The 72089-nt window shown below is 43.3% G+C and overlaps 2 protein-coding genes across 2 annotated transcripts; one reads left to right on the top strand and one right to left on the bottom strand.

Annotated features, from left to right (window-relative positions):
• The first annotated feature begins 4272 nt into the window (after window positions 1-4272).
• LOC134393605 (elongin-B-like) lies at window positions 4273-4849 on the top strand. The gene is given in 1 exon segment (XM_063118662.1): window positions 4273-4849. A coding segment is annotated over 1 exon segment (360 nt). The 5' UTR covers window positions 4273-4284; the 3' UTR covers window positions 4645-4849.
• Window positions 4850-18898: 14049 nt separating this feature from the next.
• GYPC (glycophorin C (Gerbich blood group)) lies at window positions 18899-59378 on the bottom strand. Its single transcript, XM_063116700.1, has 3 exons — window positions 59167-59378; window positions 24728-24778; window positions 18899-21899 (listed from the first exon to the last, which is right to left on the bottom strand). The coding sequence occupies exons 1-3, from the start codon at window positions 59198-59200 to the stop codon at window positions 21703-21705; spliced, it is 282 nt and encodes a 93-aa protein (XP_062972770.1). The 5' UTR covers window positions 59201-59378; the 3' UTR covers window positions 18899-21702.
• Between the last annotated feature and the right edge of the window lie 12711 nt (window positions 59379-72089).

Raw genomic sequence — 72089 nt, 5'->3', positions numbered from 1 at the left:
GGTAGGGTAAGCAGGCACAGGGTAGGGTAAAACTAACAGTATAAAGTCTGCACAACATCAAGTTTTAAAAGCTTTAGGAAAAAGAAAAGTTTTTAGTTGAGCTTTAAAAGCTGCGATTGAACTTGCAGTTCTCAAATGTTCTGGAAGAGCGTTCCAGGCGTAAGGGGCAGCAGAAGAAAATGGACGGAGCCGAGCAAGGGAAGTAGAGGCCCTTGGGCAGGCGAGAAACATGGCATCAGAGGAGCGAAGAGCACGAGCGGGGCAATAGTGTGAGATGAGAGAGGAGAGATAGGAAGGAGCTAGACCGTGAAAAGCTTTGAAGGTTAACAGGAGAAGTTTATATTGGATTCTGAAGTGAATTGGAAGCCAATGAAGAGATTTCAGAAGCGGAGTAACATGGTCAGAGCGGCGAGCCAAGAAGATGATCTTTGCGGCAGAGTGGTGAACAGAAACCAACGGACTGATGTGAGAAGAAGGAAGGCCAGAGAGAAGAAGGTTGCAGTAGTCCAACCGTGAAATAACCAGTGCATGAACAAGCGTCTTGGCAGAAGAGACAGACAAAAATGATCGAATCCTGGCAATATTATACAGGAAAAATCGACAAGATTTAGCTACTGCCTCAATATGAGGAATAAAGGAGAGCGAGGAGTCAAATATAAAGCCAAGGCTACGAGCTTCCTTGACCGGAGTAAGCGTAACATCATTGACAGTAAGAGAGAATGATAGATGAGGAGAAGGTTTAGGAGGAAAGAAGGTTTAGGAGCTCCGGAGCTCCGCAGCAGAGTGGAATGGACCATAGGCGGATCGACACGAGGCGGTGGGGACCTGATCCAGAAGTTGTGGATTGGGATCTGGAGCGGATCGGGGGGTCAGTGCACAGCCCTAGTTCCCAGCATGCCCAGCAAGAGACATGCTGGGAGTTGTAGGCCCCTTCTTGGTCTAAACATGCATAGGATTGCACCCTTAGTCTAGGTAGTGAAGTGCCCCTGTAAGGTATTCAAAGTGGTAATGGAGACAAGATCAGAACTTTTCAAGAAATGGAGTTTTATTGAGAAAGTATAACAAAACAGCATTCAAAGGATTAACCATTGAAGCTTCTCAGGACAGAAGAGAAAAAGGAGAAGAGGGGAGGATGAGTTTGTGGTACTGATGTGCAATGTGGCTTTTGGCTTCAGGGGAGGTACAGAGAGAGGGAAATGATTTGAGGGTGCAAGATCACTAACTTCAGACAGGGGAGGAGAAGATCCAGGGAAATTAAGCAATGCTATGAAGGGGAGGAGTACAAATCCAGAATGCCAGAGAACTCTGCTGTTCCATAGTAGTTATAGGTTTGGTTGACAAAAGCTTTACAAAATAATGGGGTGGTCCTGGAAGGGGAATTTTCAGGTGTACAGAAAAGGAAAGAATTAACTTGTACCCACCTAACAAAAGGGGTAGTAGGCTATAGGTGGATTTTTAAGTGAGGTTGGGAGTAATTCTTGCATAGCATCCTTTAATCCTCAAGGCCCTCATATAGTCACTTCAGTGGTGCTTGATCGATTAGCACAATGATTAAATCAGATTAGAATCAGAGAGAAGGGTTGAATATAAGATCTCAGGAAGTGTCATGCTAGTGGGATAGCAGAGTGGGGGCCACTCCCGTGTCCCTATCCATAGAGAATTTTGTTGGGAGACGCAAGTGTATCTTGTCGTAGTTTGCTGGAGCTTTACTAGCAGTCCTTTTTCCAGGCAAAATGGAATCTTCCATTTCTAGGGAATACACAAAATGGGAGTGGAATCTTGCTCTCCATCAACACCACGGTCGGTCTGTATAATGCAGTTTCATATGTATAATACAGTAAGAGTCATAACCAGAAAGTAAATCATCTGTTCAAGTTATTCATGTGTGACAAGGACTTTACCTCACTCCCCTATCCACTCATGCATTTCAAATGTTCTTGCATAAATGTATTTTTTCCTTGTGGGAAACAATTTGTAATAATAATAAAAAATATGATTATTTGATTTGTAGAAGACAATAAAAATAGAAGCTCCTGAGATCACAGCATCATACTTCATAATTATTGTGACTGAAGCATCACTACGGCAACCTGCCCTTAGCGGAACATCTCTACCTCTATGGCGCTTGTTTTTCATATAGGGTTGTTGTTGTTCTTATTGTTGTTATTGTTATTATCATTTGTGGGTGGTTGGGTAAATCACTGCTTTATGAAGAAGACAAGACCTGTATTCTTTTGTTCTTTTAGGCAGTAATATGACAATTTACCCACATAGCAAAGACTTCTCTTCAAAGGTAGCCATCTTCTCCCCCACCCTCAGTTTTATTTGAACAGCTGTGATATTATAGCAACTTCAGAAGTTGGACTGAGTCTTCAGAAGTATGATTTTCTTTGTGCAGTGGTATGAAAAAAATGTGTTTCAATTAATTAACCACCAAGGACAGAGGAAATTAAAATTCATGTTCCAACATTGCTCAGTGAAAGGGGAATCTGTCTTTGTGTTTGGAAGAGGTTTTGCTCTACTGGGAAAAAAGCTTACAGGTGCCACTGCCAGCATGCATCTCTGTATGTTTAACCTTCTGTTCTGTATGCATTCTGCATTCCCCCCCACCCCCTACCTTCCCTGCCAGTCATCAGATGTATAGAGAACACAAGGCTTACTTTTTACAGCTCCTTGACTAAGAAACATGAGTTGTTGTCTTCATGCTGTGTAGATTTATCCTATTAGCTCCAGAGGATTTCACTCACCAGTGATGGGCAAAATTATGCCTTTCACGAACACAAAGCAGGTATTCTCATTATTCGGCTTTCATGCCAAATGTATGTGCAGTAAGTGTGTGTGTGTGTGTGTGTGTCCAAAGCCAGGCTAGACAATTAGATATCAATATCATCTCCTCCCTCCTCCTCTAGCGACTCTGATTATTATTTCTCTATATATGTGAATTAAATTCTGACCAAGCCTAATGAACTGGCACTGCATAACAATAAAATCAACACGGTCTTGCCACAAGCTCAGAATTTAATGCACGCTACATATGGAAGAGATAAGTAAGAATATAAAAAGAGAGTGTTACAATGTAATGTTCAACACAAGAAGAAAACCAAAATAATAAGGTTTCCAGAAAGCCAGGCAGTTGCACAGAGTTGGCCTTTCACGCATGGCTCTCCAGTGTCCAAACTCATATCTCTAGGGCTGAGAAGGCCCACAGAGCTATGGAATATTCACTTTGAGGAGAAGAGGTTTGAAATTATGTGCAGGCACGTTGAAGGAAAATTTGGAGGATGCTTCAGAGACCAAAGTGGATTCTTCAAGTGGATTCTGATGCATGGAAGCTTATGCCAGCTTTCCCCTAACCTGGTGTCCTCCCATTATCCCCAGGGAGCTGTAGTCCAACATAGCTGGAGGGCCCCAACTTGGCAAACACATTTGTAAATCCTTAAGTCCATAACACATTTGTAAGGCCTTAAGATGCTACGAGATCCCTTGGAGGTTTTGCTGAAAAAAATAGCTAAAATAGCTACCCCTTTGGAGGCTTAACACTAGTTCTGCTCTGCCTCTCTCTGTATTTCAATCCCACTTCAACACAGAACATTTATCTACATTTGTAACTAACAGGAACGTAAGAATTTAGCTCAGCATTGTGTATTCAGGCCAGTGGAGATTATCCTGGGTTTCAGACAGGAGTATTTCTCAGTTGTACCTGGATCTGCTGAGGATCTGCTGGGACCATTGGCATGCAAAGCAGGTGCTCTACCACTGAGGTACATCCCTTCCCCTACAGTGAGCTTAAAACTTTTCAACACTATCACTCTAGTTCACAAATTACAATCTCTTTAGGGAATAGTATCTCAGAATGAATATATGGTGACTTAGATTTTTCTAAATAGCTTTTCTAAGTACATTTTTTGTTTTGGGAAAATACTGAATGACCCCAGAAGGTGGACATTGATTGCATTTAAATATTTTTCTTCTACACTCTGGTTGGCAACTTTTTTTTTTTTTTTTACATTTTCAACAACCACTGACTCACTCCTGCATAAATAAAGAGCTTTTTAGTTTAACCATGTCTGTTCCCTAAGCGTAAGACAGGTTCTGGCACAGCCGGTCCAGCTCACAGCACAGCTCACTACCTTTTTCTGCATTTTGACTTCTAGACTTTGAGGTGCATAATAATGGGCAGGTCCCAATGCCTTTCTTGATGTTTTCACTGCAGGAGAGGGATGAAGGGTCCTTGCCCTTGCCTTAGCTTAGGAAGAAGTAGCCATGGAGGCTGCAGCTGCAGAGATGGACGTCTTTCTAATGATCCGACGTCACAAGACGACCATCTTCACAGACGCCTAGGAGTCCAGTACGGTGTATGAGCTGAAAAGAATTGTGGAGGGGATTCTTAAGAGACCCCCAGAGGAACAGAGGCTATACAAGGACGACCAGCTGCTGGACGACAGCAAAACCCTCGGAGACTGTGGCTTCACCAGTCAGACAGCGCGACCCCAGGCCCCAGCGACGGTGGGCTTGGCTTTCAGAGCCAGCGAAGATGCCTTTGAGCCCCTCCGCATCGATCCCTTCTCCAGCCCCCCGGAGCTCCCAGACGTGATGAAGCCCCAGGACTCCAGCAGCAGCGCTAATGAGCAAGCAGTGCAGTGAGAGCCAGAGGGCAGCGGGGTGAGCTGCACAACCCATGGCGCCCCGCCCTGCCCCCCCTTCCTCGATCCCCCAATGTGGAGAGAGACATGGCACTGCCCCTCCCCTCAGGTCGCCCTTTTACTCTGCCCCTCTCTAAGCAAGACCACACACCCTCCCAGCCTCCTCCCCACTCATCACAGAGCTATGTTTTCCCTTTGTTTTTGAAAACAATAAACGTTCAGCTGGTTTCCCCCCCCCCCCCAAAAAAAAAGAAAAAAAAAAGGAAGAAGTAGCCATAGGGTCAGGCTTACCATTAGGCAGAGGGGCAAACCTGGCTCAGTTAGAGGATGCCAGCTAGTGCACCATTGCCCCCGACTTTCCTCTTGATTTGAATATAAGAGGAGCCATGCTGGATCAGACCAAGGGCTCATTTAGTCCTGTATTCTGTTCACACCATGGCCAACCAGCTGCCCATGGGAATCCACAAGCAGGGCATAAGTGCAACAACACCCTCCCAGTGATTTGCACTCCAGCCATTCCCATCCTCTTCAGATTGCTTGTTGCTGGCCTAATTGCTTTCATCCAGTGCATCACAGACAGCGCCATTGGGAAAGGCTAATAACCAAGCAAGCTAGTAGAGAGGCAGCCAGGCCAGGCTACACACTCCAGCAGGTAGTGCCAGTGCTGCATTTATTTGAATGGGCATTGAGCCCGCATCAGGTGAAGTTGGGAGTGGTAGGGAGGTGTGGGGGACAGAGCTGTGTGTATTGTGTAGGACTGCTAAGCTAGCCTGCTGTCCTCAAGTGTGGTAGAGGACGTTGTCCATCTCCAGTGTTAAAAGTAGGTTCTGTGTACTGCCTCAGGCCAAAGCCGAGGCAAGGCAGGCCAATTTGGCCTGCCTTGGCCTGAATAGGAAGTGGTAGTGGTTTGGCATGAGGCAAAGTGAAGGTGTTCTGAAGTGCCTTGGGGTGTCTTTGGCTGATTCAGAATAGTGGCCCACTGGCCTCACCCCCAGCCACATGGGAAAGCCAGCATGTGGCCAATCATAAGTCCCTTAGATTCACCTCCCTCCCTCCTCTCCTTTTCCTCCCTGGTCACCCCCGAACCTGCCATTGCTGTGACTTACCTTTGCCATGCGTCCTCCTTCATTCGAGAGAGCATTTAAAGATGGTGGGAACTCTCTTTTTTCATAGAAATTATGGCAGCCATAAAGGGCCATTTCCCTAGTTTGTGACCATAGATCTATGACTATAGATCATCTTTCCTTTAAATTGCTGCTCTAATAGAGGACACATGGCAAAGATAAGTGGCTCTGAGTTTGGGGGCAAGGGAAGGGGTGAGTGGGGAGTCCATTGTACTCCTGGTTGCCTTGTGCCTGACTTTCCTGGGTGCCTGTTGCATGGCTACAGGATGGGCGTCCAGGAACTCAGAAAGTTTGACATGCTTTGGGGCAGGGGGAGGGCGAACCTCACTTCGGCTTCAGTTCCAAAACAATGCAGCCAAGCCCCAAGTTGAATCAGGGCCATTTCGGAGGCTCCAAAATGGCCTCTGAGGTAAGTTGGGGGTGGGGGCTGTGCACAGTGCTAGTAAAAAGTAAGATTTAGATCCCAGCTGAATTGGATTGGTTCCTGTATGTGGAAGGGACAGGGGAGGCCATCTTGTTCTTCACTCCAGATGGCAAAATGTCTTGGGCCATTGTGATGTTACCCCATAATTGAGTATCCTGCATGCGTCTGCTTTAGTATGTCTGGTGAGTATGGAATGTTAGAGCTGAGTGGGTGTGGTTTGTGACATAATAGGTAGGGTGGGGGGAAGGAGTATATAAAGAGAGACTGAGGGGAGGAGTGTGTTAGGTTGGTTAGGTTGTTTTTGGGAGTGGAGATTGGAATTGTTTGTGGAGTGGGAGGAGATTAATTGCTAGGGATTTAGGATTGGTGTGAGGAGAGAGAAAGGTGGTTGGTGATTGGGGAGTTTAGATTGGGCAGGATTGGAAGCATTATATTTTCATTTAAATCTTTTAACATGACAATAAACATATTATTATTTTGTTAGCTACCAATTACCACATGTTAGCTTGGCATTATTTACCTTCCTCACAGTTAGCAAACACCCTCACCACAGTACATTTTAAAACAGATCCTATATTAAACCTGTTTCCCTCATAGATAGGGGAAAGATTTTATTTAAATCTCCCTCAGGTTTTCAGGTGGTAGTGCTTGGCCTGAGAAGGGTTTATGTGGTGGGCCTAGTATAGGTGTAATGTCACAGCCATCCCTGAATAACTCCCATAAACCTCTTGTGCTATTTACTCTGGAAGAAAGGAGATTAATTTCTTTGCATGCGTCTCAGCTGAAGGAAAAGTAGCTGAAGTGCATAATAGTGCCTTTTTCTGTGTGTGGGTTGGGGTGAGTGTCCTTGGGATCATGGTTTTTTTGTGATGATGGATGATTTGGACCCTTGGAGGGAATCTACACGTCGTACTGAAGGCGCTCACGCGCGCCCTCAAAACAATGGTGTAGACAGAGAAAGAAGAGACGGAGGAAGAGGCGGAGGAGGAGGAGGCTGGGGAACCAGCCGCGTCCTTGCCGCCGCCGCTGCCGCCTCCCCGCCGGCCTCCTCCCCGTCGGCCTTCCGCTGAGCTCTCCGACCTGGGTGGCTCTTACCCCGAGCACCTTCAGTACGACGTGTAGATTCCCTCTTGGCCTCTATTTACTTGTCTCATTCTACATTATTAATTGTTCTTCCTCTAGTGCTTATAAAATTACAATTATCCAAGCCAGCCAAACCAGAAACACTCTGTACTGCTATGTACAATGCTGTGCTTTTGTAACATATGCTATTTATTTTGAGCTTTTACAGATTCAGAATACTTTTATATCTGCACTTGAATAGCAGATGGTGCCCTTTAATACATGCATGGATGAGGGCAGTCATGATGATTTATCAACACAAAGAACATTTGAATTTCAGATATATTTACAAATAACATTTTAAACTGCTTTCCAGAATTGGCAAGTAGTTGTGCAAAGGTTGATTTTTTTTATTTATTAAAAAAAACCTTTATAATATGTTGAGGGTTCCCTTCTTTATTGGCTTCTCTACTAGGTTTCTTCAGTATAATGGGCTTCTCATCCTGCAATCAAGATTGGTTATTCATGGAAGTTTTCAGGTCCTTCACATGACATCATCAAGCTCCAGAGCCTCCTCCATGCTTTCTGACCTTTATCCCATTTTTAAAAAAGATTTCAGATATTTAAATATCTTGAGTTAAATTTCTCCATGAAAATATTGTATATGTACTGATCCAGCTCCCCACTCGAGAGTTCTTAATGTATGTTAATGTATTATTTATATTTATATTCCATTTGTGTTCATTATTTTTATTTTACTTTAAATTATCCATTTTTAACTTATTTATTTTAGCTTATCTTTTTACTTGTTTTAATTATGTCGAATTGTGATGGCTTATCGCTTTTCGCAATAAAGATTTCATTCATTCACAGATAAATTCAACTAACGATTTTTTCAACTTCTAAATTTTCAGAGACATTCAACTGTTATAGTGCCATCTAGTGGCTGTATGATGAAACATATAGAGCTTGAAGATAAAGGAACTCCTGGAGAAAAAAAGCAGAAATGTGTGAAAAAGGCTGGGCTTAATCCTGCAAAGAATAAAGAAGCCGAAGCTCCAGTAAAGTTGTGGGATAAAAAGCCTCTGTGTGGAGATGCTCAATGTCTCCGAGTACTCTGGAACTTGTGCTATAGCACACACAACTGAGAATACATGAAGAGTCATGGTGAAAAGGTGGGGATACCCAAGCTAGAAACTAGCTGAGAAACTGACTGCTTTTCCTTGCACTGATTCTGACTTTTTAATGCACTTAGTTTTTATTAGGTTTTAGTTATCGTTTCAAATGTTGTCTTTCTATTAAACTATGGAATTCATTACCACAGTGTTTGGGTCCCCACCACCACCACCAACGTGCATCACCTTACACTTGCTTACATTGAATACGGTAACCATATGAAAAGGAGGACAGGGCTCCAGTATCTTTAACAGTTGTAGAGAAAAGGGATTTTCAGCAGGTGTCATTTGTATATATGGAGAACCTGATGAAATTTCCTCTTCATCACAACAGTGAAAGGTGCAGGTACCCTCCTCTCTTTTGTATCTGGTCAAGAGGGCAGGACTCCTGCAGCTTTAACTGTTATGATGAAGACAAAATTTCACCAGGTGCTACATGCATTCAAATGACACTTGCTGAAATTCCCTTTTCTTTACAACTTTAAAGATATAGGAGCCTTGTCCTCCTTTTCATATGGTCACCCTAACATTGAACCACATCTACCATTTGGATGCCCACTCCCAGCTTGGAGAGATCCCTTTGGAGCTCTTCACAATCCTTTTGTGTTTTAACAACCTTAAATAATTTGGTGTCATTGGCAAACTTGGCCACTTCACTGCTCACTCCTAATTCCAGATCATTTATTAACAAGTTGAAAAGAATTGGTCCCAATACTGATCCCACTATTTACTTCTCTCCATCGGGAGAATTGACCATCTATTCCTACTCTCTGCTTTCTGTTCTTTAAGTAGTTTCTGATCCATAAGAGGATTTATCCTCTTATTCCATGACAGCTAAGTTTGTTCAGGAGTCTTTGGTGAGGGACTATCAAAAAGCCTTTTGGAAGTCCAAGTAAACTATGTCCACTGGATTTGTTGACACTGTCAAAGAATTCTCGAAAATTAGTGAGACTGGACTTGCCTTTGCAGAAGCTGTGTTGATTCTTCTTCAGCAGGACGTGGCCCTCTATATGCTTAATAATTTTGTCTTTCAACCAATTTACCTGGAATGGATGTCAAGCTAACTGGCCTGTAATTTCTAGGATCCAAGCCCTCTCCCTGGATTCCTTTTTAAAAATTGGCCATCTTCCAGTCTTCTGGTACAAAGGCTGAGCTTAGGGACATATTGCATAGTTTGTTAGAAGGTCTCTGAGGAAGACACGATTGTGTCTTATGTTAGCCACCTTGAGACCCAAACTGTACATTACTTCAATATAGACTATAGACAGTAGAGACTATAATACTTTGTTGGGAGTCAATATGAATAAAAACACACTGAAGAAGGGACAGGGAACAATGGGGCGAGAGAGGGGGGGCTCAAGGAACTCATCTCATCAATACTGAAAGTACTTTGCTGACTTCTGTTTCTAGGCACATTTACCTGGGAGTATCATTGAACTAAAATTCACTTACATCTGTGTAGACATCCATAAGATTGCACTGTTAATTTAGTTTTGTTCATATTGCATTATAATGGTTTGGTTTTATCATGTTGTAAGTCACTTTGAAAGCTAACTGGTGAAAAGTGGGCTATAAAAGCTGAATAGAAATTATAGATAAACCCCCAGTCTGGTTTTGTTTTTGTTTTCTCCCTATCTCCCCATGCAGTAAATGCTGCTGTTGTTCTTTATAAGTTCTCCTGTAAGTTCTTTATAAGCCCAGCTGTGTCCTAAAAGGTCCAAGGGGGGAATGTGATGGGATGCTGTTTATCTCAAATTTTAAGGGATGTCAATTAAGACACTCCAAAGTTGGTAGAACACCAGCCTCCTTGTCCTCAGTTCCTTCTCTGTGATGGATGAGAACTGGGCTTTCCGATTACCTGGGGGCAGAAGGGTTACATTCACACATACAAGGAAATGCTGTCAGAAACAGTCTGGCATTGTTGAAGTGCCCTCATGCACATGCCAATAGCTATGGGGGTTGCCAAAGGCACATAGTATCATGCCGGTACCAGGGGATAATTTATTAGCTGGTTTTGGTGTAGCAACCCAACTCCGTCTCATGTCTTACTATGGATAATCAGCCATCGATGGAGCTGTAGCATTCTATTTTCCAAACCCTGTGTGATGGAGCTCTACCAGGCTGCAAAAGGACATACATTGTGTGAAATGCATCAGAGCAGCCTTAACACCCCTAATACCAACACTCCCCACCAGCAAGACAGGAGGAGAGAGAAATATTGGGTCATCTGGTGCCCTCCAGAAGTTTTGGATTACAGCTCCCAGCATTACTAAGCATTGGTCATGCTAGGTGGGGCTGATAGAACTTGACATCTAAAACATCTGGAGGGCACAAGGTTGTAGAAGGCTGTGATAGGTGTTTAAATTAGGGGTGTGCACGGACCCCCCGCTCCGCTTCACTTGCAGATCCGCCATTTTCCGGATCGGGCCGCTCCGCCCCGCCCCCACTCCGCCCACTTCCGCTCCGCTCCGCCCGGAGCTCCGGATCCAGATCCGGAGCTCCGTTCCCCCCCCCATAGGCTTGCATTGAAAGCTAAAAAATTATACAACTTTTTTTCTGTTCAAGTTAGAAACCTCATGTTTGGCACCATGACACCTCATGGGGATATACACACGCACGCCAAGTTTCAAAGCAATCCCATCATCCCCTGATTTTTGGGGAATTTTTGAAAATCGGGCACCCCACACACAACATCCCTGCGAGGTGGGCAGGGGAGGAGGGAGGGAAGGCAAGCAGGCATGCAGCTGGCATTTCTGGGGGCATAAGGAAGTGAGCCAAGGATAAGCCAGTAATGCATATAAAATGGAATAAATCAATAAATAAACAAAGGAGGGGTGGAATTAAAAGCAGCAGTGTTGCTCAATAAACAGCAAGAAGAATTTTTTTAAAAAGGCTATATCTGTCTTTTACCAGCAATAGGGGGACGTGCCCCGGGGAGGGGGAAGTAGCTGCCAGTTCAAGACAGCCACCAACAGCTCTGAGAAGAAGTAAAACGCTCACTTCAACTCATAACAGGCATTGCTCCACCACTGAAAAGTGAGCATTCACTTCAACTCATGATAGGCATTGCTCCACCGTTTTACTCTCTTTGGAAGGCTCTAATGGCCTTCCAGTGCAGGAGAGAGTGGGGGCACGTCCATGATGAGATGCCCTAGGGGAGCTCATCCCCTTGCACCACATCTTTTCAGTTGTTCCCCAAGGTTAGGGTGGGGAGCAGTGCTGTGTTTCTATCTCTTATTCTTGGCTTAGTATATGATTTCAGGTTGTGTTTGTGCATTTGGTGGGGCTACTGTGTTAAAAAACACGGGGAAAAGCCCGTTCAGATGAAGAAAGAGAAGTTTCCCAGAATCCCAAGTTACCCGTTTTGCCTATGCCCTCCTCCAACTTTGGGATCATCATGACCGGGAGCTGACTCTGCCCCTCAGCCCTTTGAAAAAGGTATTTTTCCCGCCGATTTTTTAAAAACTTCTAGCGCGCGACCCGTACGATGCAGAAAGTTGAGAGTAGTCTCAAAATGACCCCCATCCACGACTCTCTGTGCACAAGAATTTTCAGAATGATAGCTTAAACCCCCCCCAGTTATCCCCGATTCTTTCCCTCAATGCAATCCTATGGGCGAAAAGCCGAAAACGCCGTTTGAGCCGCGCGGTTGACCCGATTTTCACAAAAATATAGCACGCGACCCAGACAACGCAGAGAGGTGAGAGTGGTCTCAAAATGACCCCCATCCACGACTCTCTGAGCACAAGAATTTCTAGAACGATAGCTTCAAAAACAACGTAGTTATGCGCGATTATTTGCCACAATGCAATCCTATGGCGAAATGTTTTCAAGATGGCGACCGGAGCGCTCCGCCTGAACTAGGAGCTCCGAAAAATGGCCGCTTCTCTTCGCCTTGCTTCTAGGGGGTCCGCGGTCCGCTCCTACTCCGCCTCTGGGTAAGGCGGAGCAGGCCAATCCGCTACTGCTTCTACGCTCCTAATCGGAGCGGATCACACCCCTAGTTTAAATAGTGAGTTAAATAAAACTCTACTAGACATGGCTTCAGGTAAACAGCATAACACAGTTAGATTCACCTTTCTTTAATTGTTTGCCATCAGTTGAAGTGCTTCCCCCCCTCTTCAAATGCCAATTGTCTCGGAAAAGGGATGCTATCCCCTCTCAGCCAATGTTATAACAGGCTTTGTGACAAAAGGCTATCTGGCTAGTAGAGATGACTAAATGTTAAGCATGCAAATGTGGTACTTTCCTAATTGTTTCCCCCCCTCTTGAACAAAATACCATTTGCCTTAGTCACTGTGGTTAAAGCCATGGTTTAAGGTGTCTTCTGAACAAGGCCTGGATTTCTAGCTTATCCGCCGTGGTTTAGGGTGTCTTCTGAATGGGGCCATTAATAATTTAAAGCTAAGAAGGGTGGGGAGGGGAAAATGTGTAATTCCTTACCTTGAGTTGTAAGTCTATATGCTTAATAGTTCTCATTGCTGTAACTAGAGGAAGAGACTTATGCTCAAAATCTGACTGCACTTTACTTGATGACTCTTGCACTTATGGAGGTTATGAAAGAGGATGGGTTTAATAGGGTAACCATATGGAAAGGAGGACAGGGCTCCTGTATCTTGAAGAGTTTTATAGAAAAGGGAATTTCAGCAGGTATCATTTGTATGCGTGCAGCACCTAGTGAAATTCCCTCTTCACCACAATGGTTAAAGCTGCAGGAGCCCAGCCCTCTTTTGTATCTGGTCAAGAGGGCAGGGCTCCTGCAGTTTTAACTGTTGTGATGAAGAGGGAATTACACCAGGTGCTGTATGCATACAAATGACGCCTGCTGAAATTCCCTTTTCTATGCAACTGTTAAAGATACTGGAGCCCATCCTCCTTTCCATATGGTCCCCCTAGGTTTAATGTACCCCTTCTGGGGCACCCTTGTACACATACCCATAAGGGGAAAAAAACAAATTAAAATTTGTAACCCAATCTCTTGATGGGTGGTTGAGGATATAATCCAGCCTGAGGTTTCTGCAGGTCTGTATAGAGATGAGTACACTAATCTCAAATGACAGGTTGTTGGAATGGTCTGAGTGATGCTTGAAGATATATTGTTAAAACAGAGCAAAAGTGCCTGCAATAATATAAATCAAATCCAGGTTCAGCAATCAAAGGTGACAGAATGCAAGTAACAGCAGCATTTTTTGCAGTGATGTGAGCGACAGGATGGCATTTAAGGTATGCCTGTCTTCTGCTTCTGGCAGCCTTACAGCACTTATAATGCCATGATGAAACTACTAATATACATAATGTGATAAATACCATTAAGCAGCTCTGGAAAGTGATTCCTGGTTATCTCCTGTGGAGAACCATAAACAGGATCATTTCAGCAGCAATGCTGGGGATGCAGTGGTGGAAGCTTGCCAAGATTTCTATGTCAGGGAACAAATCGTGCCTCAGATAATGCCTGTTTAGTGCCAAGGCTGTTGTGTTCCAACTGGAGCAGGGAGGGAATTATTTATTTATTTAATTAATTAAGTTTAGTATCTCTGGATTGCCTTTCTGCCAATTAGCTGCCTAAGGCAATTTATACTGTCCTCATTCCCTCAACAATTAGACATTAAAAAAAACACAATCTAAAATGATTACTTGTATTTGTTTTAGGATGTGGTTTTCATTCTGCTCTCATGGCCATGCTGAATATAACCAGTCATGTTACTGGAAGTACTTACAGTTATGAGGGAAAGGGTGGGGACGCTTTCATAACAACAACAGGATTAGGAAAGGAGGTGTGTCAGGGCTCCCTTTCCAATATTCTTGTCAAGGCTTTGCTCTGGGCCCCAGAAAAAAGCCAAAAGCTGAGGAATCACACATAAACAGTTCCCTTATATTGAGCCAACAAGCATCCTGTTAAGTTTTGCCTGAGGCCTCAGGAAATGTCTTGGCCATAACCAAACCAGACCATTTGTTAGGCAGAGTTTCCTTGTCTGTTCTGTGGAGAACCCCAATGCATTGACTATAGGCTTGTCTATGCGCTGTACCTTCACCATTCTGGCTGCGCAGTTGTGCTGCATTGTTTATACGATGGAGCTGCCAATTCACAGCCACATCATATTATTCGCTGCAAAGCTGAGCATTTTCGATGTCCTGTTTTACCATGGGTTTTTGGTTTGCTCTGATACTGCTACAGTTGTTTTGTGCATGTGTCAGTGGTGGCTTCAGTTCAGGTTAAGAGATTGGGTGTAGTTAGGGGAAGGATGTACTGTAGCCCACATCCAACCCATTGGTTACCATTAAGTATATGCCACTCCATGAACCCCTTTCAACAGCCTGCTGCAGTTCACATTTTTCACTGCTCCCCAACAGAAATGCTTCTCTGGTAGTAACACAAAAACAAACAAAACAAAACAAAACCCTAGCACATTGGGGTGGAAAAGTTCTAGCCCAATCTGGTACTTTTTGCATTTATATTGGGCCTGTTCAGACAACACACGAAACCATGGTTAGACTGCTAAGTGATTTGTAGCAAATGGTTAGTGAGTGTGTTTAAATCATGGTTTAATACCCTGAATACATAAAGAAGTCTGGCTGTTTTGTTTTTTAAAATGAATTGGTTCTGCAATGTGCATTTTCAGTTCACTAAGAAATCTGATGTCAGGAGTCTCTGACATCAGGTTTCTTAGTTTACTGAAAATGAATAATAAAAAAACCAAGTCAGTTAAGCAAAAATCCAGCCAGATTGCTTTATGTATATAAATTACTCCACTTTGGTACCTAGGTATTCAATTATAACACTCCCCAAGGTTGGAAACATCTGGACTGGATATGCCCTTAGCACTGGTTTGCATAATTTCATTCTGTTTTGAGTTCAGCAGCTGTAGAATAAGGGAAGAGGTTAACCCACTGGAGACTTCTCACCTTCTTAAAAACCAATTAGGTGATTTCTGGTGAGGTTCTCAGCCACCAAATGAATTGATTCAGTGTGTTGTGAAAGGAGGAAATGAAGACAAACTTTGGAGATATACAGTACATTGACTCAAATGACTTAAAGCCAAGGGCTTCACCGTAGCATTCACTCAAACCAGTTGCACTTCATATTCTCTTTACAAACCAGGGCCTTGTATTCTGTAAAGATAAATAAAGTAGGGGTGTGCACAGACCCCCCGATCTGCTTCTCTTCCAGATCTGCAACTTCCGGATCGGGTCTGCTCTGCTCCACTCTGCCTATAGTCCGCTCCGATTCGCTGTGAAGCTCCGGATCCAGATCGGAGCTCCGCTTTCCCCCCCATAGGCTTGCATTAAAATTCAAAAAACCCTACAACTTTTTTTCTGTTAAAGTTAGAATCCTCAAGTTTGGCACCATGACACCTCATGGACGTATACACATGCATGCCAAGACTCAAGCAAATCCAAACATCCCCTGATTTTCGGGGAAATTTTGAAAGTCGGACACCCCATTTTCAGAAATGGGATTTACTCTGACATTTTGATAGATAAAAACTTGGAAGCAGGCACCCCCACAGCTGCCATCTAGATCCACATTTATGGCAAGTTTCAAGCAAATCCCATCATCCCCTGATTTTTGGTGGGGCTCTAACGCATCACCCGTAACCCCAATTCACACCCCTTTCGATATCTATGTCAATTTTCACATTAGAAACCTCAAACTTGGAACCATTATAGCTTATCCATGTATATAAATGCATGCCAAACCTCAAGCAAATCCAAGCCTCCCCTGATTTTTGGGGAATTTTTGAAAATCGGACACCCCATTTTCAGACATGGGATTTGCTCTGACATTTTGACAAATAATTTTTTTTGAAGTGGGCACCCACACAGATGCCATTTAGATTCACATTCATGGCAAGTTTCAAGCAAATCCCATCATCTCCTGATTTTTGGCGGGGCTTTAACTTTTTAACTCACCCCAAATCAAGTCCCATGCTAGAACTACGTCAATTTTTACGTTAGAAACCTCAAGTTCGGCACCATGACACCTCATGGACGTATACGCACACATGCCAAGACTCAACCAAGCCTCCCCTGATTTTTGGGGAATTTTTGAAAATCGGACACCCCAGTATCTCAGGGATTTAAAGCTGCAGACAGCTCAATGGGGCCATTTCAAAGGAAATCCCAACATGCCATGAATTGGGGAGTAGATAAACCTAAATATGAATCTTCTTCCACACTTGAAAAATTGATTTGGAACTTCAAAAAGTCTAAGTGAGCGGAGGAAGGACTTATCCCCTGAGTCAAAGCAAGACACACACAAACCATCCCTGCGAGGCGGTCACAGAGGAGGAGGACAGGCGGGCAGATCTAGTATGGGGGAGTCAGTCCCGGCAGATGCCCCACCACAGCAGTACCCCAGGGGGAAGGCATGCAGGCAGGCAGGCAGCTGACATTTCTGGGGGCACAAGGAAGTGATGCAAGGATGGCTTGTTTCTTTCTAAGCCAGCAGTAACACATTGCAAAGTGCAAACCATCCCTGTGAGGTGGTCACAGAGGAGGAGGAGGAGCACAGGCGGGCAGAGAGCCAGGCAGAGATACGCCATAGATCTAGTATGGGGGAGTCAGTTCCAGCAGATGCCCCACCACGGACTTGCCCGTTTGATTTTCACAGCAGGATAGGCGGCCTGCTTACTGGTGCCAGCCTGAGCCTTCCCTTGACCACCACTGCTTTCAGCACACCCAGCCACAGACGTGCACCTGCTCCCTCTTCTCATGATGATAATATATATACTACTACTACTAATACTACTAATAATATGTATTTAGGGAAATGGGACAAGTGTGTATGCTTTGCCCAAACTGGATTTGAAATGCTCAAACTGTATTGGCTGTTTTGCACTTCACAAGCAGTGCACACAGCACACTCACACAATAACACAGTCACACACACAGTCCAAGTAACACACACACACACACACACAGAGAGAGAGAGAGAGAGAGAGAGAGAGAGAGAGAGAGAGAGAGAGAAGAAATAGAGATTTTTTTTGGTATTTTTTTGTATTTTGTTTATATAGAAGAAAGAAGGAAGATGAATCACAGTCAGGCTTTAAGAGGGAGAAGGGGGGGGGGAACCAACCAACCAACCAACCAAACACTCCAAAATTAAAAAATAAAGTTTATATTAAATCAAAGTAAGGGAAAAACACAAACTAAGCAAACAGTCAGAAACAAGCAAACAAACACACACACAACCCAAGCTAAATCCTAATCTAATCTCCAACTCCAAACACAGCAGCAGCACCTATAACTAACTCCTCTCTCCACGAATGCCAACCCACAAAGAGACTGAAAGGAGAAAGGTCTCAGGGTGGCTCTGCCTTAGTCCCCCCTCCAACGCTGGGATTGGAGGATGCTTCATGAGGTGATCAATTCTCATCAGGATTGGGAGCTGAATGTGCCTGTCATCGCTAAAAAAACAAAACAAAAAAACGCTGCTTTTACCCTTTCCCGTTTTTTTTTACATATTTTTTAAAAAAATTATAGCAAGCGAACCGCACCACGCAGAGAGCTGAGAGTAGGCTCAAAATGACCCCCAGCCACGACTCTCTAAGCACAAGAAGTTTCAGAAAGATAGCTTAAAAAACAACACAATTATCCCCTATTCTTTTCCGCAATGCAATCCTATGGGAGAAATGATCCAAAATGGCGGGCGGAGCGCTCCGTGAAAAGAGAAGCGCTTCTCCTATGGCTGCTTCTCTTCGCCATGCTTCTAAGGGTCCGCGGTCTGCTTCTACTCCGCCTCTAGGCAAGGCGGAGCAGGCCAATTGGCTTCTGATTCTCCGATTCTAATCGGAGCGGAGCACACCTCTAAAATAAAGCCATTTGCCCCCAAACACAACATTAATGGATATGGAACCCACTGAGCCAGCCATGTGTCCTAATTTACAGAGGACTCCCTTTGAAGACTGTCCAGTCGAAGTCCAGTTTAAAGATAAAGAGTCATAAGCATTGAAGGCTGGGTGGCTCCAATTTAGGTGGGGCTGTGAATCTTTTCTGGATTTCAGTCAGTACCAGCCAGAATACTAAAGGAGCTATCCAAAGTGCTGAACCCCAATGACCAAATTGAGTTCAGCACCATGGATAATGCCAGTCCCACTGGCTATGAGAAAGGGGAGACCTTGAAGTTGCTCATCAGTGGTTGGAACCTGGACAGTAGAGTAAGCAAGTAAACAAGTCACCTTGTTCACAACCTTCCTCACTATGGTAAGAGTGCATTCCTCTGTGTGTGTGTGTGTGTGTGTGTGTGTGTGTGTGTGTGTGTGTGTGTTTGTGTGTATCTATCTATCTATCTATCTATCTATCTATCCTCCCCCATCCCCCTGGAATGTGGCCCTAGCCATGTTGTGTTTGTGTGGTATGTATGACAGAGCATTCATTTTTATAGATGACTGGCTGATACACCCGGCATTGCCTGGATCTCGGAAGAGTGCCCCAGCCAGATTGTATTTGTATGAGAGAGAGAGACAATGACAGAGTATCCATTTTTATAGAAGATGAGTCAAAATTTGGTGGCTGCATACAAGCACAAGGAGCAAAAGCAAACATTCCTGTGTTAATATACTCAGGAATTAACATGTTTTATTTTTGTTTTAAAATAGCACCCATGGGTGTGTGCGAGCAGGACCTATGGTAGGTGGGGAGAGAGGTTCACCTTTCCCCTCCATGCTGCAGATCTCTCCTGACAAAAAACGCCTTCCTTCAATCCATTATTCCACATCGGACACACACACACCCTGCAAACTTAGGAGGGAAGCTGCCATTGGTACCAATATTTTTTTTTTGAAACAAAGAAGAACAAAAGAAACTAAGTTATTGTGTGTGTGTTTTAATAGCCAAAAATGCTAATGATGAGCAATATGGGGAGGGCAGTGAGGAAGAGGTGTTGCACCTCTTCTTTGGTTAGAGGACTAATGTCAATAATATAGAAAATAAAATAAATGGCTAACCTGGGGTCAACAGTTAATTTCTGTTTTGAATTCATAATACTAACCTGGGGGCAATAAAGTATGTGGCTGCCTAACAAAGTCCATTTTTGCAGCTTGAAAATCCTACTTCTTATTCCATTAGCCATAATGTTTGCAAATCTAAAGAGGCAAGAGAGGATGTACACAAAATAAAGTCTGGATGAAAGGGGTGTATGGCTTTTTTCACCCAATACGCAGTATGGAGTACTTGAACCTACCCTGGTCAAATGTATGGTTAGCTTGATAACACAGTTCAGGAAGAATTAAGGCATAGGGTGCTTTGTTTTCAGTGGGGTGAGTGGCATTTGCAGACTTTGTCTTTCCACAGCCTCAACAAGACCGTAATCCACTATGGGTTGGATCCATGGTAATCCTTCCATGAATGGAGGGGCCCTTTCCACCCACAGAAGGTCTCTGGAGTATTTTCACTTTGGAAAATGGGTGGAGGGAGGTGATCTTTGTTGATTCCCTCCTCCTTCAGCAGTCCCCATCCCCCCTCCAGTTATGCTCTAGGGGGTTGGGTGATGCTCTGGAACAGTGGGGGAGGTGATGCTGGAGGCTGCAAAGGGAGTGGGGAAATTGGGAAAGATTGCCTAACCCCCTTTCCACCAGTGGGAGTATTCTGGGTGGAACTCTGCTCAGGCAATGCTCCTGTGAGTGGAAAACAATTTAGATCCAAGCCGAGGTTTCCACATGCACCCTCACCTCACCCCACATTTCAAAGGTATTTCAAGTCTGCTACAATGCTATCATTTGAATACAAATGGACCCAGAGCATTCAAATATAGGCAATTTCTTCTTGGGCATAGAAAATTGGCAGGCAAAAGTGGCCTCAAATGGGTGCGTGGTGGTGGTAGGGTAAAGTCCACAAGTTGAGGCCCATTGTGGATGGTGATGAACAAATGACTGCTCAAATGATGGGGAGAAAGGTATGGGTGACCTTAATGGGTGACCACAAGCTCTAATTCTTGACTCCTTCCAATGTTAGTTTAATCATGATCCCCTGTACTCTTCTAAAAGTATTAGCTAAGGAGGGGGACCATTAAAGGTAAGAAAGCCATTCCCCCTTTGGCTCCTCTATAATGTGAGCTGTGGAATAAACTACTATTACTACTATTTCAGCAAAAATGGTGGGAGGTAGCTGTCAAACACATAGCAGGGGACCACGCATGGTGGGCGGACTGTGTTCGACTTGTTACATTAGGAGTTGTTCAGACCTGAGGCCCAGGTACATGGAGTGCTATCTCAGCCTAAGAGCCAGTCTACAAAAATGTACAGGCTGTAGATTGGTTCTGTGTACTCTGTCTCTAAGGCCGCATCTGTACTGTGCCTATAACTTATCCCCTTTTCAGTTGGTGCTGGAGGAAAGGACTCCTCTGTCAAGATGAAAGATGGGCTTTGTGTCTGTTTGTACACAAGTTCCTTCTTCTGCTGGTCACCCTGGACTGTGGCAGAAACATATGCTGCCATTTTGCGTCTGAAATCACACTGAGAATTAAGCAAGTGGAGCCATATACAGCTAGTCTGTTCTAAAGTTTGAGATGGGAGTGAAGGAGGTATAGGCTCACGGGCAGTTGTTATGGAATTAAACAGCCATGACAATGAATCAGTACAGGCCCTAAGCAAACCAAGCTAGTTTCCCATCATAGGAGCAGCCTTACAACCCCACAAGAATTACCCAGAAATAAAATCTTTCATTTTTGAACCTTTCTTCAGTATTTTCCTATAGTGCTTTCCTGTGAGATTCTGGTTGCTCTTTCTTTCTTTCCTTTTTTTAAAAAAACTTAGGAACATCCTTCAAAAACAAACTTATATATGCACAGTCACAAACTTGTGCACGTTAAGAAAAACAAGATATCTGAACTACAACAAAGTAGTTTTTGTGCCAGTTTCTGTTTCACGCATCTCGACACTTGTTTTGTTGCCACTTAAAATCCACTTTTTGGTATCACATCAGTGCAGGACGGATTGGCATGTCTATGAGGAAGCTTTCCATGGGTACCTGCTATTTTTGCCAAATGTCAAGGTTTGACATTTGATGTTATTATCTGCTATCAGTTAATCACTCATCCTGAGATTTTTTTTTGTTTCTCCTGATCTGATATTGAACCGAGCTGTGCTGCTAATCAAATAAACAGCCACAGATCTGGCATTCAGTTCTTCTTGGGGGCAAACAGCAATATTTCAATTAGTCCCCTTGTTCTCGCCTGTGCAATCTCCATATCCTGGTGGTTTTTGATGTAGTGTCTGATTGATTCCCTTGGGAAGGAGAGAATGACTAAGTGTGTCTCAGTGGGGCTGCTCTTGCTCTCAGATGAAATATTCTTTCCGGCTCTCATCCATGGCGTCTTGAAGGGTAGGGTCATTTTTCAAAGCGGCATCTGCGCTTTCGGCAAATTCAGTTCCCTTTGCTTCATTGGTGTGGTAGGTGCCCTTGTGCCGGTACATGTATCTCAGCATCACCACCAAAAGGCAAATCAAGACAAAAGCCACTGCAGCAATGACACCTATGGGGAGGAAGAAACATTTGCATTTCTCTCTTCATTAACAATTTCAAATAGCCTATATATATATATATATATATATATATATATATATATTTACATAGATGGGTGCTTTCTCTTGGATCCTTCAAAGAGAAAGCAGAGCACATCAGAAAGGGGCTTTGACATTTGTGATGATAGAGCCTGGGTTGGGAGAAATGAGACATACAAAACAAAAACAAGAAAAGAAGACGGAAATACTCATATCCTCTATCTTAAAATTCTGGTGGACTTGTAGGTAAATAAGTCAGGCATAACTGTTTAAGAGATTCCGATTCTGTCAATCCGGAAGTGCTGAGGGAACACTTCCGGCTCCCTTAGCTTTCAGTAATAAATGGGGCTCTAAGCTCCTCTTGGTGCTGGCTGCAGATCTGGGTCTAGATTATTGGATTTTATGCTACTTGATTCCTGTTCCATCCCTGCCACAGGCTTGTCCATTGCTTATGAAGGGGGCAGACAGAAGTAAGATGCTGCGATGGGAGAGAACAGGCCCCAATTGGAAGGATGGGATAGTTGTGGCTATTCCCAGCCCTCTGGCCCAGTGGCAGTCACCACTAAAGGCATGGACACCCCTTTCCCTCTGAGATGCTGGTCAGGGCTTTTACAACTGTCTACCCCACCAGTCTGACTATAAACTGAAATCCAGCACTTTCATTGGACTCTCTCTTTGTTGTGTGGTTTTGGATCTGAACTTGGACAGTTAGACTTTTGAGCCTGGCTTAGTATAAGACTAGAAGTACAGGCATATTTGGCTGTCAATCTGTCTGTCTGCCTGGGATCTTGAAAAAAGCTCACAATTGTTATGGAATGGGTGTGGAAAACCATTTTACCTGTACAAAATACACTTTAATCTAAAGCATTAACAAACTTCAGAGCTTTAAGATTTTGATCCCAGAAACCAGTTATTGGCATGAAAAAGAAAATTGCCCCTGTAAAGATGCTGCATCTGCCATAATAACGTGATTCCAAGAGGGGATTCATCCATTTTTAAGGACCACAATGGATTCCCAAAACACAATAGGCTTTAATGCTCTTTAGATGTTGTACAGTATTAATAAGCCTCAGGGACCCGGCACAATTCAATTTTGCTCCTAGTAACTTGTAGGAAGCTGAAATTAAAGTTACGGGAGATGGAACCAAAGGGAAACACAGCAGTGCTTCACTAATTTGCACTAATGACAGGGAATCCACCTGGTGAATTGCTGAAATTAGCAAGTGTAGTATGGAAGCAAGCAAACACAATAGTCATTTCAGAAAGGGGCCCAATTAATGCATCTTCATATTGAAGTTGCTTCTTTTGGGAAGAAGAGTAATTTAAGTGAACAACTTGAATTAGTACGACAACGTGCCAGTGGGACTGTGACTAAATTACTGTAGCAAGTATCTGTCATGGTAGATCTCATCAGTGAAGAATTTCAGTAACACCAGTTCATAATCTAAGCCCTGTTTGTGCCATGGCCCTTCTTTTCACTGCTTGTGGGGAGAGGAGGGTTGGTGGGGTGGGGTGGGGTGGAGTGGGGAAACAGCCCTCACATTACAAGCCTTTGGATGAAATTGCTCTGGAGTCTCATAAGATCAGAGCTGTGACCCTGAGCTCTCATGGGCTTCATGATGAGAGGTGTGAATGGCCCCATCTTGCCTGATAATCAGGCCAGCAGAAGAATCAGCCACTCATGGCCATATCTTTGGGGATGAAGTCCATTCAGTGGGGCCAGGGAGAAGATCAACTCTGATTAGCCATTATGCTGGGACATTTCTCAGTTTTCCCTGGCTGTGCTATAGCTCAGTGTAGAGTCACTGTGGCTGCTTAGGGCCACACTAAGCAGGAAAGGAATTGGATCCCCCCAAAAGAGGACACCAATTTGCTTAGAGTGCATGGCTCATCTATTGGTGTCCTCCTCTTTAATCCTTTTCACTTCCACCTTTGGTATTGTTTTTAATAGTCTAATAACAAAAATTTCATCTTCCATGTCCATATAAGGTTTATCTCGATGATCCTTTAGGAGCTTGGCGGAAGCTATGATTATCAAAGAGCTATGATTTTCTGGACATAGTGAATAGCCGTAGCCTTTAGCACTTTGATCATGGTCTCCAGACAGAGAAGTCCAGACCTTGTAATGCAGCATTTCTCAAACTTTATTAATTAGGCCCTCTTCTAAACTTAAAAGATGCTGATGCTGATTAAAAATGTTTCTTGCCAGCTTCCATGAAGCAGATACATAATTTAAAAGAGTGTGTACATCACTGAATATTAAAGACTGTTCCAGTACAAAATTTATCTGTGTAACAACCTACCCCCCAAAGAAGCAACTACTGAACACTGCCAAAACATATGTTTAAAAGAAGCATGAGCTGCATTGCACCACCAGCAATTACCTCAATTAGACAATCCCTGATTAAAGAAATGTTTGTGTCCATAGACACGAAACAAATGTTTTGGCTGAATAAGATACAGCCAAAGATCCATAGATGTGACAGATCAACACAAAGGCGACACTCCACTGATTTGGCATTTTGTAGTTGTGCCCAAGCAGTTTCTCAAATTCCCAAACATACTCATGGGACCAAAGTGTTTTGGGACCCCTGCCTCATGCAATTCTAATTGAGTGAGAGATAAAACAACTAAGTAAGGCAATTAACAGAACCGTATTGTATTCTTCCATTGATTTTTACCTACAGAAAGATCACCAGGTACAGAATGCTCATTCTTCTGCTGGTCTATCAGACCTGTTTTATTTCTTCAATAAGTTTTATGAACTACAGCCCTTCTTCTAGGAAGATAGTATTCTTACCTCCAATGACTGCAATATCAGCTCCTGTTGGAGAACTTCCAATATTTGCAGCTAGAAATAGAATATACAAAATCTAATTAGACAGGAGATCTCATGTGATAAATAACCACAGCTACTGCACTGAATGGAGCAATTGTGTGTTTTTAACCCTTCTTTACCTGTCCTTCCCTTGAAGCTAGGCAATGTGAAGGATCTGAACTGCAAAAAGCAGCCATAAAACTGCCTAATTAAAACATAAACATCTGACAAGAGTATGTTATACACATTCAATAATAAAAAAGCAAGCTTAAGTAGTAGCTGTGCAATGCCATTTTTAAAAATAAAATATTATTAACATTTTCTAGCAACATCTCTGTGTGAACATTCACAGGAACATAATTCATATGAACATAGGAAGCTGCTGCTTACAAGACCTTTGGTCCATGTAGCCCAGTATAATCAGAACTGACTGGCAGTGGCTTTCCAGGGTTTCAAGAGGAGTTTTCCCAGCCCTACCTGGAGTTGCTGGGAATTGGACCGTCTGCATGCAAAGCAGGTGCTCTACCACTGAGCTATGGGCCATCCACCCAACCCTCTCCCTTTCCCCTCCAAACAGGAAATCCATTAAAGGAACTTGTGCCCTTTAATCTGAATGGCAGAAGAAACATTAAGGCCATAGCTAGACCTAAGGTTTATCCCTGGATCATCCAGGGGTCAAACCTGTTCATCTAGGGCCACAGCTAGACCTAAGGTTTATCCTGGGATCATCCAGGGTTCGCCCCTGCCTGAGCACTGGATCCCCTGTGTGTCACCTAGATGAACAGGTTTGACCCCTGGATGATCCAGGGATAAACCTTAGGTCTAGCTATGGCTTAGGTGACACACAGGGGATCCAGTGCTCAGGCAGGGGCGAACCCTGGATGATCCCAGGATAAACCTTAGGTCTAGCTGTGGCCTAGGAGAGACCTTGAGTTGGTGACCTTGCTCTAGCAACAGCAAAATTACTCATAGCAGATGTCCTGTTAGGGGTGGGAGTGGGGAAATTAGAGAATTCCTGGGGTTGCTACAATCAAGATCAGAGAGGTATGGAGTCTAGTCATGATAGTGAGAGAAAAAATTAAAGGTATTTCAGTAGCAAGTGTCCTCTGGTTAATGTTTTTCTTTTTTGAATTTTGCATTCCATTCCCTTTTTTATTTGCACAACAAGATGCATCGTGTACAAGTCCCTCCATGTACAGTAAAAGAAGGCATTGATCTGGTGAATCTCCTGTGGGTAGCAGGGATACACCTGTTGGACACCCCCCCCCCACACACACACACACTGATGTGCCTGTTGGCCATGCTTCCCAGGGCCCGTGCATTTTGAATTAATGGGAAAGAGAATCACATGTATATAATTGCACCTATGTAGGGCTAATTGGCCAGGGTTCCCATTTGGGTGGAGGATCTGGATGCACAGAGAGCCTTCTCCTCTGTAATGAAGCTTCAACCAACATGTCGTCATTTAGGGTTACCAACAGCAGGCACAGTTCTGCCTCCCCCTGCCCCCCCATATTTGTTTTAACACCCTGAAGATATAGCCCAAGGCATGTTTAATGGGACCTATTCCCAAGTAAGTGCACACAGGAATGCAGCAGTGGTTACTTGCCTGAAAAAAAAAAAAAACATATACTAGAAAATGGATCATTGATTGTCTTCTAATGACCTGCTCTCATATCCCCTTCCCCATTCAATAATTTCATTCATATATCAGCCGAAATGTACTGTGTTGGCATGATGAAATGGGCACCCTGAAATGGGGTGCAGGATTTTAAGGATGCCAAAGTGTTTCAGTGGGCAAAACAGTTTTGAACTGTCCCCCCTCCCACCCTCTTTTGCTGCCACCTCTTCCTTGAGGCATCTGCTCTCTCCTCCTGCAGCTGCGGCTGACTCTCAAGTAAACAGTTCCAGGATCAGGCTGCTGCATGCTTGCAGTTCCCGGTTGCCAGCTGCCACAATTATTCTCTGGAGCACTACTGCTATGTTGACATCAGGGTAGTGATGTTTCAGAGGAGGATAACGGCTGCAAAGAGCTCTTTTGCTGCCAGCAGAAGGGATGGCTGGGTACCACAAAGGCCATTTTGCTGCTGCTGCTGCAGCAGCAACAGCTGCCTTGAGTGGTTTTTTCTGCTGCTGCTACCACCTCGAGGGGCTCTTTATCTGGTGCAGTAAGACCAAATTTGTGTCACAAAGCAACCCACTTTCCTTTCAAATTTTACAGTCCTTTAAGAAAAGCATAGGAAATGGCTTGACATTTGAGGAGATATTTTTCTGAGGATTTGTGCTGAGTGGGGTGAAAGGGAGGAGGCTTCTCTTTCTTTCTGCCAGCATGGAAGCCAAAGGAGTGGGTAGAGACAATGGAGCAACGGACTTGTCCCCTAGCAGCCAGCTGCATTTTCATGGTGGCTGAGGAGGAAGAGAACTGGCTTCTTCCCCATCCATGGTCAGAAACTAGATGGCTGGCTGGCTGTGTGGATGGATGGGGAAATGGTGTGTGGCTGGGTGTGTGTGCATGTACATTCTAATGTGGGTTTCCGCAAATGGATAGATGGGGTGTGTGTGAATGTGAAGGAATGGATGAGGGGTGTGGGGAAATGGATGTTGTGCAGGGTGATCATATGAAAAGGAGGACAAATCTCCTGTATCTTTAACAGTTGTACTGAAAAGGGAATTTCAGCAGGTGTCATTTGTTTACATGTAGCACCTGGTGAAATTCCCTATTCATCTCAACAGTTAAAGCTGCAGGAGCTATGCTAGCATGACCAGATACAAAAGAGGGCAGGGCTCCTGCAGCTTTGACAGTTGTGATGAACGGAATTTCACCAGGTGCTGCATGCATACAAATGACACCTGCTGAAATTCAGTTTTCTATATAATTGTTAAAGATACAGGAGCCCTGTCACCCTAATGTTGTGTATCTGCTTGTGTATGGGAGTGGGGCTGGATGGATGGGTGGTCTGGATGGATGGGTGGAAGAGGAAATTTTGTACCCCTGCAAACCCTGGGGTTAATCCAACTGTGCAGATATCTCCTCTCTTGTCTCAATGTGGCATGAACAGGGGAGGACTGAACAGAAATGGAATTATTTTAATTTACGACATTAAACTGCATTACAGTGAAATTTAATTCAGGTGCATCAGCAACTAGCTTTGCTTGACATTACGTAAATCTTTTCGGGATGTACGGATTTTGTTAAATTTGTTCCGTCTGTGTTTTGCAGATTGTCAGGTGTCTTTTGTTCTGTCATCGGCTTATTGACCAAATCAGGGTGGTTTTTTTAGGGATGTACGAGAATTTAGTTCCACTTGCACTAATGTGCATCAGTGCTAAATCACATATGTGGGAATTTGTGGCATCCCCACCTCCAAAAAGTGAAAAAACCGTCTGCGTGACTTGGAAAAAGCCTGGTCTTCTGTGGAATTCCCAGGCTGGATTTATCAAAATCCAAACTCATTTGAATCTGTTGCAGATTCCTCTGATGTTCCTAGTGGTCATGGCAACAGGGGGGCTGTCTATATGCAGGGAAAGCCCTGCGGTGGTTGTGAATGTGGACTGTGTCGGTTAGACAACGCAATTGCAGGTTAGCAGCCATGGTGGGGCTTCCTTGTGATGCTGCACTTGGAACAAGTTGGGGCTTTCCCCCTACTTTCCCCAAAGGTATCAAAGTCAACTTGGGGCTTCCACCATGTAACATCGCTCCAGAGCTAATCTGGGGTCAACCCAGGGGTGGAGCCTGGTGCAAGGCAACCGGTGATTGGTCACCTTCCACCAGGAAGAGGGCATGGGTGTTTCTAGGACCTGGATGGCCAGTCAGAACCCCCATGCTCCCACCTCGGCATCAGGATTATCTGCTGCCACCCTGTGAGAGGGAAAGCACAGAGTTGAAGAGGGAGGCAGTGCCAACCAGGCACCATAAAAGACAGCCCCCCAGTGAGTGAGGGAAACCAGGGTTTTGGAATTGGGGTTCTAAATCATGCAGGGGGACTACAGAGGTAGAAACGGTTCCCTGCTGCAGATGCTATCCCTTCAACGCATGGAGGGCTGATGGAGAACAAGCAATGACGTTGCAGGTGTGTGTGTGTGTGTGTGTGTGTGTGTGTGTATGTGCGTGTACAATAGACAATTGAATTGTGTGGAGGTGAACTTCCGAATAGGGCCTAGATGTTAGGGAGAAGTGCTCTAGTCATAGCCTTTCTTGGTGACTTTCCCAATTTCTATGAGCAGGGACTTTTGTTCTCATTGAAATGGAGAAGTGTTCAAACATGTGGGATTCCACCTACAGTCTGAAATGGGACAGCCTGGCCCCAGACACAGATGTGCCACCTCAGTAAGAACAACCCTATCTCAAAGTGAAAGAATGATTTTACTACCATCAGTTGCAACCACAATGTTTTACTACAATCGGCTGCAGCAGCAGCTAAGATGTGTATATAGGTCATCCGTTGCAAGCAGGTGCAATGTTTGTGAAGGAGCACATTTCCCCTCCCCCTCCATTTTACAGAAGGGGAGAATTTGGCTCCCAGAACCCCAATTACATTCTCTACTGGATTATAATAATGCCAGAGTAGATAACTTTGCAATTTAAAAGCATATGAAAAACCCAACTATGGCCTTTTAAGAATTGGTGATAAGGAATTGGTTTGAGAGAGTTATGAGAAGCTGAAAAAGTAGGCATGAAATTGCAGCCTTAATTATAGCCTTCGCTGAAAAAAAAAATCCCACCAGGCTAATGAAAAGCAAAACCACTTTGCAAGGGAAAAAAGGGAATTTTTTTTTAGACAATCCCTCTTTCTTTCCCATCATCTGATAGGACACTTAATGCATCAGTAAATGGAGATACTCTTATTTCCCTTGTTTCTTTCCCCTTCTTTTCTTCTAATAAGCTCCAATGGCTACAGTTTAGATTCCATTTACCCGAGAGAAGTTGTATAAGGGTGCAATCTCATGCATGTTTAGACAGAAAAAAGCCTTATAACTCCCAGCATTCTCCAGCAGTCATAGGCCTTGTTTACTGTCTAAACATGCGCACACGATGGCACCCTAAATATAACTGGGGTCCATGCCACACCACATAGGTTGGGGTTTGTAGCCAGAGATAGTCAGCCCAACTCTGATTGAAGCTTCTTGAACCCGATACAGTCAAGTGTTCCATTTCATTACTGCTGCTTAGGAAAGCATGAAATGTTTTTCGGTTTTCTGATGCTGGAGTCACTGCTTTATGCGCAAAATTAATCTCCCTTCTTGGATAATGGTTTCTCTCATTTGTTCTGCCACAGTCTCGGTATTTATAAATACTTGCTTCAGTTAGAGAACCTTGATGCTTTTTATGCATGCCTCCTTTGCTGAGAACATATTACATCATGGGGGTTGGAGTCTTAGAGCACAATCCGAACTTTCCGTCTTACAACTCTGACATTTCTAAAGTTCCTACTGGCAGACGGCATTTGCAGCTCTTCATCCATTGCTGTTTTTTTTAAACTATTGGGAGGGAACTCATTTAGGCCAGATCTACACCAAGCAGGATATAACACTTTGAAAGCAGTTTGAAAACGGTATATGGAATGTGCCATGGGCCCCCACAGTTGTCAATACCATTATAAACCACTATAAAGCAGTAGTGTAGATCCGGCCTATGACTACTCCTGGGCTGGTATAAAAGTTTCCCCATGTTGCGGTTTGTGATTGGGGGCTGAGAAGGGTTTAGATTCTTCAGATCCAGAGTCACCGCTGCTACATCCACACCACTCCTCCGATCCTCCCCCTTACCACCTCTCCAGTCTCAGAGAGGTGTGGGCTGTGGGTGTTTCCATGGGAGAAGGGAAGAGGGATCTGAGATTGGATCTCTTCTTCCAAGATCAGAGATCTTATCTCCCACCTTAGAGGGGAATTTCTGTTCTATCCTACGGCTTCTGGGATGCTGTCCAGGGACCGTATGATTGTCCTGTCCAGGAGGTACTGTATATGCAGACAGTATATATAGTCATACAGCTTGAGGCCTAAACATGCATACTTGGAAGTAAGCACTGAACACAGTAGAACTTTCTTCTGAGCATCACACGTAGGATTGCATTGCGTGACTACAAAGACAATTATGCGGCATGCTTGTCATATTGCATGACACTATTAATTATTTTTGCAACAAGTCTCTCCACAGTTGGTCTACCAAGAGTTTTTGCTTCTTTCTCTCCCTGCCAAGGCCTCAACAAAAAACTTTTCTCCAAAGCTATTTGCATTTCAAGGGAAGCCCCCACTAGTGCCAAACCGGAGTGTGTCCAGAGGAGGATGACCAGGATGGTGAAACATGTGAAAATCAAAGAACTTTTGAAAGACATGGGTAAGTTTGGCCTGGAAAACAGAAGATAAAGGGGAGATAGAGGTGAAAAGCTGACACTTAGGGGGAGCCTCCCCCAGCCATTGATTGCAGGATTGTATCACAGTCATCACTAAAAGGACACATGATATTCATCTGCTTCCGCAGTGATCTCAGTTCCACCTGTCATTTATATTGGAATATCCCTGACTGCTTTTGTTGCATTTTTTCCCGGCTCTCTCACTTCCATTCTGACGTCCACGTGTGGTGTGCCTCCCCTTTGCAATGCCATTGCTGTCTGTTGGAAGTTGAGGGCTCAGTAAACAGCCAATCTCCTGTTAGGGGTGGGCCCATGGGTATCGGCATGTTCATTGCCAGGTGTCTTTTGTTTTTTTAATACCACAATATTCTGCGCAGGAGTGCATATTTAATGGAGTGGTCCGCATCTGCACTCGTGCGCATGCCTCATGAGTCATTTAAAAAAACACCTCTGCCCCATGGGCAAGTGTGCACCATGAGTGGCAATGGCGGAAGTGGGGAACAATCGGAAGCATCCCTCTACTGGAGCAAAAGGGCTTCTGGTGTAGATTGGCCCTTAGAGATGGTTCAGATTTCATGAATGTGTGTATATATATTAGGGCTGTGCACGGACCCCCCCCCCGCTCTGCTCCGCACCCGATCCGCAAATTGAGGATTGGGCCCGCTCTGCCCTGCATCGATCCGCCTAGGGTCCGCTCCGCCCCGCTGCGGAGCTCCGGCTCCGAATTGGAGCTCCGCAGTGGTGGGGGTGGCTCCAGGTAAGGCCCCCCTCCTCCCCCCTTACCTGCATCCGTTGCGGTCCGGCAGCTGCTTCAACTGAGCCCGAGGACTCAAACAGGAAGACCAGGCCGCAGTTGCAGCCTGGTGCTGGAATGCGATGGACTCAGGTAAGACCCTGCCCCCCTACCTGGCTCTGCCACCAGCACTGAACGGATTGTGGTGGCGGCGTCGGCGCCAGGTATGGCCCCCTCCCCCCCTTACCTGCGTCCGTCGCATTCCGGCAGTGGCTTCACTTGAGGCCGAGGACTCAAACAGGAAGACCAGGCCGCAGCCTTGTCTTCCGGTTTGAATCCTTGGGCTCAGTTGAAGCCGCTGCCAGAACGCGACAGACTCAGGTAAGACCCTTCCTCCCTGCCCCCTTACCTGGCTCTGCTGCCACCGCCACACGGGGCAGCGGCAGGGCCAGGTAACCCCCCCTTGAGCACACCACTTACCTGGTCCGTTGCGGCCCATCGCCAGCTTCACTTCAGCCTGCAGCTCAACCCGAAACTGTAGGCCCCACTTGGGGCCTACACTTCCGGGTTGAGCCGAGAGCTCAAGTGAAGCCGGCAACGGGCCGCGACGGACCAGGTAAGACCCCCTCCCCCCTGCCCCTTACCTGGATCTGCCGCCATCGCCGCACGTGTGGCAACAGTGCCAGGTAAAGCCCCCTTACCTTTTTTTCAGAGCTCTGGATCAAGGCGAAGGATCCGCCTTCATCTCGGTCCGCTCCGTGACGCTCCGCTGCCCCCCGATCTTCTTCGCCTCTGCCTTAAGGGGAGGTGAAGCACCCTGATCCGCTTCTCCGACCCGAAGAGAAGCGGAGCACCGCCCTAATTAATATATATATATATATATATATATATATATATATATATATATATATATATATGTGCATGTTTATGCTGCTCTTCAGTTGAGTATTTCTAGAGTGGCTTACAAAGATTCCTAAAACTGTTCCTGCCCTCAGGATTACCATCTAGAAGACACAACACACAATAACAACAGAATGGGAGGGAGGAGGGGAAGTAATAACGTTCGTATAGGTATTTTTTCAGGCAGGGAATGGTGAAGGAGCTGCTCCTTCTCTGGCTCATATATGGGGCCGGGTTGGTCTTCTCCTTGCAAGGTTGTTCTTCCTGGGAGGCAGGGGATGGAGCCTCCTAGTGCCCCTTGGCCTTCCTTTGCTGGAAGTATCTAAGCGGAGACTGGATAGCCATCTGTCACGGATGCATTCTGCATAGCAGATCCTGCACTGAGCAGGGGGTTAGACTAGATGACCTCACCAGTACAGTTTATGCTTCTATGCAAAAAGCAGCTGCAGATAGGCCTTCTTTTTTTTTTTTTTACTGGAAGTGTTACAGGGGGAGAAAGAGCTAAACCCCCTCACCTCTCCTCACAGCTGAGGGCTGCTATTTATACAGCAAAGACAAAATCAAAAGCATTCACGCCACTAATGTCCTATCTTGTTTGGGCCACTGATTATGTTGTGCATGCGTTAGAGAGCATGTGTGCCAGTCCACTGCCTCACCTTGCAAGCTCAGCTGCCAGAAGTGCGACCCAGGCCCTAGTATGCTCAGGGTCTAAGGTCTGACAGCATAAGCTCTCTTTGCAATGACACCATCAATGTAAATGAGACAACAGAAGGGGAAAAACACCAAGGCCATGGCAACCACTAATCTAGGCTGTGTCTTGGCAGCGGTGCCTCAGCGCATCCCTCCCTGGTTGAGTGCTTTCCAGCTCCCAGCATATATCTAAGAGGCACTGTACCTCCCTGGTTCCCCCGCTTTACCCTGGACCATTTTGAAAAAGACAACCATCTCAAATCAGGAGTGCTCTACCTCTCTCATGCCTTTCTGGCTTCAGGGGAGAAGTGAGCTGTGTGTGTGTGTGTGTGTGTGATTATACTTGGTGAAAGGGTTGCTTTCTCCCTCCCCGGAAGATGCACGGAGGCAGGGAGGCATCCCAGCGGCCATTTGCCTCTCTGGCCCACCCCCTGTCCCTGTTCAGCCAATGTGACCAATCAGGGGTCAGCATCGGCTGCGGCATGCTTCTGACACAGCTCCAGAGCAAGGCGGCAGATGGCAGATGCCATCGTCACCTCATTCCAAGTGAAAAAAGCGTGGGTAAGTCCCCAACTTTTTTTTAATTTGGAGCTTCAGGGGAAAGTCCTGGGATGGCTCCACAATGGCTGCTGCATCATATAAATGACCTAGAGCCACTGCAGATCCATCCCGGGCCTTCCCCCTCATCAAGACAAGCCCCTAGTCTTACTATACGGATTTAATTCTCAAACTAGAGGCCAGGCAGTGGTAAAGTGTCTTTCACTTCAGCCTATTACTTTTTTAATGCACACCTAAGATGTTTTAAGTGTACACTTAAAAATATAAATTTGTGAATATGATAAACATGTGTATCATGCATGTACACTCATTGGGAAGCCATAATTGGCTGCCAGTTTCCATTACGTTTACATTCAGTGGCAAACCCAGGTTTGCCTCTGCATAGGGTGCGAGATGGCCTAAAGGCAGATGAATTTAAGGAGAAAACCTGCAAAACCTCCATTTGCTATTAGAACTATTCAATTCAAATGCACATGGCTTTGGAGAGTTAAATCTTTACTCATTATCTATTTAAATACTGGCTGCTAACTCTGGTGCCCCACTGGAGTTGGCATCCACGTTTTCTGAAGGGGTCATCAGAGCAAATTCATCAATCTGACACTCTCTCTGCTGAAAAACCTACTGCTGTCTTCCATGAGATGGTGAAACTCATCAACGCGGCTCTTTGAAAATTAAGGAACAGTTTCTCATCTGTCAATCTGGACAGGAGACAGAATAATTTGGCTTCCATTTATATGCTAAATTATTACAAGGATAATAATGGTGGGTTGGGGAAAGAAAAGTAACAACCACACTCATCATTTAGGTGACTGTAAATGGATTGTCTTCCAAAGGTGAGGTTAAAGGAAAAGGTGCAGATAAACACATCAATTGCTTCAAAATCCAAACACTTATGGCCCAGTGTTCATCACTCTGCAACTAATGGCCATTCAGAGGGATCTGGAATGGCATTCAGATGCAAATATTTAATTGCATCCATACCAAAAAAAATGTTAGACTCTGGATGTTTGCTAATCCCCCCCCTCCCCCAGAAACAACATAGTTAAATTGTGGAGTGTTTGATGAATTAAATTCATTATGTTAATAGGCTCCATATAATCTGAGCAGCCCACCTTTGGCTTTAAAATATACAGTGAAGCTGGCTGGGTTTATTCCTGCAGCCTACAGGCACTTCTGAAAATAAAAGAGGAGATTAATTGACCTAGGGGTTTACAGTTTTCTTAATGCTTTCTGAAAATCAAAGGAAGACAGTATTCCCTATGAGCCACCACACCATTTTCCATGTGGTACCATTGCTTATTGATCAAAGCGGGATGATACACCTCAGACTACAGCACCCAGAGCATAGATGCTCTTTTGTTTAGATGTTCTAAAAGCAATGAACAAAGATCACATATTGTGGTCTGGAAAACAACAGCCGTTTCTTCTACACACACACACACACACACACACACACACACACACACACACACACACACCAGATGAAATCTGGTGACTTTGAATCATTTTGTTTGTTTTTGTAATTGATACCATAAACAGGGTGGGTGTTCTTTGACATGTTCACCCCAGTTTGAAATTCCGTACTAGGAGAACTCCAAGATTTGGAACACATTGTCCACATGGGCACCAAATTCCTACTTTCAAATGCTGCACTGCAGAGGTGCGGAACCTCTTTCAGCCTGAGGGCTAAATTCTGTATTGGAGAAGGAGCTGAATCCCAGGGGGTGGAGCCAGTGTGGTGTAGTGGCTAAGGTATTGGACTGGGAGTCGGGAGATCCGGGTTCTAGTCCCCACTTTGCCATGAAAACCCACTGGGTGACTTTGGGCCAGTCACAGACTCTTAGCCCAACCTACCTCACAGGGTGGTTGTTGTGAGGATAACATGGAGAGGAGGAGGATTATGTATGCTGCCTTGGGTTCCTTGGAGGAAAAAAGGCGGGATAAAAATGCAACAAATAAATGTAAATAAATGAATAAAATGGGAAAAGGGGTGGGAGCAAAAACATTAATAATAATAATAATAATAATAATAATAATAATAATAATAATCATCCACCAGCCTGTTTTTAGCTTAAAGCTCTTACTACCTGTATTTCAACCTTCTGGAATGGGGAAAACATGCACAAAGGCTGGGAAACCACCAAACAATCATGGGACAGGGAAAAGCGGAATAACCCAGACAACTGAATGGGTAACCCAGGGGGCCAGATTTATGCATGATCATTATGTTTTATTACATTTTGTTTTATTCTATTTTATTTAACACACACAGCCCCCAGACCTGAGGTTCTGCATTCGTGCTGTACTGTGACTGCATTTGCGATTTTTTGAAGTCTAAAAAGATCTGGCAAGGACTGAGTAGATAAAAGTGGAAGGGTTGGAAAAGAGGTGATAGAAGGTTTTAAAAAGAAAGGTGGCATGGGCTAAAGCAGAAGGGGCAAGAGGACAGAAACTACAAGCTAATGGAAAAGAGCAGGCTTATAAGGGCTGTAAGATGGCTTTCATTTGTGAGCTTCCCACAAATGTTTTTTGTGAACTGAAGAAGTTTCTACCTGGACTAGTCAATTGAAATGATGGGCTGTCTTTTTTTTTTTGGGGGGGGCATCCCTCTCACACAACACCTCCTTTTCTCTGATCTGTTTACTCTTATAATCTTCTCTTTGACCCTCTTTCCTTACCCCTCTTAATATAATTGCCAGATCTGCCCTTGATATCACAATGAAACATTTCAGGCGGATATGTCATTGACTGCCATTGGCTTAGCTGCTATGATGTCACAGATCGCCTGGTGCATCTTAGCACCAGGCAGGTGAATGCAAAGAAAAACTTTGGATATTCTAGAATCAAAAACAATTTTAAAAAATCAAGGCACTTGACTATACCACAGGCTTTCAAATGATAGTTTCTGGTGCAAATCAGTTGAGTGGAATTGGGATGGAGATTAGAGAGATATCTAATGAATGGGAAATTGAACCAAATGCCATCTATTTGGTTCAGTTTTCATTTGTCCCAGTATAAATGGAAAGAAAAACAATTGGGTACATTCATGGCATTCAGGCATAGAATCAAAGAATCATAGAATCACAGAACAGAAGGGGCCTACAAGGCCATCGAGTCCAACCCCCTGCTCAATGCAGGAATCCACCTTAAAGCATCCCTGACAGATGGCATCCAGCTGCCTCTTGAGGGTGAGGCTTACCTGTCTCTGGCAGCAGCAGGTGCTGACTCCATCCCTCTGGCACACAGCAAGTCCCTCCCATTGAGGCCACCATTTTTTGTGGTAGCCCCTATTCCACCACCCCTCTATGTTTGAGAATGCTACTGTATTGGGGTTCTGGAGAAACAAAATGGTGACCAGGGCCAGTATGGTGGTGCACATGCCAAATTCCCACACCGAGCAGGGCCCTATTAACAAGAACCCCCAGGACTTGCTCCCCCTCTTCATCATTGTCACCTGCTTGTTCACCTGCTTCTTGTTCTGCCCAGACAACAGTGGTGGTGTGAATGAGGAGCAGTTAGATGCCACTACTTGCTTGCTCACTGGCTTTCTGCCTGGCAACCAAGCATGTGGTAGCAAAGATGAGGAAGAAGACATAATAATGCCAGTGAGAAAGTTGACTCACTGTGGGAGAGGGTCCCATTGAGGATGTCAGGAGGAGCTGCTGGTGTTATGTACATCTGCAAATCTTAAAACTGGAGTATAAAATTACATAGTACAAAGTGGGAAAAAGAAGATTGACATTTTTTAAAAGAGAAGTTATAGCCAGCTACCAAAAAAATGAAAAAGAATGAAGAGAAATTCCTAAACATTCCACACAGAGTCTCTCTCAGCATAACCTGTTCCAGGAAGGACTTCAACCTACACGGTAACCCTAACCTCTTTAAATATTGCCTACTGTATGTTCCTTTCACGATTATCAATGAAATACTTGTTTTCTGGCAGGCACTGTGCCCTTGATCACATCATCCCAGCAAAAGACTTGCTTAGGGGCTGGATGTAGGGAAGGGGGAGAGCAGTGAACAGCAGCAGCACTGGGAGATGTGGATGGTAAATGTCAGAAGTAGGTAGGCCCAACAAATGTAAACATTTGATAACCAAATTTTGTCTTCAGATACAGTATATATATGAAATAGTCTCTTACGTAAAAGTAGAGATTGTATTCATACAATGGGTCTGATTTTCTTTTGGTTAAAAAACCAAACCAAATAACCACCCACAAACATCACAAAGATACTCAATTATATTTCATGGCACAATTCTCTTTTTGTTCTGGAGGAACAAGTAAAGTAAACTCTGCCACTTGAGGCTTTAACATGGGTCTGTGCTTGCTAAACCAACCTTCTATTGTGTCCTCCAGCTACTGGATTTTGTCGTTATGTGAGAATGCAAAATGTACACAAGCTTTTCATTAGGGCATATTTTCACCTTTCATGCCAGGGTCTCTCTGATACTCCCATTCCTGAACCACAGGAAACAGACTCTGTACTCTACCAGTATGTGCAATTTAGCCTACCTCAACTCAGTGCCCTCCAGATATCTTGGACTGCAACTTGGTTATGCTCCTCAGGCTCACAGTTTGGGCATACTTTTGGGCCTGAACCTGAATGCCCATGTCTGGGAGGCGGCCAGGAGTACATTTGAGCAGCTGAGGCAAGTGCGCCAAGTGTGCTCCTTCCAAAACACATCTGATCTAGTCACACCTGCCTTAGGACATCTGTTTGGTCTACTGTAACATGCTCTACATGGGGCAGCCTTTGAAAACTATTCAGGATCTTCAAGTGGTCCAGGATGCTGCAGCCAGATTACTGCAGATTGTTACAGGGAACACGAGTCCCTTGTTACAGCAACTTCACTGGCTACCAGTCTGCTCCTGGGCAGAATTCAAAGTGCTGTTTCTGATCTATAAACCCCTATGTGGTTTGGAACCAGGTTATCTGACAGACTGCCACCTCCCATATGAGCCTGCCCAGTCATTAGGATTGGTGGTGACCTGAGAGAGAGGCTTTTTGCTGGATGCTATCAGGTTGTGGAACTCCCTCCCAAGGGAGGTTAGGCAAAGACTTCATTATTCAAAAATGCCTTTGGCCTGTAAGTGGGTCTGTGGGTTGGATGTTGTTTTCATTCTGTAACTGATATTTATTATTATTATTATTATTATTATTATTATTATTATTTAATGTATGTTATTGTTTTAATCTATTTTAAATAGGTTTCTAAGCTGTTTTGAGTACCATTTTTTGGTAGAAAGGCAGGGTATAAATCATATTTTTAAAAATATATAATATATATATATATATATATATATATATATATATATATATATAAACTTCCACCATTCTCAGCCAGCGTGGCCATGCTGTCTGGGATTGATTAGAGCTGAAGTCCAACGCATCTAGAGGATGCCTCGTCGGGGAAGACTGGTATATATAATTTGAAAAAAGCTTCTGCGGACCCTTATTATATTACCAGTTTTAGGACCACCACTTTTAGGACATCTAAAGTGGTGGTAGCTACTGAAATGGTCTGAAATACCCATATTTTGTAGGATAGGATGAGTCTAAAGTTGATTCCCACATCTGCTTTGCTCATGAATGTTTGCCTTTTTCCTATCCAGATCCTACCAAGCATCCTTGGGGTCCTGCGCAAGGCCCCTAGAGGTCAATGGGTAAGCCATTATAATTAGATGTCTAGCAGCCCATTCATCCACTTGGTCCATCCTTGCCATAAACATATTGAAAGTAAACTACTGCTACTAGCTACTGAACTAGAGAGCAGCAGGACTCTCCTTAAATATGCTTGACTGTGCAGATAAAGGAAAGAACATGGGGTGAAATATATACCCTTGATTCCACCCAGACCAGAATATATATCAAGTATTTGCAACTACTATTGTATTTATTTAGGGAATACAACAACCAGGAACATGCAGTCATTCAATAAAGTACAGGAAATCATGTTTCTACTGAATACATAATTTATTAAAAAGAGTTTTAGACTACCTTCAACCCAGTGAGTCCCAGGGCTGTGCACAAACATAAAATTACACAACAACAATATCATAACCACAATAAAACATCAGCTATAAAAGTGAGAATTAAAGCAAACATCCTCCACCCCTTCAAGCAGCAAAAACAAACACAGTCTGACTGCACTCCAGAACAAATTAAATGCTCTGGCAAATAAAAGTATTTTAATTTGGCACCAAAATGAATACAACAGTTGGGGATCTTCCTGAAGAGGGTATTCCAAAGTTTGGACAGCACAGAATAGATCCTTTCCTCTGTGGCCTCACAATGCACTTCTCTTATCGAAGGCATTCAGAGACGGACTTCATCAGAGACTCTGGCAAATTAGTACGTGAGGAGGTACTCTTTAAGGTATTTGGGTCCTAAGCCTTGAATTGGGCTCAGAAATGAGTAGGCAGCCAATATAATTCTTTATAGAATTGTTATAAGGTGGCTTTACCTAGAGAGACCAGTCAGAATTCAAGGTACTGAATTCTGCACAAGTTGAAGCATTTAGACCATGTTCACGGGCAACCACAGGTACAACATATTACAATAACTTAACCTGGTGCTTATCAGATATACTGACTTAGCACATCTAACTCTTCCACCAGCTATCTTGATCATCAGCCATTTTACCACCTCCTTTTTTAGCTCTCTCTGCTCTGCTCACTGAGCTTCTCCATTGACACTTCCCACCTGCCATTCACTCTAACCTCACCTACTATTCCATCTAACTCTCCTGCTGTCCATCTTCTCCAGCTCATTCTGTTATGCTGCTTATCCAAACTATGAGATATAAGCAGAAGCTGACATTTTGCACACCGATGTTATAATCTTGCCAAAGTTGGCGGCATGCAAAATGATGACTTGCTGTGAATGGTTCAGAGATAACCTGTTTGCCATGGAAGCATGCTTGAGTCAGGGCAGGAAATAAAAATCCCAGGCTAAGAGCAGAGTAATTGAAGACCCATCCCCGAAGATCTCATAGCTTGTTATTGGGGAGAAGCTACAAGGTGCTGAATCCTGAAATATAACATGGATAAAACCATGTGCACGTCAAGTTTAAGGTCACTTTCAGATGCCACAATCTGGCCCCCTCTCAATTCACATGCACACCTCTGTAAAACTTTTGTACTGTCTGTACGACTTGCTCTTTAGTTCAAACAGAATAGCTCTCTGACTGGTCCTAGGGATGTGCTCCACATATTTCTAGATTGACTGCTTAGTGCCATGAGAATACTTTGTGTTGTCATTGAAAAACTTCCTCTCAGCTTTGGGGGATGATTCACACTTTGGAAACAAGACCTTGTAATCCAGTCAAGAATTGTATATCCCCTGTGAAATGCCATACCACACAGGAAGTGTTTTATCCTTCGACAGCCGCCTTGTCCTTTTAAGAGAGGGGAATCAACAACTGAGGAGAAATACTGGGGTGGAGGGTGGGGGAGAGAGAAATAACTGGGGAGGAAAAATTGGACTCCTCCATGTCCAGTTCTTCCTACAGAAACTTTCCGTTCACATACAGAGAATATCTGTTGCTTTCCTAAACTCTGTATGCCCCCAAAGGATCTGGGCAAGACAAAAATCTGCTCATGCTGAAACTACATCCTGTATTCCCCTTTGTCAGCAAAGTGTACTGTAAACATCCAGGGGCTTCCATAGAAGAGAGGAGAGTGTATGATAGGATTGTTGCCCATGCAGAAAAAGCAATGTGAATTCAAACACACACAAAGGATCCAGACAAGGACTTTGCATGCAGACTTCCCTCATGCTGCTAGTAAATACTGTCAGTTAGGGACATCAGAGAAATCGGCAAGTCATGTTTTTATGAATTCAGTCTGCAGATTTTGCAATGAACCAGCTTTTTATGAAACAGATGGATTCCATGGACTTGCAGACCAGTTTTTAACTTTTTGGGGAGATTTGTAAATGTGCTAAGTGTAACAAAGTGTAACTAATGTGGATTAGTGTATTTGTGAATTTGCGCTAATGCAAATTTGTGCTAATGCAAATTTGCACTACAACAAAATTCTGGTTAAAAATATGTAATTCCACCAACCTGACAATCTGCAAAAAACAGGCATATATGGATGGTGATATATAAGAAGGAGATGGTGATATATAGGTAAAAGCTCTGCAGGGGGACTGCAGGGGGAAAGTAAGCACTTCTTGCTTTCCACACCCCTAACAGCCAGAATTCATACTGCTGAAATTACCCTGGGGTGGTTACTGCTGGACCTGCCTCCTAGCTGCTGAATCAGGGAGGAATTGGGCTTTTAAGATGTATGACAGAAGGAAATCCAGTAGTATCTTCCAATGGCCAGACATGTCCCCAATGCAGACAGGGGAAGGGGAAGAGTGAAAGGATCTTGCTATCATCCCCTCCCCTTCTGATCCTTTCCATGCGGCAAAGGTCGGTTCGCTTCCCCTTCGCCTCTGATAGGATAGGGTGGCCTTTCTATTAAAGGAAACACATGCAAACTTGGAGCTGAAATCCCCCATCTTCAACCTTTCAGTGGCAAAAAGAGGAGGGCTACAGGGCCCTTCTAACTCATCACACTACCTTCCTTCATTGGGGCACAACCAACTGAAGTAGTTGGCTATTGAAAGACCCAGGGTGCTTCCAGACAAGCTTTCTACCATGCAATTGTACTGCCTTGTTCTTGGAATTTTAGGGGGGGGGGGAGAGACAACAACGTCTCCCACACTAGAGGCCTTCAAGAGGCAGCTGGACAGCCATCTTTCAGGGATGCTTTAAGGTGGATTCCTGCATTGAGAAGGGGGTTGGACTTGATGGCCTTATAGGACCCTTCCAATGCTATGATTCTATGATTCTCTTTACAGGTGTTTTCCTATCACTTCCTCAATCATTTTTCTTGTCCAGAAAAAAAAAAGTTCAGGATAAAAGAATGGAATAGCTGCAAAATCCCCTTTTATTGGGCTAGAAACCTTTTATCCCAGTGAAGAAGGCTTAGGGTGAAATTGGGCAAAAGAGAGGATGCAGTGAAAGGAGAGTTTGGCCAAGGGAAAGGGATGGTATGAGACGATTTGGGTGATGCGAGTAAGAAGGGAAGAAGATGAATGGAGATGGAAGCAACAATCATTTCTTTCCCAATGAAAGGAAGGGTTCTCGGCAGAGAACTGGACTTGGAGGAGTCCAATTTCTCCTTATCGCCAACCAAAAGGACTCCTTTCTACACTGAGGGGGGACTCCTGCTTTACCGCTGAAAGGATCCAGGGGTAGGGCCTTGAAGGATGTTCCTCCGGTGGTGTGCACCCTCAAAACCTACTGCTGCTTACTCACCCACCCCACCAATCTTTTTGGCAGCAAGGAAACTTGGCACCTACCACCACCACCCCCCAGAAATTATTGGTGAGTCTCAGAGAAGCAGCAGGTATAGTGAGACTATGCATGGAAACTAGAATGGGAAGCGGGATTGAGACTGGGACATGGGGCTAGTCACAGCCAAAAAGGGCATCAAAATTTGAACCCGAATGGTTCTCATAACTATTTGGTATACGAGGCTGCACCATATCATTGATTTGAGAGTCACAATGGCTCAGCACATCTGGGGGTTGCTGCTTTTCTGCAAAAAAGAAGTAGAAAAGTAAAGGGTGTATTGTGTGAAAAGGCCTGGAATTCTACGTGGAGAGAATTACGAGCTTTGGTAAGCTTACGATGGTAGGACAGCCAGCTGACAGAGGCTCTGTGAGGTGAAACACCCCACCTAGTCAGGTCAAACCTTGACGATTTCTTCAGACTGGGAGTTCAGGTTCACAGTATTAAAAGCTGTCCAGAAAGTTTCCTGAGTGATGATTTGAAGTTTTGCCTTCCATAATGAAACACAACATACTATCCATTGACATTTTGAGACAGATACTGGATAAAACTACCTTCTGTGATTAACGCTCAGATCCACCAAGCTTAATATGGCCCACAGTAGAAGAGCCAGGTGTCCTGCATTACAGAGGAGTGTCCTCTGTTTTGGAGAGCTGGCAGAGGATAGTCCTCCATTTGAAGGTGTCCTGTTTGATGGGTTGTCCAATTCAATTCCAGTTTAAAGTCAAAGAACCAAAAGGAGAGAGAGCAGCAGGGGCCTTGAAGTTGCCCATCCACAATTAGCACCTGGACAGGGTCACCTGCTCAGTCTTCTCCACTTTGGTGAGATGTCTTGCATTTCTATTTAAATTATAGTTATTATTTTTAAATTGGCCCTTACATATATGCAAACGTTATGCAAACTGGTGTCCTTTTTTTTTTAGTGCTATCGTTCTTTTTTTGGTGATGGACAAGTGACCACCCTACTCACCAGCCATGGAGCATGGCCCACCTAGACCATGATAAACTGTCTGCCTTGATACTGTGAAACACACGGGATTATCATACACCTTACAAGCCACAATGGCCAGAAGGTTCCATTTAGTTTGGTGGGTCACAAATTATACAAGTCTGTTCTTGATGATATCATCTTTGCACTGAGTCAATAGAAGAAGTATAAATTATTGCCACCCAGTCAAACAGTTATGGAATATTCTTCCCAAAGCATTTCCCAGAAGTTGTTAAAAGACCTTTACATGTGGACTATATTTTAGTAATGCAGAGGAATCTGGAGTTGATTGGTTTTAACTTGGTATATTTTATTTCAGTCCGATCTTTGTATACACTTATTGCTTTAGAATATTGAGTCTTGCCCTGGGGATAATGTAAGCTACAAAACAAAATAAAAATAACAGCAACACCAGTTGTACCTTGTCTTTTTAAACAAAACAAAACATTCTGTTCCTGTTTCTTTATATCAGGTTTGTCTTAATGGTGTTTATTTCCCTCCAATGACAACTGAAATGATATCGATTCTCAATTATTAATTAGAAACCATAAGTTACTAACTAGTATGTTGATAACCCAACAGTTCTAGAGTATTATATGACTAAATTGCTGATCTGCTCTGTCGTAGTGGAACTTGGCAGACAGAGGTATCATGGTCTCTTAGGCTGCTGTTGGTTTATCTGCACTTACATCATAGATGGACTTGGCAGCCTAGGGCCAGTCAGCCAAGTGCTAAGGGAAACTAGTACGCCTTAGAATCTGAGTTCCATGATCGATAAGCAACTTTTGTTTGCTTACTATAAGAAACAAAATTCGCTTATTGACCTTGGAAATCAAATTCCAGGGTGCCTGGCCAAGCTCTCTGTGAAGGTTCTGAAAATGCTCAGTAGGTTGGTACGCACAAGGTGTCATTTGAAATACCTTGGAATCTGGGCAGTACTGGGGAAAAATATTCCCCAGCTTCTAAAGTGTTTCAAATGACATCTAAAGGATTCAAATAAAGTTAGTGTTTTCAGAACCTTTGATTGAAACAGGCAGACAGAGGACATTTGCTGCTTATGGAGTGCAGTGATGATCACAGTTTAGGCTATAGATTTTAAATAGATTTTGATTAGAGTGTTGTCACTGGTTTAATCAATATTGATGGTGCTATTGTCAATTGTGTACTTCACAATTCCATCATTTTCTCAGAGATTCCTTATGGTTAAGGAAACATCGATGTAAACATCTAGATCTTCTACTCACAAGGATGAATCCCATGAGTCATCCAGACCCATGGCTACTATAGGAATGCCATCAACTACCCCAGCTGCCATCCTTGCATAGCACTGATGGGGACAGAGTTAGGGTCACCAGGTGTCCTACTTTATAGTCATCATTTGTGGAGAGAGGACAGAGGACAGTCCTCTATTTGAAGGGATCCTTTATTCATGGACTCTCCAGTCCAAGTCTGCTTCAAAGCACCATGAGAAAGGAGAGCAGGGCCTTGAAGTTGACCATCCACAGTTAGCACCTGGGCAGCACACTGAGCAGGCACACAGGTCACCTGGTCAGTCTTCTCAACTCTGGTGACATGTACTGTGTTTCTATTTAAATTATTGTTATTATTTCTAAATATGCAAATATTATGCAAACTGGTGCTCTCTGCTTTTAGGTGGTGCAAAAAAAAAGTCCTCTTTTTTGGCAATGTATAGGTGGCCACCCTAGACAGAAGGGAGGTGGAGCCACTGACAGTTCTACAGTACACCATTGTAAGGGCCTTTTGGACCTTCTGTCTGTCCTGTACCTTTTGCAGTTGTGAATCTACTTTTGTGAAGATCTATCTTACCTATACAACTAGTGACCCATCAAGCCAAATAAAGCCCACTAGCCATAAGGGATGTCCTGCTAGTTACTTGGCAACCCTATTATTTTTACAGTCAAAGAAGTTAAGAAAAGAGTACATTCATTGTGCCTATTGCAGACAAACATACATGGCAGATGGGGAAGTTTGGCTTTGTGTGTCATAAGCTGGATAGGCGTGCAATTGTGTACACACTGTGCACAAGTGGTACAGTGCCAGAGGTCAGCAGGGCTAGGCAGTTGCTGAGGTCCAGACCCATTAATGGACCACCCAGCTGAAAACCAGTGCCACCATCTTGGCTTTCAGCACTTATATCTGGCCAGGCCTTGCTCCCCATTATTTGTGACAGTACAGGGGACTCTGAGACAGTTTCCGCCAGTTCCCTCTGCCTTTGCAACCTTCATTTCACCACCACCCTCTGACACCTAAGGGGTCTTCCTAGGCCAAGATGTATGTATGGGTGTTCTCCCAGGGGGTAAAGCTGGCTGATTCCACTGCACTTCAAGTATAATATATATTTTGCCTGCAGCAGTACGAACCATTGTTTGCATCAGTGTAGGTAAAGTGGCTTAACAGAACCAAGCAGTGCACTCTAAAGCCTCAGGCTCCCATCCTTATAATGAGGAAAGCTATCTGTTCAGGCCTAGGTGTCACAAAACCAGCATATGTTAAATAGCATTCCTATTAGAGTTTAAGTTACTTTGCCCTAAATGTGTGGAAGAATTTCACAAGGCTTGTTAAAACAGACACGCATACTTATTGGGAGTCTAATATTCCCTGGCGTTTTCAGACTCCCCCTGCTCGCACTGATCTAACACTGGGTAGATTGTTCTTTTTCTTTCTCTTTGGTCTACGAAAGTTAAGTTTCTTCTGTGCTACAAGGAGAAAGGGGAATAGCTCTGGTGGAATTAATAACCAGCATGATCTTTAATTACAGGACATGTGCTGCAGATGCCTGGAGAGAGCTACAATTACCCATCTGACAGAAATAGTCATGTCGCACTTCAGACAGGCAAGCTACTGTTTCACCTCTACATGCACTGATTGGCCACCTCAAGGCAGCTGTCAGGATGTGTAAGGCACAGCGCTGGCCTGAGCCCCATTTAAAAAAGAGGAGGGGGCAGAGTGTGTCTTGTGCCCGCCACCTCATTGATTCAGGAGAGGCCTTTGCTGAAAAGCAATACCATGGAGGACACATGGAATTTATAATTCCATTTATTCAATTACTGCCTGGGGCAGGGTAGTAGGGAGGCCACAAACAACACGGGATTCACTTCCTGCCTGGGTAATGTTGTTAACAGCACAAGACAGAAAACACAGCCCTTCTCTTTCAGGAAAAGACAGGCTTCTAAGACAAGGCGAAAGACCTTTGCCTCAGGCTACTTCTTTTCATTTAAACCATCCTTACACATCAGCTCTCTGTCTGTTCTCTGGCTGGTCTCCTGGCCTAAGCTTCATCCATCATACGCTTATCCAGGCAGGAAGCTCCTCAAACAAGCATTTCATCAAGACTGTTATTAGCACTCGGGTCAATCACAAGCCCTTTGACCAAAAACCAGATGCTAACCAAGCCCAAAGTCTGGATTTGTTCCCCTCAACTAAAACGGTTTATCTGGAATCATCCTTGGTGCATGGCCCATGATCAAGATGCAGAGATTAAGAGAGTCTCCAGTAGGAAAAGAATGTGAAAAAGGAGGAATTGTGTCACCTAAAAAGAGGATATAAATGAAATGCTTGGCACGTTATTTCCTCCTGAGGATTATGGGGTCAAGGAAGAGATCCATAAACAAACCATCAATCTGTCCAATGGCTTCAGCAGGAAACAGGCCCTTTGGAGGGTAAGGGATTGCCCCAGATCTCACACATGGAGGGAGCCACATCAACGCTGATAATCAACATTGATGGATAGCGTTAATGGGTATCCTCTCTGAACAAGTGTGTGTATATCAGGGATATACCTGTCTAAAGGACCTTTAAGCATTGATTTATCCCAAATAGGCACATCACACAAGTCTATTCCCAAAAGGGGCTGGTTTATTGAACACTCAAGAATGAAAAACGTATACATGCATTACTTTGGGAATTAGTTGGTTGGTAATAGTCTCAGGTAGGCACATATAGGGAGGGAGAGCCTCTCCCTATATGTGCCTACCGGAGAGTTGAGATCTGTTGGAGGAGTCCTCCTCTGCATCCCACAAATGCAAGACATACGCTATGGTGGGACGTGGGAGAGGACTTTCTCTGTTGGGGCACCCTGACTGTGGAATGCCCTCCCCTTGGAGGGCCAACTGGCGCCAACACTGACTTTATTCCAGCACTAAGTAAAGACATGGCTTTTTAACAAAGCCTTTGATGGCTAAATTCACCAAGGTTTCACATTGTTTTAACTGTTTTAATTGGTTTTACTGCTTTTAAACTCTATACTGGTTTTAGCTTGATTAATGGCTTAATTTGTTTTTAGCTGTGTATATGTATTGTTTTACATATGGCTGCAAGAAAGGAAAAATGCTATTTTGGGCTGCATTAATAGAAGTATAGCTTCCAAATCACGTGAGATACTGGTTCCTCTCTATTCGGCCCTGGTTAGGCCTCATCTAGAGTATTGTGTCCAGTTCTGGGCTCCACAATTCAAGAAGGACGCAGACAAGCTGGAGCGTGTTCAGAGGAGGGCAACCAGGATGACCAGGGGTCTGGAAACAAAGCCCTATGAAGAGAGACTGAAAGAACTGGGCATGTTTAGCCTGGAGAAGAGAAGATTGAGGGGATACATGATAGCACTCTTCAAATACTTAAAAAGTTGTCACACAGAGGAGGGCCAGGATCTCTTCTTGATCCTCCCAGAGTGCAGGACACAGAATAACAGGCTCAAGTTAAAGGAAGCCAGATTCCAGCTGGACATCAGGAAAAACTTCCTGACTGTTAGAGCAGTACGACAATGGAATCAGTTGCCTGGTGAGGTTGTGGCCTCTCCCACACTAGAGGCCTTCAAGAGGCAGCTGGACAACCATCTGTCAGGGATGCTTTAGGGTGGATTCCTGCATTGAGCAGGGGGTTGGACTCGATGGGCTTGTAGGCCCCTTCCAACTCTGCTATTCTATGATTCTATGATTGTTGTATAATTTAATCTGTACACTACCCTGAGAGCCTAGTAATATAGGGTGGGTTACAAATGTTCAAATAAATAAATAGTCATTATATGTATGGCCCTTTCAACACCTAAGGATTATCCCAGGAAAATGGAGGGATCCTCCCTGCCTGCTCTTGGGATCCCCTGTGTGTCATTTGGATGTACAGGGATGATCCCGGGATGATCCTGGGGAAAAAGGCAGGTGTAGAAATGGCCCATGATGGACGTAATCAGTGCAGGACAACATCAAATCCCCTTCACCCTTCTTAATGTGGATATCATTCTAACTAGACTCAGAATTACTGAAGAAATACCACCCCCAAGTTGCATTGCAGAGGATCTGAAATTATTTTGCCATACAGATGGCTTTTGAAAGAATAATATGAATATTTAGGACTTTTCTCCCCCAGCTGAGTGGAAATATGACTAACACAGAGTGCAATGAGAAGGAAGGTGGTGGTGGTGGTGGTCTCAAATGAACATTCAGGCCGCATGATTCTCAGAGTCTTAAGAAAGGCCTAGTAGGGAAGGTGAGCTGGGATTGTGTGGAAACTGAAGGCACACATAGCAGTGAAGTGTTATGCAAATCGTGGCTCTTCGCCATCCCATTTTATTTCACACAGGAACTTTGGCAACCGCTGAGCTAAGTGTACAACAGGAAGGAAGCTGGTCTTTAAAAAGAGGTGAAGCAACTTCTCCCCAGAGGAAGAAGACTTTTAATTCATGCCCCGCTCTGCTCCTGTCCTTGGGCTGTCACAGCTGCGGGCTGTAAAGCTATATCCATCTCATGCCTTTCCCCCTTCAAAGACAACTCTCTGTAGAGTACGGAGATGCTGCTGCTATGCTAAAGGTAATCCTCTAGAGGCAACTCCCCCCACCCCCCACTCCCCCCCAGCCTTATTCAAAACCCGCAGAGCATGAAGCGCAGAGCATGGAGCTGGGCCCTGGCGTCCATTTGCCATTCAGAAAGCAAATCCACTGAGGCAGCTTTGAAAATGAAAAGGAGATTGATAAACGCTGTCAGTTTTGCAAAGATGAGAGGTTGTTGTTGTTGTTGTTGTTGTTGTTGTTGTTGTGTGTTCGTTAAAGTGCCCTGGGATGGAATAGAAATATCCTGGCACTGGCAAATATGGGCGTTAGGGACAGAGAATGTCTAAAAGACTCCAAGTCATAAGTTGAAAAGGAAAGAGTTATGGCTTCCTCCCCTGTGGCCATAACTTCCTTCCTTCCTGCTGACAATGCTTCTAGAATAATCTGGGAGAAAAGGAGACAGGTTTTGTTTGTTTGTTGTTGTTTTTTAAAAAGTGCAAGCAATGTTAAAAGGAGCCTTTGGGGGATTTGGTGGGAGAAAATGGGGGAGGTTTAGAGAGAAGACTCAACAAAACCCCAAGCTGGATTCTGAACACTTTATGGATAACTCGCTTCACCCCCTCCACACCCTCGCAACTGCAATGCTGCAGAACATGAATGGCCAGGTCCTCTCACTGATGGCACAACTCCAGAGCACCCTTTAGAAGGATCACCCTAGCAGCAGGTCAGCCTGTCAATGTTGAAAGAGGACCAAAGGCTGACTGAGCAGCTTTTTGGAAAAAATGAACAATCAGCAGTGGAAAACGCTGAGATGATAATCTCAGGCAATTCTCAATTTGCACTGGGGTGGGAGCCCAGCTTGAGAGCATTGATTCAAACCACTGGCATTGTTTGGAGGTTAAGTAACTGCAAACAGAGGAGAAGCTTAACATCCGAGGCAGCCTTGCTAAGCTAATGCCTTTCAGATAGGACATCCATAATAGCGGGTCCATACTTTGAAATGGTCACATGATAGTTGCAGTCACCAAAAGAAAAGTAGCATGTATCAACCCTGAGCTTACCAAAGAGGTGATGAGAAAGAGCTCTGTTTGAAACCCTGGAGAGCTGCTGCCAGTCAGAGTAGGCCACAGGTGTGCTGAAAGTAGATGTCAGGATATCTTGTTTTTACTTCAACTCCCAGCGTTCCATATCATTGGCCATGCTGGCAGAAGATTCTTGGAGTTGAATTCCAAAACATCTACAGGTTTACCTTCTGCCTCCTCTTGGAGTAGACAACAGCATTGGTCTCAGCCTTTCCCAACCTTGGATCTTCAGACATTGTTGGAGTACAACACCCATCATCCTCAGTCAGCATGGCCAATGGTCAGGGTTGATAGGAATTGAGGTTCAACAACATTTGGGATCCAAGATTTGGAAAGGCTGGTTTGGATGGATGGTCTGACCCAGTATAAGGCAGCTCATATGTTCCTATCCATGCTGCCAATGAATAGTTCTTCACGGTCATTTTTGCAAATAAAACTGGCACATATCATGCTTGAACTGGCCCTATTTAAATTATACTAATGATTTCTAAATGTGAATATATTTGATTATACAAATTTTATGTAAATAGATGGCATGACACCCTCCATGGATGTCTACTCCTAGGTGGTTTAAGTCAGGGTGAGCAGATGGTGATGAGAAACAGCCTTATATAAAAACAAAGTTTGAGGTGAGTTTCAGAGATTTTGAGAAAAGAAAAAAAGTTCCAACAAGATTTACAAAAAAATTCAAGGAAATGTGTGTATATCTGCCTGGGAACTACAGAAAACATAAATGCATTGCTTATTAGTCCTGTGCTAAGACTATGTATTTTGGTGATCACCTGCCTCTTACCAGCATCAGATGTCCTGCAGCTTGTCTAGATGGCCACTTTTCCCCGTGGTAGCTTTGGAGCGGCAGCAGGTGATCTACATGACACAGCTGCCACTCTGAAGCGATCCTGGGGTAAAGCTACAAAGCTCTGCTCTAAGAAAAGTCGGGCACTTACCCTGACTGTTTTAGCTTGGAGCTGCTGCAAGGCATGCCATGGGCAGGAAAGGTGATGGACCAGCAAGCCAAAAGGTTGCTGGACCACCTCCGTGCCTCTGTGGACCCTTGTTTTTTTAAAAATAAAATAAAACTAAAGGGGCTGTGGATATTCTGAGAGGGGAAACACCCTGTTCCTACCCCTTGTTTCTTCCCATTTAGTTGTAAATGTGACCCTTTGCATTTACAGCTGAAAAAAACTACACACAAACAAATATATATATTCTTGGAAGAGGGGGCACAGATGCTTCCAGGTGCCCCTGAACTGCTGCTTGTGTGCTCATGTGGGTGGTCGCAGTGGTGGCGATGACACCTTCAGGAAAGCCCACAATTGCAGTTCTTCCACTGTAGATGGTTAGAAGGAGCACCAATGCAGGGGGCGGGGGGGGGGACACTGCCCAGCACTGCTGACCCAATGCCGTGAAGACGAGGGCCTGCTGAGAGTTTTTACCTGGTGAATATAGTGTCCACACAGTGGGCAAAGCTGATAAAACACATGGTAGAATTTCCACTGAATTTGGGCACGGACCATGGTTCAGTGGTAGAACACACATTTTGGATGCAGAAGGTTCCAGGTTCAATTCCTGGCACCTCAAGTTAAAAAAGCAGGAAGCAGTTGATAGGGAAGATGCTTGAGACCTGATAGAGCAACTGCTAGAGTAGACAATACTGGGTTAACTGGATAAATAGTATTTGGAAAAGCAACATCCTATATTGCAAATGTCAGCTAAAACAAAAAGCCAAGGCAACTTTGAAGGTTCCTACTTGCATGGAACAGGTTCAGAAGTTAGAAAGAAAGAAAGAAAAATGAAAAAGATACTTAAATAAGGCTAACACAATTTCTCAGGGATGTCTGACACTTCCCTAGCCCACATTTGAGTTTGAAAGAAGTTAAAAGTTTGTTATGTATTACTTCCAAAGCTACCTTTTTTATAGATCACAGGTGGACCACTTGTGGCCCACCAGGAATTTTAGTGTACAACTCCCATAATCCCTTACCATTGGCTAGGCTGACTAGGGGCTGCAGGCCAAAACGTCTGGAGGCCCACAAGTTGCCCACCTCTGCAATAGATTGAGGGCTTTCCGGTTAAAGTACTTTGTAGCAAGCACCAAATTAGAAGCCAAGATGTTAAACATGAGATTTCCCATTAGGACCTTGGGATGGCCTATTGTATCAGTGTCAAGACAGCCAAAACCAATGACTAGAAAGTCTCCTGGTGCAAATTACTGATAGTAAGCTAGCCACTACTTTGGGGCTTACTGGGACGAGAGAGAAAGAGAAGAAGCTCCCTTGAAATAAGCATTTTCCTCATAAGCTGTAAAAAGAAGAAGATGGAAATCATTTTACAACAGTAACACTGCACAAAAAAACTTGATCTGACAGCAATTTTTAGCGGAATGTTTCATTTTAATTCAGAGAGATCCCTGTGGTGAAACATCTGTCAGAGAATAAATTACGTGGGAGGCTGGGCTGCTCTAGAGATTATTCAAAGCAGAATGGCTTTTTTGGATGTCCAGATATGTTCATCCAGCAAACAGGCAGTTGATGCTTTGTTAATGTACTCTCAATTGGATATGGATTTAATGATAGTAATTATGGGAATGTCTTGGGGTAACTTCATTAATATGGATTTCTTGGTTCTGTTGCTTGTTGGTTCTGTATGGCAGGTGTATCACTAGAGGTGTTTTGAGTTATTGGTTGCAAATACATCATCCTGCAAAGCAGGTTCTGAGGTTCTGTTTCTGTATGTATCCTCTCTCTCTCTCTCTCTCTCTCTCTCTCTCTCTCTCTCTCTCTCTCTCTCTCTCTCTCTCTCTTACACACACACACACACACACACACACACACATACACCAGTCCTAACATATGGAAATGTCTTTGTTATTCCTCAACAGATCTCATGATCATTATGAGTGGGCTTCACTTGATGTATTTGCCTGAATGTTTTTTTAAAGTATACAGATGGTCTGTCACCTAAGTCAGAGAGTATGGTCTCCACTCTTGGTTAGAAAACTAAGAAAGCCAAGAAAACTAAGAGTAGGAAATACTTAATAATATAGCCCAGGGAAACATAGGTTATTAGCTCCCAACTATTTGTACTTTGTGAATCTGCTGCAGTAATTATACTGTCCCAAGTGTCTGAGAGAGGATATTAGTCTGTCAACATACTCTTCCTGAACAACTTTAGTACTCAACTTTATAAACTACTCTGCTTTATAACCACAAGAGGTATATTGCAAAAAGATAAGCAAAGGTAATAGGCTGAATTTGGGGCACCTGTGACCTTTCCCATGGAATATGCCTCCCAAAATACAACATTCATCCAGCAACAGCAGTAAGAAACAGGCTCTCTCAAATGCAATTATAAGGGCCATAATTGCCTCAGAAGCCAGTAGGCAACTTCTGGCCTTAAAGATGTTTTGGCCTACAACTCCCATCAACATTACACAGCATAGCCAATGGTGAGGGATGTTGGGAACTATATGCCAAAACATGTGGAGGGCCACAGGTCGTCCACCCCTGCAATAGACCAATCATCTCCCCCTTTCCTATTGGCATGTTTGAAAGGCAATCTGGCACATGCTGCAGATTTAAAATTAGTGCTGTGCTGAAAATTTCTTCCAGATTTTTTTTTATCATTCTCATGCTATTTGATAGAAAAGTTATTGCTTTTGAAAAGAAATGCCGTAGAGAATAAAGAATGGAATTTTGGAGAATTTCTCAGGGATTCAGTTCATGGCTCTTGTGCTTGCCTTACTTATGGGTGGCTGAGGAGTCTGCATGACTGTCCTGTCTCTCATTGTACAACCATCTCCCCAGCAGCTGGTAGCCTCCTCAACTTCCTGTACTTCAGTTAAAGCCCAGGGGAAGACATGGGTAAGTCCTTCCATAGGGCTTTTCAGATCAGGAAGAGCAGGCAGCCCAGAAAGCTGCAGAGCAATTGAAAGGCATGTAAAGAGAAAGATAAAACACACACAGCACCCTTGCCCACTTCGTAGTGATTAGTTAAGTTCCAAGACACCACCAAAAGAAATATCCCTGAGAATAAAGTAAAAAAATGAAAGGCTCTTTCAGGAGGAGAAAAAAAAACTTTCAGGAAATTGGAGGACAAGTTTTGGCACAGCAGTAGCTCCACCTCTTCTTGGAGCTGGACACAACACTGCTCCCTCACGCCTGCATTGTGGAAGATGCAAAATGGAAGCTAGGCTGCCAGCACAGTGTCTGTACAAATAAATAAATATAACCCCTTAAGAAAAAAGAAGCCAGTTGTGAGCCCTACCTGTGAGAAACTGTTGCAGAATTTCTCATTCCCTTGGAGAAATTATCCTTCCAATTTCTCTGCCTACAAACAGGCTAGAGAAATTCGGGACGCAGTTTGTGAACAGCTCTATTTAAAATATGGGCATCCCACAGGCAAATAAGAAATGCATTTGAGATATTAAAGTTGGTTCTTGTTTGATTTGTATGAAACGGATAACATCTCTGGATGACAACCAATAACTCTACCAGGAGATTTCAATCAGGAGGACTTAAATATATACAGAAAACTTTTTACCCGCAGAGAGATATTCTACTGATATGTTGTATTCCACTGAAAAGAAGGATAGGCCAGGTTGCCGGATTGTGGCAGTCTTTTGCCAAATTTATGTCTAAGATTGCATGATAAAACATAATGAAATTATTCAGTTGCTTTTTAAAAAATGAAGTCACGCATAAGCATTTTACTCATTCCTGTTCTACTTATCCCTTAAGGTGTCCAAATCAAAAGAGCCAGTTTAAAAGACCGCAACTTATATTAAAATAAACACAATGGATATAACAAAGATATGATGTTCATGTGTTGAAGAGCTGCCTAGTAAGTGTGAAATATCTGAATTTGACCATACTGTACATGTTTTACATTTGAAGTTAATCATTGCCATTAGAATCCTGGCAGAACAAAAATATGTTAACTACCCACTCAAAGGTCTTCCCCATTCATGCAGCCCATACATGCAGAAGCACCATGGTAACATTGGACACCACTTGATAACCATCTGCTAGTTCCTGGATTTCAGTTACTTCATTTTTAAGCAGCACCTCATGGACATTAAAGAGACGGCGCAGACATTTTACATAGAATCATGAATAGCTTGTGTAAAGTATCCATACTTCTTTTGCTAGATATAGTCCTTATCCTTTTAATAGGATGCCCCTCAGTTTGGTCTGCTGTCATTTTTTCTGACACATTTTAATCTTAATCGACATTACATTCATGGCAATCTTTGATTTTAAAAGTTAGTCTGTTAAGCATGCGTAGTTATGGAGCATTCTCCCCTAGTCAAGTGGGCTGGAGTAGATAACCTTTGGTTCAGATGAACCTTCTGGTTCTGTAGTCCTACAATGTTATGATGAACCAAATTGTTTAAAGCAGGAGATGGTTTTTTTTTTAAAAAAGCCACCACCCTTTGCAGGCCTGGCATCAGCATGTGGCTTGACTGGGCAAGTGCCAGGGGTCCCAAGCCCCACCCAGCAGGCTCTCTGTAGGGCCTATCTTTGCCAATGTGTGCCTGTAGCCTGAGCTGAGAATGCCCTTAAAAAAATCTTGCCTCTTGGTGTAGCAAGGAAGTGTGGAGTCATCATTTTAATCCTTCCCCAAATGCCCTCTGAGTGATGCTACATTGGGGCAAGATTAAATGGATGGCTCCCTTGCTTGCTGCAGTCACCCAGAACTCCTCTCAGGGGTGAGCAAAACAAACGAAAAAAAAAAGAAAAAGAAAAGAAAAGAAAAGAAAGAAAGAAAGAAAGAAAGAAAAGAAAAAGGGATCTTTTAAATGGGGCCTAAATTGTTGCAGGACAGATCAAATCAGCTCAAGAGTAGCCTGTAAAATCCTACCCTAGTGCAACTTGTCTACTAACTATGAATAGATTTAGATGCTTGCTGCTACCCATGATGGACCTGCACATACTGTTGGAGGCACATGATTGCTATGCAACTTGGGAGTGGATGTTTTGTTCACCTATGCCTTATGAACATGTAAAATTGCACATAATATAACTTTACATGTTACTGTACATTGTGAATGTAACAAAAGTTTGTATCGGGTCCGATAACATTTCCCTCCATCCCCCAGCTCCCTCCAAACCATCAAAATGACATGGGAAACCACTTAGATTTAGTTGCATCACCTTGGATCCTATGTTAAGTGAACAGAAGTTCTTACCTCTTCTGCAAAGCCTCTGGTTATGGGGAGGGCTGCACAATTTTGCGTGGTTCCTCCCTCTCCTAGCCTCCCCTTCCATCCCATCCCATGTTGTTCTGAGGCTTCCGTCCATTCCCTTATCTTAGCATCCAAGCTCCAGCACGTGAGTGTGGCAGCATTTGGCCATATAGATAGAGTCAATCAGTATTAAGGCAGACATTGGCTTATTCAAGTGTTCTAGCCTCTCTCATGGCAATGTAGACAAACTCAGAAGTATGAAACATGGGGCGTAGTCTGCAAAAAGTCAAGCAGTCAAAGACAGAAGGAAAGGGGGAAAGGAAGGTGTGTGTGTGTGTGTGTGTGTGTGTGTGTGTGTGTGTGTGTGTGTGTGTGTGTGTGTGTGTTGGTTGTTTGAAATGGGAATTACATTTGCAAAGCTTACAAACAGGATGAGATGGTATTGTATTTACTTTTATGACACTTCCTTTGTGCCATACTATTCATCATATCAGCCTATCATGCAACTATGTGGGCTAGAAGGTAATGTAAAAGCAAGCAAGAGAAGGAAAGAAGGCAGCAGAAACCTCTCATTTCCTCCCCATGTACCCTTGCCAGAGAACCGGAAAACAAGTTCTCAAATTTCATATAAGCTGGATATGGACATACTGAATATCTATGAATTGATATCCCAGCACTCCTTTATGTTAGAACTTAGATACAAATCTTGCTGGGGAATGGGATGATCTATCTAGTTTGCACTGGATACAAGACAGAAAGAACACTCCTATTTATCCCTTGCTACCCTAAACTCCCCTCCCTTCTCCTTGCTCTCTTCCTCTTTTATTGATTTGAAGTTGTAAGATCCTTGGGCAGATGCCAGTCTAATTTTTGCCTATGGAACTTTGAAAAGTGCAATATACACTGAGATGATGATGATGATGATGATGATTCTAGACTGCCATAATATTACCAACTCATTGCAGTTTAATTCCCGTCTTTCTCATACATGTAATATGATCTCTAGCTTGGAATCTACTTCAGTAACCCTGCTGGAAGCCTAAAAGCCTACAACAACTTCTCAAGGACTCACTCAGGACTGACAAACATCAGAGCAGAAACTGGTGTGCATCTGTCTCATTAATCGCCTGCCTGAATCTCCCTGGGCTGAGTTCCTTCCTGGTATAACTTTTCACCAAAGCAGATGGAATTCTGGAAACAGGAAATACACCCCCCTTCCCCTTGTTTTTCTATCACTCCATTGCTGTAAGCTTGTTTCACCAAGGTTCTGAAAACAAAACTGCATTGTGGCTAAATATAGACTGTCAGTTTGGGGCTTGGCGCTCATGTTACATAGAGACAGTTCCCTGTCTGTATATTAGTGAGGTAGTAATGTCCCAGGGGAAAGAGAGAGAGAGAGAAATTACTGGTCAGCTATACTTCTTTATCGTAAATGCAAACAAACACTAAATTAAAAATGCAGTGAATTCTTAGTTTCAGTTATACTTTTTCTATAAAGATTCATAACTGGTAACCTGGAGTTGATCTCTGTAAATGACTGTTGTGTTTGGATTCCTGCCTTGACTTCTACACAGACACTTTCATTCTGCCTGCCTGCTTCTCACACCACCCACACTCATAAATGCAAAGAAAGAAAAGGGGTAAAGTTTCCAGAACATGCTTTAGAAAAGAGATAGCTTTAGAGAGAAATATCTTTCTTAAAGGACAACCCAGCCACCCACCCCAAAGACTTTACATTAAACTTGAAAGTTGCACAGTTGCTGTTATAACACCGGGGTGGGGTGGGAAGGATATTGAGTACTCACGCGGAGCAGATGTTGTACTGTTATGGGGAGTCATCCTTTATGCATTCAAAAATGCCCCCTTTTTTTGCACTGACAGTCTCGCTTTCTTATCCACAATCCAAAGGTGGTTGAAGCAGAACAGCTGGAAGGGCTGGAGAGGGATCGGGAGAAAGCAGCTCTTGTTCAGATGCTTCTTGTCTGGTTCTTGACCATTTACCACTGGAAAAGGAAACAGCACATGTGTCAGTCAGTTTGGCCTCTCCAGCTCACACGCAGAGGGGAGGGGCGCTGGTTTTCAGATAAGCACTGTTTTTTACATTTAGTTTTCCTATCCCACAGCTGGCTAGGACCTTTCCACCTTTAACAAGCAACAAGTTGAGACAAATGCATCTTTCTTCCAAACCAAAAGCTAAGTGCGACTCATACCAGCAATGTATACATAATAATAATAATAATAATAATAATAATAATAATAATAATAATAATAATGGCAATTGTGAACGTAAGAGGGGAAAACTGTTACTTTGTCAAAATCTAAGAGAGGAAGATTTAACAAAAGGACTTTCATTCTTTTCAGCTTTCTAGAGATCTTTTTTTCCATCTTCAGCAGGGAGATACACAATTGTATGTGTGTGTTTCAGAGGGCTGAAGTCCATGTGAATGAAGCTTTGTTGATCATGCAAACACACATATTCCACTTTTTGCCCCTGGCTAAGCATGTGTTGCAGTTTTTTGTCATATTTCAGAAATCTATCAAAGTTATTAGTCCAGAAGTGACAGTGGGGCAAAAGAAATGGCTGTGTACACTGTTGTAACTAAGAGGTTAAGATATAAATTGGGAAGTCCCCAGTTCTAATCTCTCTTCTACCAAGAAATCACAAGGTAGCCTTAGGCAAGTTACAATCTTGCTCCTTCATTTCCCTCCCACTCTCTGTTCCTCCCATCTACAATATGTTGATAGGAGTAGCCTACCTTATAAGGTTGTTGTAAGGATTATGTGAAACACTTTGCACACTCAAAGGAGCTGATGGAAATCATGACAATATTTATTAGACCATTTTCAGCTGTCTTAAACTATCGTTAGTCTCCAGTTCCTCTCCCAAAGAAGAAATTGATGTATTTACATTCAAGAAACACCACAAGTAAAATAAATATTCCCACTGTTGGGATGAAGATATTCCCACCATGAAAAATGATTTGGGGTAATATTTCTGGGATCTGGGTTTAATACCTTGCTCAGACACTGGTTTATGTGGCCTTAGGGCTCTTAGTTAACTTTGTTTTCTGCAGTTCCATACCAGTAATCCTAACTGACGACAGTGTTTTTCTGTGCACTCCTTGTGTTCTGTCATTTAAAAAGCCAACATTCCCTGACAGGAAATAATATTATACGTATTCATCTATTCCATTTTTATCCCACCCTTCCATTAAGGAATTCCATTAAGGTGGGGCACATGACCCACCCACCCATATCCATTTTATCCTTACAGCAATCCCGTGTTGTAGGTTAGCCTGAGAGATAGTTACTGGCCCATATACTGTAACCACATTAGCTCTTAATATTTAAGCAGGTATTAAAATTTACCAACAACTTCTGGACTCTGTCTATAGTGACGCCCAATCTAGATGTTTCAGCATGTTCATACTATTACATGGCACAAGGGAATGTTACCAGTATGACACTGTTTGCTTGATCTCAAGTCTGATTGCAAAGTGATTTCACAACTACCTAGGGAAGCAGAAACCAAACAGCACAGCAATGTGACAACCCTGCCATGATCACTCTGTCTGGGAAACTAGGAAACAGTCCAACACAATCCTAGTTCAGAATACACACTTATTTTGTGTATTTGGATGAGAGTAATTTTGATATCCCCATAACATGTTGCTAGTCTTCCTGACTTTCTGCTCAAATAAAGGGGTTGAGCAGGAGGAGCAGATGTGTACTCTATTCTCATTGCTTGGTGTTTATTATAATAGCCTCCCATTACTCTAAGCCTTAGAATCAAAAGAGTTCAGGACACAATTTTAGCCTCAGAACAACCCTGTGATGTAGGTTAATCTAATAAAAACCGGCCTGCCCTAGGCCAGTCAGTGAATGTCATAGCTGAGCCATATGAGCCTGTGTTTCCCACATCCAAACTCAACACTGTAGCCCAGCCTTCCCCAATTCAGTGCCTTCCAGATGTTTTGGAACTTCAGCTCCCACCCGCACCAGCCAGCATAGCCAGTGATTAGAGATGATTGGAATTGTAGTCCAAAACCTCGGGGGGGGGGCACCAGGTTGGGGAATGCTCCACCATACTACCTTATTGTACCCCGGTTGTGGAATGAGCTCCCCAGAGAGGTCCGCCTGGCGCCTACACTGTACTCCTTTCGTCGCCAGCTGAAGACCTTTTTATTCACTCAGTATTTTAACACTTAATTTTAACTTAAATTTAAATTATACTGTTTTAACTCTGTATTTTAACCTTATATCAATTTTGCTGCGTGGTTTTATCCTGGTTGTGCTTTTTATATTGTATTTTGTATTTGTATTTTTAACTTGTTGGTTGTTTTATGATGATTTTAATTTTTGTGAACCGCCCAGAGAGCTTCGGCTATTGGGCGGTATAAAAATGTAATAAATAAATAAATAAATAAATAAATTATTGTTTACATAGCAAAGAGACTATAGAGAAAGCAGAGGTTCAAGGTTCAATCCCTGGCATCTCCAGGTAAGGGCTGGGAAAGACACCACCTCTGAAACACCACTCAGACATTGCCAGTCACTGTGGACAATACTGATCTAGATGGAGCAATGATCTGACTTGGCACAAGAGGTGTATGAATTTTGTAAAATCCTTTCAGCTGGTATTGCAGATTATGGTGGGTTTTTTTGGTGTGGTTTTTTTGAAATTCCACAAATTTGTGCAAATTCACATTTGCAAAAATGTGTGCAAATTTGCATTTGCAAAAATGCACAAATCCCCCCCCCCCATGCACATTTTCATGCTTTAGCCTATGGGAAAAATGCACATCCTTGGGTTTTTTTTTTAAACATATTTTTCTACAACTAAATTTGCATAAAATTCAAGAAAGAAAAAAGAAAAAAATGGTCTGCAAGTCTGCGGAATCCATACAACTCAGGAAAAACCAGTCCACTGCAGAATCCATGGGTCAGATTCATAGAAATGTGAACTAATTTGATTTCATTGTGGATTTCTCCTAAATCCCTACTTGGTACGAGACAGTGTCCTCTGTCTAGGATCTCTCCCAACGTATTTCATTCTACGCTGCCTTTCTTCAGGAGCTGTTGTATGGCGGATATGGATGGCTGCCAATTAGTTTCCAGGCAAAGTACAAAGTGTTGGTCATTACATTTAAAGCCCTACATGGTTTGGGTCCGGGTTACCTGTGGGTTTGCCTTCTCCCATACAGTCCACCCTGCACACTCAGGTCCAGACTTTGGAATGGACTGCTGGAGGAGATTCGTAGGCAGCTTTAAAAACTAGCCTTTTCCGGCAGGCCTGCCCAGATGAATGTGAAATCAAGAATTTTTAAGATGTGTTGATTTGTGGTACTAATGTTGTTCCCCGCCTCAATCCAAAGGGAGAGGCGGGTAATTAATAATAATAATAATAATAATAATAATAATAATAATAATAATAATAATATGAATAATATGAATACATGGGCACAAGTCTGACATAAGGAATGGCAAGGTTCATCAACCATTGCCAGTCACTGTGGACTGGCAAGCACACTCTAATATCTGGTTTACATAACCATGGAGGAAAAGTGAGCCACGGCGGCTTCTTTTCCTGTTCCATGCATGCTGGTCATAAGCTGCCTAATTTCCTTAATTACCCTCGACAGGCGCAGGTTGTCGTGACATCCAAACCTGGCAAGGATGGCTGGCAGAATCCATGTAAACCATCCCACCACCCACCCTCGCCAGGTTCAGACATCACAACAGTGTCTGACCGTTGAGGGTAATTATAGAAATTAGGTGGCTTGCACCCAGCAATCACTGGCAGGGAAATCAGCCATTGTGGTATATTTTCTCTCCCCAATTGCATGAACCCTCCCTCTGTGAATTACCTTAAGATGGCCATTCTTGAACAAAGGAATTTCAAAGACAGAAAGCAATGTGAAATTGCTGAAGTACAATTCATCAACAGATTCGACACTATTTCTTGTGGTATGAATTAGGAAAAAGGTGTTTTTCTTGGTGGTGGTTGTTATTATTATTTCTATACCGCTCCATAGCCGAATCTCTCTGGGCAATTTACATAAAATTAAAGCATTAAAAACAATATACAAAATTTAGAACCACAAAAACATACAGTATATACAAGAATATACATCTAAAACCAACTATAAGGTGTCAGCTGAACCTAAAAACAGATCCGAGATCAGTTAAGCTCACATATTGCTAAATGCCTGAGAAAAGAGAAAAGTTTTGACCTGGCACTAAAAAGATAGCAAAGTTGGCGCCAGGCGGGCTGCATCGGGGAGATCGTTCCATAATTGGGGTGCCACCACAGAGAAGGCCCTCTCCCTTGTTGCCATCTTCTGAGCCTCCTTCAGAGTAGGCACCCAGAGAAGGACCTTAGATGTTGAGCGTAGTGTATGAATAGCTTCGTATTGGGAAAGGCATTCCATCAGGTATTGTGGTCCCTAGCCATGTAAGGTGTTATAGGTACCAGTAGCTTGAATCGGCCATGGAAACATATAGGCGGCCAATACAAGCGGGCTAAAGACAGTTTTATATGTTTAAACCTCTTGGTCCCCATTATCAATCTGGCCACTGCATTTTTCACAGGCTGTAGTTTCTGAACCATCTTTGAAGGCAGCCCCACATAGAGTTCATTGCAGTAATCTAACTTGGTGGTTACCAGAGCATAGGCAATTGAAGCCAGGTTATCCCTGTCCAGATAGCAGCATAGCTGGGCCACCAACCAAAGTCAGTAGAAGGCAGTCCATGCCACCGAGGCCACCTGAGCCTCAAGTGACAGAGATGGTTCTAGGACAACTCCCAAGCTTTGAACCCCATCTAGAACAGATTTCACCAGCATAGTAGCGCTCCAGGTGAAAAGATACATGAGCTGAAAGAGTGCAATAGTGCACAGAGGTGAAACTGCCCCAGTGCTCAACTCGCTAAAGAAATGGAGGGGGAAACTGTAGATAAAAAAGTAGGTGTGTTGGAGCCCAAGAACAGAGTAACACTGATTACCCTTTTGTAATCTGGGTGAGTAATCTCTATTGCCTAATAGCTCAGCCTTTAGCTCCCATGGAGACACATTACCATGGGCTATCAACACTATTTTGTCAAGTACAGATATTCCTCAGACCAACCCACACTGATAGCTCTGATCTCAGAAATCTGACAGAAATCCCATAAAAATGCTCTTTCACATCATGTGGCATTTAGAATATCCTTGTTGAGAAAGAGTGGATCCGGTACTACTGCATAGATAACTCCAACACATATCTAGGGAATGTTACGATATCCTTTATCCCCTTTTCATCCCTTTTTTAATCATCTCCAGCTTCCTGTCTTTTATTTATCTATTTATTTATTTATTTATTTATTTGGTAGCCATTTCACGCTGCCCTGAAATTGCAAAGGAGCCATCTGTGATTCCATTGACATTTTGTTCTTACATAGCATGTACATGGATTACTGTCGTCCTCAGATATTGTCAATCTGCTCACCACTTGAGCAATGTTTTCTTATTAGCAGCTTCTTGAAAATGGGATTAGTTTAAAGTAGAGATGTAGTCTTCTGATTTCTGTGCCCACTACCTTGCTAAACATGGCCCTGTTCAGAACCGACATTGAGCTTTGCCATGACCTTCAGATGCAGTTTAACCTCTTTGGGGGCCCAGATCCTCCTTTCATTGTCCCCATAATAGATTTGATTCATCATGGGCCTTCTTTGTTCATCAAGGGCAAAAGTGCAGAGTGGAGCATTCCTAGTTCCACATCTAGATGTGGAGCATGGGATAAGAATTGGGAACAAAGAGAAGCCTAATTCTCTTTCTCTTTCCTTCTGTAACTGCCCTGAGGGAAGCAGAGAAATAGGACAATGAGGAAACAAGAAAAGGACTGCTGTGTCATTAAATTATTAAATTCCTCCTTGTCTGAACTTTCCTCTTACACTTATATGCTGCAGGCAATAAAAGCAGTGAGGATGGAGACAGCCAAAGGGGAGCATATAAAATAGCTTTTGTCAGAAGAACAGCATCCTTCTGCAGTAGAACTGAGATTCTACAAAATAGCAAAGGTATTTATGGAGTCTGTAAATGCTCATCAACCAGGATTTCCATCACTCTGTCCCAAGAAACAGGGTTCATGCTACATAGCAGAAGAACAGACAGTGATTTTAATAGCTTTCCCCTTGGCCTGTTGGTGCCTCTTTTGTCTGGCGGTACCACTTCCTTTTGTTATTGCAGGAGTTTATGTGCTCCAGCAGTTTGCAAGTCTGGGGGCATGTTTACATGAACAATTATCCTGGCAACTTTGCAAGAGAAATGATGAACTCATTCCAGCCACTAGTATATTTACACATTCAGGAGGCCAATGTGAGATTGAAATAAATTGAGCATCAACAAGCCCTGGTAAGACAAGGAGCTATGATCTCATGATAGGGAATCACATGGACCACAGCGTGGCTGCCGTGCCACTTCTGTGGCACCTACAAAAGTCCTCAACAGTTGCTATGAGCTGGATGCTATGACTTCACTGGGACACCTTTCCTGTTGATCACATATTGCTATCAGTCCAAATTGAAAACTTACCATAGGGTTTTTGTGTAGCTTTTCTTCAAGTTCCCGTTTTTATTATTTTGCCATTGCAAAATAGTTCAATAACATTTTAAGCCAGCCTATGGCCAGGTTTCTGCAGAAGGAGGTTCATGTGGCATGGGGTGGAATGGAATGCTGGGCGTGCAAGTGAGGAAGAAGGATTGGAGACAGAATGCAAGCTCACATGCAGGATTTGGGGTTTTAAAAGTATGCCAACTCTGCGAAGGGTGAAGACAGAAATACAATGTACTAAAGGTGAAAGCAATGTGATCCCAGCTTTGGAACGATCTATCTATAGGCTGATTTTACACAAAATTGTGCCCAAAGCAGGGATGTTGGAGGAATCTGTTTTGGGAGTAGAGTTTGCCAAGTTTTCTCCAGCTCACCCTCTGCCTCCGGGACTCTGCATCCCTAAGTTTGCCTGACAAGCTGGGCAAGCTCATGGGTTTCTGTTTTTTGTTTTGTTTTTTAATATTTGGCTTTTCTTAAAAAAATTTTTTAATATAAGTTCATGGGTATAACTATTTGCAGAGATTGTGATTTGCACAAAATTGCAGCCCCAAATAGCACCATTTGTAGGGTGACCATATGACTGGATTTGCCCGGATTTGCCCGAGTTTTTGATGGCAAATCCGGGAGGGGGAGGGGGAATCCGGATTTTTTTAAAAAATAGCAGCTCTAATGGGAATTAACAAAAATGCTTATAATTCCATCATTTTTTAAGATAAAGACATGAAACTTGGCACAATGGTAGATCTTAGGAAGGGCTTTAGTCATACCAAATTTGAAACAGATCCGTTAATCCATTGATTTTTTTAAAAATTGAGGTTTTAAAGTTATTTTTTTAAATTGTCATTTTTAAAGATAAAGAGATGAAACTTTGCACCATGAAAGGATTTAGGTAGAGCTTTAGCCACACCAAATTTGAAACAGATCCGTTCATCCATTGATTTTTTTATGATTTTTTTAATAATTGAGGTTTTAAAGTTATTTTTTTAAAAATTGTCATTTTTAAAGATAAAGAGATGAAACTTTGCACCATGAAAGGATTTAGGTAGAGCTTTGGCCATACCAAATTTGAAACAGATCTGGGGCCAGTAGCAAACCCTGTTAACAACAACAGCAGCTTGCAATGAGTGAAGACACAGTCAGAAAAGATATTTGAGGGAAGGGGAGAATGTAACACACAGAGTATAGCAAAAGCTTCAAAGTACAGCAAAACCTACAAAAGTAGGAGTGAGTGAAGTTAATTTCAGATACATTGAATCTCTCACTTGTTCTTTATTTCAGTGATTTTAACATTAAGATGTTATGTAGAACAGATTTGTCTTAAACGTGTGCTGTAAAATCAGACATGTGACCAAGGCTATGTTTGGGTGGGCATGCCCCCTTGGTACTGGACACGCCCCCTTGGGGGGCGACCATGTTGTCCTCCTTTTTGGTTTCCAAAATATGGTCACCCTAACCATTTGTATTATTGATAGCCATGATTTTGCACAAACTGCAATTTCTTTAGATAGTTATGCTCTCCAATTTTGTGCAAATCATGGCTCGCATGGATAAAAAAAGTGGGGAAGTCTCCGAGTTTCAGGAACAGACATGCCACCCAGCTTGCAAATCTGCAACAAGCCAGGGGCACCAAGGCGATCCATTGGCCCCAAAGTGAAGAGGATTTCCCCACAACATAAAGACCAAAGTGGCTTACAACATAACAAATGAACAGCAGTAAATATAATTTACAACATATCAAACAGTAATAAATATAACAATTTAATACAACAGAAATCATTATAAGTTGCCATAATCTTGGCAGATGAATGCATAACAGAATTATCAATGCATACAATAGCCAATAAAACAGTAAAAATAAACAAATCTTATCCAACAACTGAGCACTGAATAGAAGAGAGAATAAAGCATGACACAGAAATATAAGATACCCTACAAAGAGAAATACATCTCCATTCCACATGGGGATATCCACAACTGGACTTCAAATACTGGTTGGCAGCACACTTGTGACTGCCTTCCTCTCAGTTCATAGACATAGACAGCAACAAGTCAAATCCTAGACTCACCTTTCCTTTTGAAGCTTCCTTATACCAGTTTAGACCTTTTGCCTTCTCTGTCTGATAGCAGCTCTGCTGTAGAGCTCTTTCCTATCACCGTCGACCCAACCATCTTATCTGGAGAGTGATCCTGGGACTTCCTGCATGAAAAGCATGTACTACCAATGAGCTATGGCTTTTCCCACCAAGGACCCAGTTGCCCCAAGGGTCCTTAGTGGTGGTGGGGCTCGCCCCTCAGGCTGCCTTTTGGCACAACACCCTGTTCCCTACCACTATTAAAGTTAATGGAATGATCTCGCTCCACAGATTTTAACAGAGATATAGGGAAAAGCATGGTGATTTTGGGCACCCTTGTGGGCGCCAGTGCACTCCCAGGCACCATGTGCCAACCCTTGATCTACGTCTTCAGAATGAGAAATCTTCAGCTTATGTCCCCTGAGGGGCCATGGGATTGTGCTCTTATTCATTTACAGTGTTTCTGCATCTCAAGAAATCACTGGATTGAGGGATGAAGTACTAGATGTTTACTTTTTAAAATTATGTCTTACCCTTCTCTCCATCAAGGGCACTTAACAGCAGATGTGGAATGCTATGTTATCCATGCATACATGAGTCCCATTTTAATAAATGTGTTACTCTATGATAAGAAGACATATTATTATTATTCTATTACTCTTGCTACTTTATTTTCTGTACAAGCATGCATCATGTTTTGTAGTGGTTTGCAAGTTATCAAATTCTGGGCCAGATAACTGATTTTGCACTTGCATAGCTGCTGCATAAATCTTCAGAGTTCACATAGATCCACTTTCCTTATTTAAATATTTCATCTCCTACCTACCCCTGCTACTATTTTATCTACTTTCTTTGTCATCCAGATTGCTATGTACTACGTACTTCAAATGGTATTATGGCCTAGTTGCTGTTGTACCATAAACTTCAATATGCCTACCCAGATACTTAAAACAGCTGGCAAACTGATTTTTAAAATATAAGTTTATAACATTTATATTTTGTCCCTAAGGTAATACTCAGGCATTTCTTCCTCAGACTCCTGAGTTTTGGTTCAGTTGGCTAACGGTAATTTAATCTTCTGGTTTGGCAGTTGCACTGAACTCAGTCAGACTTACTTTTGAGTAGAAATGTGTAGGATTACACTCATAGGTGACTGCAGGAAGAAGAAAAATTCCAAACCTGATGGGTCATGTGAAAAATATATTATGGCTTTAAAAGGAGAAAATCTGCCACTGCTTTTATCTGCTCAGAAGTTAAACAAGCTGTATGGTATTTTTCTTTTTAAAGGCTTCTATCTGCCTGCCGCAATATGAGTAAAGATTTAGCAGGGCCGATTCTAATAATAAATTGCATACTGATCATTTTTTGTACTGAGGCAGGGGCACATTCAAGCTATATCTGATTGGCTTTCATTCAAGACTTTCCAACTTGCAGAAGTCAAAGAAGAGAAACGTTGCCATGAGCCCGTGTTGTATATAATCGTTGTCTAAAACAAATCAGCCTCCCGGAGGCACCAGGAAAAATATTTACTGATTGCAGCATACTAAATCCCAAGGTTTTCTTTATGTGAATATTCGTAGGATGTTCATCAGGATGCAAGTTTCCTGTTTTCATCCAGTGTATGATGAATAGTTGCCAACCCCAAGTGATATACATGGTAATGAATGAATGAATGAATGAACCCCCTCCTAATCATAACATTTGAAGGATAAGGCCTTTCCCTAGCTCCTGGTTTATCATTTTAGAACAAGAACAGAAGGTACAAATGTGGGAATGGCTCCTTCCCCAGGTTGTACCAACTGAGGAATCTTTTCAGATTTCCTGTAGGTGGCAGGAAAAGATATTGCAATATGATGAGGGAGGTGCTCAGCAACTTCTCAAGGCTCACACTTGGAGATTCAAGTTTAAAAAACCCTCCTTCTCTGCACCCCTTTCTAGAGTTGGAAGACCTAAAGACGGTAGTGCACACGCTGGTAACTTTGAAGCTTAATTTCTGCAATGCGCTGCACATAGGGCTACCTTTGTGCCTAGTCTGGAAATATCAATTAGTTCACATTATGACAGCCAAGTTGGTCACCAGTACACCTAGGGGTGACCATATTACACGAACTTTAAAATCACTTCACTGGTTGTCAATTAGTTTCCGGGTGAAGTACAAAGTGTTGGTTATTACCCTTAAAGTCCTACGTGGTTTGGGTCCAGGTTACCTTGCCCCATACAATCCGCTCCACACACTCAGGTCTTCTGGGAGGAATTTACTTCAGCCAGCAAAAAATAGGCCGACAATTATTACCCAGAGGACCTTCTCTTCTGCCGCTCCCAGACTGTGGAATGGCCTGCCGGGAGAGTTTCGCCAACTTTACAGTCTTTCCGAATTTAAGAAAGCCATAAAGACTGATGTCTTCCATCAGGCCTACCCAGTCGAATTTTAAGATGCCTGACTGTTATTTTAATAATGTATTAATTTTATATGTTTTTAATTCTTATTTGCTGTGGTTATATTTTAATACATTCCAACAGGAGTGGCAATATGTGCCCCATATATTCCACCCCCACCCCACCATTGTTTTTACCCCCTGCCAAATTTGCTGCTAAAATTTAAAGAAAGAATGTGCCAAATTAAGTGATGTGCATGCATATGCAGCTGCCCTGGTGTGTTACAGGGTGGGAATTGTTCTCCCCCCTCCCTGAGTTTGGACCTACCTTTTAATAATTCCCCCATTAAATATTTGTGCCTTTGATATCACTTATATGACCCAGGGCCATTTACAGTTCAATCCTACAAATCTACACAGAATGAAGCCCCATTGAGTTCAATGTCACTTACTCCCTGATAAGTGTGTATAGCTATTGTTGTTCATAGCTATAACCAATCACATGACTAAGCGCAATGTATTTTTTTTAACAAAATAAATTGTTTCAAGGCCATCTAGGTCAGTAGGTTGTTCTACTGAGAGAGAGATACAAGGATCAAAAACTGTTGTTGCCCACTGAAAACCTTATTTCATAATACTTTAGTGAGGATCCTTCATTTGCCTTTTCACAGTAGTTATTTGGCTTCATGGGTGTATCTGGGTTTTTTAACGTTTAGGGCAAAGAAAGAAAAACCAAATGTGAACGCCTTGCTTTCAACAGATCTGATATTTATACATGCCCTCAAGATTGAAACACGTACTCATATGTGGGCCTAACACAATCACTTCATGCGATGAGGCCTAACTACTGTCTGCATTTCAGATTCTCTGCTGGTGTATATATGGCATTGCACAAAATCAGCTTGAGTATGTTGGCCAGAGGTTACACTTAAAACTGATCAGGAGGCAAAAAGTGATGTTGACTTTTGTTGTTTTTGCTCCACATTTCCAGCATGAGTTACATTCCTCGTCATGACTTTGGGAGAAGCGTTTGTTCCCCTGCTGCAGCTGATGCTTCACCCCAACATCTTGCAGATCTCATATAAATGCTACAGGAAAAAAATATCTCTTTTTCTTGGCTCTCATGCAAGCGGCCTGGAATTCATGACACACTGGCCCTGTAACGCAATCTTGTTTTTGGCATCGTTCAGAAAAGAACCACCCAATCCTTCCTTCCCTCCACCCTACATTACTTAAACAGAAACAAAATGTGCAAACAAAGGAAAACTTGGATAACGTTTTCCTATTCCCCCTGACACAACTCAGAAAAAAGAGGGAAACAAAATAAATGCACAAAGGAGTAACTGAATATCAGTCTTGCCTATTAGGTGTAAGCATATTCCTGGGAAGTAAGCCTCATTGATTTAAGTAGGACCTGATTCCAAGTTAGCGCATCATAACACAAGCGATTCCATCCATTGTTTAGGGAGAGAGAGAAAAGTGAGTTTATACAATTACCATTGGTGTGAATGAGGGCTCCACAAGAAATGTACAGCCATCTGTATACAGGGCTTATTATTATAAATGGGGTTTGTATCAGAAGACTGGGAAAGAGGACTGTTGACTCTGAAGGGCAGCCTGGAGGGACATCTATCTGGTCACTGTTGGAAACAGGATATTGGATTAGATGACCCTTTGGTGTAATGCAGCACAAC

The sequence above is a fragment of the Elgaria multicarinata genome, chromosome 2 (genome assembly GCF_023053635.1).
Source record: "Elgaria multicarinata webbii isolate HBS135686 ecotype San Diego chromosome 2, rElgMul1.1.pri, whole genome shotgun sequence".
Taxonomy (NCBI): Eukaryota; Metazoa; Chordata; class Lepidosauria; order Squamata; family Anguidae; genus Elgaria; species Elgaria multicarinata.
This window is presented reverse-complemented; position numbering and strand designations above follow the sequence as displayed.

Bases quoted from the DNA above. Each gene is read 5' to 3' on its own strand.
- GYPC (XM_063116700.1), bottom strand. From the start codon at position 59,200: ATGACTCCCCATAACAGTACAACATCTGCTCCGC. The intron at 24,779-59,166 runs GTGAGTACTCAA...TTCTATTTCTAG, and splicing joins CAGTACAACATCTGCTCCGC to CTGCAAATATTGGAAGTTCT. The intron at 21,900-24,727 runs GTAAGAATACTA...TCCTCCCCATAG, and splicing joins TGATATTGCAGTCATTGGAG to GTGTCATTGCTGCAGTGGCT.